The sequence below is a fragment of the Tursiops truncatus genome, chromosome 5 (genome assembly GCF_011762595.2).
Source record: "Tursiops truncatus isolate mTurTru1 chromosome 5, mTurTru1.mat.Y, whole genome shotgun sequence".
In the NCBI taxonomy this organism is placed as follows: domain Eukaryota; kingdom Metazoa; phylum Chordata; class Mammalia; order Artiodactyla; family Delphinidae; genus Tursiops; species Tursiops truncatus.
This window is the reverse complement of record NC_047038.1, coordinates 49,748,944-49,821,032: the sequence shown is the minus strand read 5'-3', so window position 1 is coordinate 49,821,032 and position 72,089 is coordinate 49,748,944.

Genomic DNA, 72,089 nt, shown 5'->3' with positions numbered 1-72,089 from the left:
CTGCCATCTAATTCCTCATTCCTTGCCCACCAATTGACCCTCTCTGTCTACAACAAGTGTTATCATTTTCTATTCAACAGGACACAGTGCTGAAGAGCACAGGGTCTGGAGCCAGACTGCCTGAGGTTGAATATTGGACCTGCCACTTAGCATCTGTTTGAACTTAGAAACTTTACTTAGTCTCTCTGTGCCTTAGTTTTCTCATCTGTAAAATAAGGAGTACACAATTCATTTGGAAATTGTAAGACAACACTCGTAAAACACTTAGAAAAATGTTTTCAATGTAGCAAGTGTCCAAAATAATTTAGCTACCATCATCATCATAACTTTCAGGAATATAAATTCTTATTTATACATCATCATATATGTCACCAAATTTATTATCCTTATTAAAGACTTCCCCATTTCTTAAAGGAACTAAACTTGAAATAGTCCAAGAAACAACTCCTATTTCCTGTTGAACAACCTACCTTGAAAATAATGAGCACAGAATGTCCTAGCTGACTGTAAGAAAGGCCACTGTGTATAAGCAAACATAGGAGAGAAAACTTTTGGTTAATATTTTTTAAGTAGTATCTACTTCATACTAATACATCCTTTTAAAATAATTGATTTAGCAAATCTACAGATAAAGCCATAGCATGAACCAACAATGTAGTACTGTGAGAAGAGTCCTGGGATTTGGTAAGGTCACCAACTGTCCCAGATTGCTCAGGATTGACAGCACACAAGACTTTCAGTGCTAAAATAGAAAACACTGGGAAAACCAGAAATAACGGGGCACCCTAGATTTGTGTCAGATAAACCTGGGATTAAAGTCTGGTATTTCCATCACTAATGGAGGAAGCTAGTAACTTTCTGCTGTTCATGCCATTCTACACCCAAGCTAATACGCTTCACCTATTTTGTACTCAGTTTATTCATCTGGAAAATGGAAATAATATTAGAAAGTATCTTGTGCAATGTGCTGAGTATAGAGAAATGATTATTAGTAATAATAAATATTACTTCTCTCCCCTCTATGGGATACTTGAAGACTACATTTCTTCAATAATAAACTCAGGGAATTCAGGGCAGAACTCACCATCCAAGCATCTTCAGGCATGTATGACCTGAATGAAACTTTTAACAAAAACAGATGGCATACTGCACCTTCAACAGTGATATGCAAAAACCTTCTATAAAAGATCCTACTTTAAAACCAGTGAAAAGAAACTCCATCACTCTAGTTGAATGAACATAGTCATCAGCAACTCAAAATGGAAATTAGTTAGCAGAGGGTCCCTGGAAACCTGTGGAGAAATGACTTAATAATCACAGTGACTGAGACAGAGGTTTCCTTTTTTACCACAGCAAATAAAAAGAAATGTGAAAAATATACTTCCTAAGGCTTTTAGAAATAGTTTATTTAAAACTAACTTATTTATAATGGATACTTACAGTTGAAAAGTGACTAGGAAAAATAATCTGAATTCAGAAGAAGAGGACATTGCATTGCATCTTATAGATGCCAGTACATCTATTTTAATCAGCATAAACACTCAGTTATCCATTGTGGTCATGAGGTAAAATTTCCCTCTTAATCAGCTCTTCTGCCTACTGAGAAAATACTTTTTTAATCTGCTGCCAATTTTCCTAAGAGAGAGGGTTTTTTACATCATTCATTTCCATTTCTTTTCTTTGATCAACAATGGAAGTCCACACTGGAGGAAAATTCACTTTGGAGGGTTCATGGTAGCCCCACTCCTCACCCTGATTTCCTGACTGCCCAATACACACACACATGCAGAAATAAGATCTTTCTTTGCAAATTGACTATGTAACTAATATGGGATATATTTGAGTAGAGACATGCCAAGTCATCTTAGAAAAATATAGAGAGTCTCTGGTCAATAAGATCAAACAGTAATTTTATTGATTGTGTTTAAAAAAAAATAAAAACTAAAAAAAGAATGATCTGCCAGAGGAAGAATGGGTCAACCATGGAAGTAAAGAAAACGAGTTAAGACAGTCAGTCCTTGGAAAAGCCCATTTAAGAACCTTCAAGATCCGAGCATTTGCTTTGGCCAATGTGAATTGTCCTCTTGTCAGAGCCTGATAAATTAAACATAGGTCCTCTTATAATGATGGAATACAGCTTCTAGGGGAAATATTTTCATCATGCTAAAGACCATCATATTGACTTCACCTGTCACTTGCTATTTCTTTTAAAAATATTTTAGCCTCCATTATTAGTCTGCTCAGGCTGCCATATAGAATACCAGAGATCAAGTGCCTTAACAGAAATTTGTTTTCTCACAGTTCTGGAGGCTGAAAGCTCAAGATCAAGGTGCTCACAGGGTTGGTTTCTGATGAGACCTCTCTTTCTGGCTTGCAGACATCACTTTCTCACTCTGTCCTCATGTGGCCTTTCCTTTGTGCACATGCATTCCTGGTGTCTCTCCTTTTTATAAGGACACTTCATTTAACCTTAATTACCTCTTTAAAGACCTAATCTCTAAATACAGTCAAACTGTGAGTTAGATCTTCAACTTTTGAATTTTGGGGGGACACAACTCAGTCCATAATGCCCCTGGTGTCTATGTGAGTGGGCCAAAATCTATCCATTAAGGTCAATTCATTTCTATGATATCAAAAAAATTAAAAGAAATTACAAAATTTTACATTGGAGAATTTTGATTATGAGTTAATATCTTCTAAGTACTATCCATAGACCATGTTCATCAGAAACAACTGGGACATTTATTAAAAATTCAAATTTCTGGATCTCACCCAATACATATCTGTTGAGTCAGAATCTCTGGGACTAAGAGAAGAGACTCATCATTTTAAATTACCCTCTCAGGCATTTTATATACACATTTTAAAATATGGAAAACCAGCTACAGGCATTTTATCCTAGATTTAGTTAGACTTGAATTTCAAGAAATTAGTTTAAAAAATCTTTCCTAGAGTCCAAAATAGAAATAGAAGTTATACACCATGGCCTGGGAGATGACTAGATCTATGTTATGAAGACTTCCAGAATGCCCCCTACAGAACAATTCCTTATCATGGTGTATGGTATGCCATAAAAGTCTACAATATGGCCCTTGTTATCTCTGAGTTCTAGAGAGTTCAAAAGGGTACCTTCTTATTCATTTCTCAAAAGGCTGAGGAGTCTCAACCCATAAACATAAAACGTGATTATTCATCCTCTATCACATAGATATAGAAGAAATGGAGCATGAGTATTATAATAGGCATTTGTGAGTGCTATATAGTACCAGAACAGAATGTTCACCCTTTTTCATCTAATGGGAAATGACCATACATATCCTAGTGAGTTTAATTTAAGCAGCTATGCAACAACACAGCCTTACCTTAGGCAATCTTACTCCTAACATTTGTAGAGTGTACATAGAGACATACGTACCACATGTATGAAAGTTCAAAAGTTATACATTAAACTCACAAGACATTAAATAAGCATATTTAATGCAGTGGCATGAGAATAAATGTTCAACAATTGGGTCTCTGAAGAAGGGTCGGGGTGCTGATTTGTAACATTTGTTGATTTCTATGGTGTAAACAATTTCTCCATGGCTAGTTTCAAATCACCAATATGATGCCACTGAATGTGGGATTGTGAAGAGAGGATAACAATAAATTCCTCCAAGACTTTATGAGCTGGCTCTAACACACCACTGAATCTATCTTCCTTCTTTGATGGACATACTTTCATAATAACCCTTAAGTTCAGGTTCAAATTTACAGGTCATGGACTCCTTTGAATTCTATACCAGAACTTGGGTCTTTCACCACTGGCCTCTGACAACACCCTTCACTTCTAGATACAGTCTTCCCTTTCTTTTCCTACTCTGGCTTCATCTTACACAGCAAGGGATCCCATATGTTTATATGTTGACAACTTAGACACATCTCTAAGCTTTACCTACACTAAACTATCCAGCCCCTTCTATTTCAAACAGCTACCCCTTGGTCACATGTACCCTGAAAAAAGGATTTGGGACCTCTTGGGAAGGAAATTTCAGGACTTGAGGTACCTATGATTTTTTGAGGTAGGGTTGTGATACATGGACCCTTGTTTAGTCATGTTTCCCAGGTCTTGTGGATACCTCACTGAACAAAAGAAGCATGACCAAAGGACAACAATTTCCTAAATGTTGGAGCCCAGGGAAGTACCCCCTTGTCTGAGTCTGAGACTGAGACTAAGACCCTGAGAGCAATAAGCTTCAGGTACTATTCCATAAATCTCCAGGTATCAATGGCTTCTGCAATATCCATTAATAAACCTGAACATCTGATTACCCAGTTACAGCAATACTGATTAATAAACTTGAACATCTGATTACTCAGTTACAAGACTTTCTGAGTCACTTTCCAATTATGAGAACAGCAGCAACATTAGGAAGATTGGAGCTCCTTGGCTTGTGGCAGAAAGACCTGTGAGAAGAAACTGAGACCCTCATATGTTTCAGAGAAACCCTGTCTAGCTTTGGGAATGATTTCCAACACTATTTTTAATTTTATTCTACCAATCTTTTAATCTTCACTTTGCTTCAGCTGTCTTGGGTGCAACTAAACTCTTAAGGTGCCAGTCTATTTTTCAGTACTCTACCTTTGCTGGATCTGCTACTCTAGATTAATGACCCCTTTCTCTCCTACCCCTGGTCCATACTGTATGATATCACTTATAAGTGGAATCTAAAAAACACAACAAACTAGTGAAAAAAACAAAAAAGAAGTAGACTCACAGATATAGAGAACAAACTAGTAATTAGTAATCTCTAGTGGGGAGAGAGGAGGTGAGGGGCAATATAGGGGTAGGAGAAAAAATGGGTTGTTATGGTATTATATGAAATCATGTGTGTGAATCTTTTGAAAATTGTAAAGCACTATAGAAGTTAAAGAACCTTTCGTTCAATTAAAAACATAAAATAAAAATTTCCTTATTATCTTTTAAAACTCAACATTGTCAACATTAAAAATCATACCATCACTATGGTTGTTTTTATATCTCTATGTTTCTATCTTTCCCATTAGACAGGCTCTAGGTCCCCTGAAGAAACATTTTCTGTCATACTCATTTCATATCTATGGCATTTAGCAATGTTTAATATATTGTAGGATTCAATAACTATTTATCAAATGAATAAATAAATGAAAGACTGACCACAATTAATAAAGAAGGAAAGAAAGAAGGAAGAAGTAAAGGAAAGAAGGGGTAAAAAGAGGGTAGGAACTTAAGAAATATATACATTAATGAATAAATGAAAGGCATCTAAGAAAAGGATTTGTTATAATATAGTGAATAATTACCACAAGAACTTATGTAAAGTATCAGGAATATTTTAATTTTGTAATTTAAATGGCTAAAATTTTTAACCTTCTATTTCTGTGTGATTTGATCTTTTAGTGTGATTTGATAATGTTGGAAAACAAAGTTGGTTATGGTTTAAGCTGCTGGACAGAAGTCCAAATGTCCACAGATTGCAATCTTTTGTGCCCCTGTTTTTGTGAAAAAATTCCACTGATGAAAATATAAGATGTCATACCAAAGAGATAATGATTTAGAGCTCACTTCCTACCATTAAATGTCCTTAAAGAGTCTTGTTGGAGGATGTTCTGCTGGTACTCTGTATGTAAACCCTGCTGGTGAGGACACTGATATAAATTGATAAATTATTAACTATTTAGCAGACACATGGCAGCTAGGGAAACCTAACTTGACAGAGAACTGACACCTGGATATTCAAAAGTTTGCACAAATGATTTAAACAAAACCATGACTAGTGAAGGCACTAATGTAGGTACTGAATATCCATTTCCCCCAATGGAAATATATTTATTGTTGATATTTTTAAATGATGAATGTAACATGTACTCATACAAAAAGAGTCAATAGGAATAGTTTTGTGTATTTCTTTCCATGTTTTTCTATGCACACATTGCATGTGCATATATATATATATATATATATATAAAACTTAATTTTAACAGAACATATACTGTTATTTGCCCTACTTTTTCATTTGACAGCATGCCATAGACATACTTTCATATCAATAAATATAAACTCACACCATCAGTAATAATAACTGTGTAGCATTTTGCCCACAACTTAACGAAGTACCTTCATATTAATGGACATCTAAAAATTCCCCATTGGGTTTCCCAGTTCTTTTTTTGTTTTTTATCTTGACAGTGATGAATATTTTTGTTCATGCATACATCTCTCTGTGCTAGTCCCAGTTAGATAAACTTCTAAAAGTTGAAACTTATTTATCTCATGTAAAATTTGATTTAACATTTAAGATGTTTTGAATTGTTTAAGATAATATGAAGCAATCAGTAATTCCTGTGTTTTACCTTTAGAATATGTCTTGGATATGACTCCTTATCACCAACTCTACAATTTTACCCTGGTCCAAGCCTCTATTATCTCTTTTAGACCCTTGCAATTGGTGCTTTCTAATCTGCCTCCATGCTGTGTATTCTTGACCTAGAAGCCAGAGTGATTCTTTAAAATTATGAGTCAGATTAGGTAATTTTTCTGGGGAAAATTCTCCAGTGCTTTCTCTCCTTCGGAGTATAATTCTGTCCCCTTGCTCTGATTAACAAAACCCTGAATGATCTCTGTCTAAACCTCTGTCTAAATCCTTAGCTCTGTCTCACACCATTTCCCCCCTTCTCCTATTGGACTTTTTTCTTTTCTACAAGAAGCCAAAGTCTATCCCTCCTTTTGGCCTTTGTACTTGTTCTTCCTTTAGCCTTAAATGCTCTTATCCTTCCTTTGAAGATGACTCAATCCACTGGGTAATTCAGATCTTAATATCAACTTCTTAAAGGAGTCTCCTTTGACCGTTCATTAAAAAACAGCCATCTGACCATTCTCTGACATGCCATGTATTCTGTGTTTCAGTTGAGCACGCATCACTGTGTGAAGTCCTTCTTATTTACTTACTTAATTGTTTAATTCCTGGCTCTCTACTACCAGAACACTACTTCCATGAGAACAGGAACCTTGCCTACTTATTCTCTGCAGTACCTGGCAGATAGCATAAGATCAATAATTTTTTTTAATTGAATTCCTGTTGCTTCTGGAGTGTTTCCTCTTAGATGTAAGAAGTACACTGAGGTGAAGGAGTCTAGGCTGGAATACAAGTGCTCATTACAAATAAATCAGAGCTATACTGGAATAAAATTATTTTCATGAAAACATTTATCCAGGAAGAATAAGTATAAGGGAGCTAAATACATATTACTTATTATACTTTTGACTATGGGGTGGTCTTTATAATTGAATCTAGCTTTATTAAAAACTCTTCTTCAAATTACAGGGCATTAAGGGACATAAATAAGAACCTGTGGCCCAAACTCTGGCACACCAATGACATCATGGTTCGTTTTATGGTGATTCCTTACAGGTTTTGGGCCAATTTGAATTTAAGCTAATATATGTCAGTGCTATTGATTCCATGAAGGTGAAGTGAATTGGGCAGCTTTATATGCTCCAGTGCTATTCTTGATTTGGAGAAAGGAGATGGAGGCATTCTGCAGAAATATCAAGGATTGGTTTGTGAAGAAGATTAAGAAGATTATTAAGAAAAGTTTTCACACCTACATTCTTCTTTTCTAAAAGATGGTATGATCTTTCAAAGCTAGAATAATGTGATGTGCTTCTGGTAACAGGAAAAAAATGGAATTAAGTACATTGCAATCTTTTATTCCTTGTCATTCACATTTGAATGATCATCCAGGCATGTTGTTTTCCATATTGTATGTTATTATCAATCATTACTCTATCAGACCATCATCAATAAAATAGTCTAAGAACTGCTATACAGATGGATCTAGAGAGTTTGGTCACTAATGTGTGACTAACCTCTTTCTTTCAGCCTCCACGTGAATGATCTAAATGCCACAAAGAAATCCAGCTCAGCGTGGTGTCTCTTTGGTTTATCAGAGACCCTGAGCTTGGGCGCAGCTCCAACCCTGGAAGTAACTCATCCTAGTATCTGTTAAGCTATGAAATGTGAGTCCTTGTCTCACTTTCCTGCTTGAAGACATCCATTTATGCTTATTTCCATCCTTCAATTGATGGATTGATATGGAAAGTTAAATAAGTCATTCTTTTTTCCATCCATCCCCTTTGTAGCAGTTGTGGATTCACTTCTGGGGCCAGATTGAATCCAGGGCGATTTTAAAGTCTAATAAAGCAAGGAAAATCTCTTCTCCTGATTGGATTTTTTCACATGTTTGTTAATATGCAGCAATCGGGGGAGAGATGAAGTCTGTGGCTCATTATCAAGGGAGGAATCCAATTTGAATTTTATGGATGTTGCTGTCACTGGTCCGACATTGCTTTTTTCTTTCACCAAGGATGCAGCTTCAGGGTTTACTGAAGCTGTTGCCGCTAATGTAGATCTCTCTGGCTGTTCGGTTTGAGAGCATTTCCGTTTTTATGTATTGGAGTAATTAGCCCTCCTGACCATATCTCAGGAAGTGTCTGGATTGGAGGATTAGGATAAACATCTTCAGTCAGGCTTTCTGAGGTGATCAATGTGGGGCGTTAGCATCTCATTTGATGCGTTTTTATCAAGGCTATGGGTTTTCCTAGCTGTCCCTTTGAAGGGGCTCTCTTTCATTTCTTGAATCACCAGGGCTGGGATTAAACGACTGGGACAAAGTTAAAGAGACATTTTCGAGCAGTTTATATGCCGAAGGACCTGTTTAATCATGACCTCTGCCTGGGTTACTTTCTAAGCACCCTCGGGTGGGTGTGAACTCCATCTTTCCTTTGCTTACAAAGAATTACAATTCTTAGAAACTCATAAAAACACCCATTTACCAAATACAACTCTTGTGCCTATCTTAGAATTGACTAGGCTGTCAGTTTTTTGAAGGCAGTTACCGTGCCCTTTATTCCATGCGTTCTTTCTTTCAACAAGATATTTATAAATCACCAGCTAGTTATCAGATATTATTCTAGGTACTGAAGACATGGTAATAGGCATAATAGGTAAAGTTCATGCCTTTATGGAAGTTACATTTTAGTTAAGCAAATAGGCAATAAGCAAACAAATTAGGAGGAAAATAGCAGTATTAATGAAAAGTACTTTGAGAAAAATAAACTGGGGTCTTATAATAAAAAATGTCTGTAATAGAGGGTGGCAATATTTGATATGAAACCTAAAAGACAGAAAGATTTGGATGCAGAGAAATCCTAGCATCCCTCTCCCTTACTATCTGTATGACCTACAGCAAGTTACTTATATTCTCTGAATTTTGGTTTCTCCTATTATTATCTGAGGATAATAATAATAGGTTCTAATAGATAATAAGTTAATGTATATAAAGCACAAAGCCTTACACATAAAAAGCACTCAATAACTGTTCCTTTATCATGATTATTATTAATAATAATATTTTTATTGCCCTTATTAAGACAAATAGATTTTATTCTAATTTCAAAGTAAAATCATTGGTATATTTTCAGCTTGGGCGCACATGAATCCTTAACAAAGCTTAGCTTTGTGCCTCCTAAGTAGTTCATTTCATATTCTATGATTCTCTTTCTGATATTTCTAGGTAAGTTAAAACAGCTACTCCATGGCTACCTGGTCTGTAGTTTTCATTGCAGAGAATACAAAATGTAGGACATGGATATTGATTTCAAACATATTGCTGTTAGTTGAAGATTTTGTGAACTTTGTTGTAGTCCTTTCTGTAGAATGTATCAAGTTGGTTCCTGATCTTGACTGGCAGTGCTTATTTCAGCCTTCCTTCTTTCATGAAGAATTATAATATTAGTGAAGAAATTTAAAAAACAGTAATATTCAGCCATATAGGATTGGTTAAATAAATTATAAGCATGAATACTTCCACCAATAAAATCAGGTTGTATAATACATCACAATGATATGATAGATTTTATGAAAGTAAATTAGGTTATGCAAAAATTCTGGAAAAAAATGCTTCAAAACATTAACAGTGATTAAGTCTGGGTACTGGGATGGTAGGATTATAGATTACTTTAATTTCCTTCTTTGAACTTTTCTATATTTTGTGAACATCTCAAGAAAAGTATGCATTAATTTTGTAATCCAATCAAGTAAGTTAATTACAAGGAAGATTAGAGAAAATAAGGAGATTTACAATCTCTACCAAAAAAAAAATGACAGCAGATTATATAATTTAAAAAGATATGTTTCTAAGGTAAAACATGGCCCAAATTTTCAATTAAATTCTGGTGTCTTCTATAGTCTTAGGACAATAAACTCTATTTTTTAGGACAATAAACTCTTGGGTTGGGAAATAATTAGGCAATAACCAGAGGATATTTTCTATGTCTCCTGGAGACATAGGAAATATCCTCTGGTTATTGCCTAATTATTTCCCAACCCAAGATCATACAGACAGGAAATTACCTGATGACAAACTTGTTCCAAAGTCCCTACTTATCTCCCTACACTGCACTGTGTCTATATTTATGTTGTTAAAATAGACTTAAAAAGGATGAGACATGAGAAGAACACTCTATTTTCTCCGTTTCATCCTACTATGAACTGTCGTTCAATCCTTCCAACTACATTGAGACTGCACTTCTGTTGCAATCACTGGGGCATAAATTGTTCTCACTAGAAACTGGGCTCCATGAAGTCTGAGATGTGGTTTAACTCAATCTCGTGCCCACCGAGCCTATACAATGCAAGGGCTATAAATACTGTATAAATGCTTGTAGAATTTGTTGAGTTGCTTCCATTTTCTTCCAAATCCCTCTAGATATCATAGGTGTAGATGCCAATAAATTCTTAAACTCTGGATTCCAAAAGAGCCTGAGAGCCAAGTTGCTCATTTTCTTAAGGGAACCTTTATATTGTACTAACATTTCAAGGATTGCCTTGCTTCCTGGCTTTCTTTCCCTGTTTAGAAAATGTTGGCAACAAAATACTTTAGAAAACAGTCTGATGTCTGGCAAAATCTTTGTTTTCTGACCTGTAACAGAAATTAATCTCTCAACAAAAGAGCGATTTTCTACCTGCTGTCCTGAGTACAGAAGTTTAATGTAAATGACAATTGCAGGAGCCCTTAAAAAGGAGATTAGGGAGGAAGATGAGGCCATGTGACAAGATTTCTACTTGGTCTCAGCCCTGGAAGAGTTGAATGACAAGTAAAGCATAGGGCTTGGGTTGCCAGGAAAAAAAAATGTGGGTAATTTTAATCATTTGCTCAAGTCTTTAAATATCCTGTATAGCTTTCAGGCACAAAGCAATCTTCCTATAGAGAAACAAACTCAGGATGTGGTTACAAGGTAGAGTTCTACCCGTTTGTGTTAAAGTGCCTTAATGATCAGGAAAAAAAAATAGATTTGAATGAATGCTACTTATAGAAAGCACTTAAGGCAATAGGTACTCAAGACAATAGTTACTCAAGAGAAACTTCAGCACAAGTGGATGTAACCAATATGATGAGTCATCCTATGTAGTTTAAAGCCACCACAAGTGAATGTCTTTTAATTCAACCTTCATGAGCCCAGAACAGCTTTTGAGAGTAACCCAGACTTTGAGAGTAACCATGGCATTGGCAATATACATTTCACTGTTTAGCTGTTTGATTGAATCATAAGGTTGAAGGACAGTCTGATGTAAAAGTAATTCAGGTAAGTGACATGTGAATGCCAAAGCTTCTATTGAAATCAGCCTGGATCTTTCCTTTTTCTCTCCAGGTCTCGTGTCATAAGATACACACACACACACACACACACACACACACACACACACACACACACATCCAGTGACATCATCTTAAGATCTGAGTAACATCGTCAGAATAGAAATATAATTGGCAGCAATATTTTCCCACGTAAGCTCATTAGTGATGCTTACATAATCTTTTGGCATCAACTCACTCCCTGGAGTAAGAAGTATGGTTTTCTGTTTCAGTTTCATGGCTGAAGTTTGGAAAAACCCTTGATCTTTGAAGAAAGGTACAGTGTAGGATGCTTATTACTAAATTGTCTATGTCTTTGGTGTTTTTCTTAAAACTATTTGGAGATGCCCTGGAATATTTAAACCATGTGTGAGAAAACCTGACCTAATTGTTATTACCATGCCATGGCAGTCATTACTAATTGATCCTGGCGTTTCCTTCTGTTGACATCGAAAAGGATGAGAATCTCTCAGCAAAGTGCTCTGGGAAGACTTTTCATTCACAATTTATATCAGATGACCTAAAAATCAAGGTTCTTTTTCTCTCCACATCTCATGTCCTAAGATACACACACACACTAATAAAGAAATTCTCTTGAGTCACTGATTCCCTAAAATTCTGACTCAGGTGTATTCACCACTGAGGAACTATTGGAAACAGTAATCCCACTGGATTCATGTCCAGAGAAAACGGGCCATTCTTCAAATGTCACCTACCACTTTTGCATATGCTATTATTCACTTTCCTGAAAAATCCTTCACCAGGCAAATTCCCCTGCCTCCTTCAAGATCTAGCCAGAACGCCAGCTTCTCAATGAAGACTGTAATTCTACTTGGCAGTTGGATGCTCTGTCCACAGTTCTTTCTTAGTACTTAATTAAGTACTTAGTACTTAACTGTCTCTGCAAAATGGTTATATATTGTAATTTTTAAATTATCTGTTCATATGTCTGTCTCTCTCCACTACTTAAAAGCATAGTTTAGGAATATCTAGTTTATGCTATGGGGCTGAATTAGACATGCTCCTTCAAGATTTTGGAGCCCACCTAATCTCCTTTCCAAGGTAGGTCCCAGAATGCTCTGCAGTGGCATTTTGACCCCTTTCTATTACTAAAAAAATTAGTCTCTGATACTTATGAATTTCAAGTCCAGAATCTCTCTTGAGAATCTCCTGAAAATTTTTAGCCCTTTAAAAAATAGAGCTTATCAGAGCAGAAGGTGAACAAAAAGGCTTTAGGTACTGTGATGTTCATTATCATTTAAAAAAGAATAGATTATCATATTTTAAAGCTAAAATCATAATTTTTTCTCATGTTACTTTTCTGATTATCTGCATATATTACTAAAGAAACTGTGGTCTAAATTCTTAGAGCCTTGTTCCTGATCTTCCAGTCTTCACATGAAAGCTGATATATACAAGTGCCTGACTGGCACTTGACAATTTCCAAAGGAGTGACTTTCAAGGTATGGCATTTTGCATGAATTTTCTGATCTCTACATTGACCTCATAAGTCTATCTTCACATGGGTATAAATCTGTGTGTACAGATTTCGTATTTAACAGTATATTGGATGACCGGTTTAAAGCAACAATTAGCAGCTAGCCTACAATGGCAAATGCACTTGCCAAATTGTTGGAACAGGACCCTTTTCTTTACCTTCTCCAATACCTCTTCCCAGACAAATCACCATTATTGGTGATCTCTAACAACAGACCTTTCCAAGTCTGATTCTGTCATTGGTAGACTTGTTGATTGCAACAAACAATCCTCCATTATCAAGTTTTCCAGATGTTTGCACAGCGGGGTCGGTGTTTTCAAACTATCTGAATGACAGTCCCAAATGACAAATGCTCATTTTCAAAATTAAAGCTTATTATGAATTACCTGCCAAATACAATGTGTCAGGAGAGACTGAATGAATTAGAAACTTTGTCCATTGAGAATGCATGAATAAGAAAAAACATAAATGAGGCAAGTTATTACACATCCTGGAGGTACATAGAAAGAATTTTAAATAACAGTAATTTATTAAAAGCTGTTGCATTAATACTTAAGACTTATTTTAAAATGGTCCATGACTACGTTTGGCTGTGAATCAGGCTTCAACTTTGTTAGTGAAAAGAATAATGGCTAGGAAAGACAAAGGTGATCTCTAATATGAACCTGTTTTTTTAATCATCATCCACACAGGCTCAGCTTTGATATACTGAGAAGAACAGGGCCTGATATAGCCATCAGAAAATAGAACTTCTAACTTTGCTGCCTTCTAGTTTGTGGTCTTCTGTTGACCACTAACCTTTGAACTCCAGTTTCTTCAACTATAAAGTAGAATAATTAATACTTAAATAGGTTGTGCTAAAAATTAAATAAATGAAAATAAATTTTAAAAGCACTCTGTAAACTCTAAAGTACCATGAATATATATTGAATAACTATCAGAAGAAACATTAACCATGTATTAACTACTTACTCTGTGTCAGATACTCTGTAAAGCTTCACATATATTTTTTTAAATCTTTACAATCATTTAAGATAGGTCACATCAACTTCATTTCACAGACGAGAAAATTGAGTCTTGTACAGAGGTTAAGTAACAGGCCTAAGTAACTGCTAGCTTGGGTTGGACAAGATTGAACCAAAATATCTGATTCCAAAAATATGCCTTCAATCTGTCTGCTATGCTATGAACCTTCAACCATTAAACCCTAATGCTCAGTGATGCCACTTTGGCTCAAAATGTTTTGGAGGCACCATTTGAAATTGCCTTCAGATCCAAACTTATTGAGGCACACAAAGCAAGCAGCCTGCTCACTCTATAGACAACCCTTCTTTTTGACCCTAAAGGGTATTAGCTAGTCTGATCATCCTGCATTCTAGGCAGGAACACAATGAATATCTGTTATCAAGAGTTCTATCCTTTAGAAGACTCTACAAGATTGAAATTCCTTTTCAAGACTCATGTGTATCTATTTTCTTCACGTCTTTATAATGGTGAGTATAATATCAGTTGTAACTCTAACCATATGGTATTTCAACTGTTTACTTACCTATCCAACTTCCAATAAGCCAGAATTTTTTAATTACTCTATCCCAGAACCAAGACTAGAAGTTGCATAGCAATATTTGAAGAAATGAACAATGCAAATTTCCTGGTTCATGCCTAGGAAAATCTTTGGTCCCTCATAGAGAAATATGAAACCAGGCTGACCACAGAGTCAAGGGATACTTCAGAGGACAAAATAGAACATCTAGATTTTCCATCTTTAAAATTATAATCAGCAGCAGGAAGCAAAGCAATACCACTGTCCCTGTTATAGGAATCCAAAAGCTTTTTATAGAATGCACAGCAGCAAATGTTATCTCTATGCTTGAGAAAACCATTTTCATTATCAGTTGCCTTTTTTTTCAATTGATTATGACTTTTCTTTTAAAAAATGCATTTAGGCAAATTTTTTCTACGCTTGATTTAGCCCAAGGGAAATTTTTTGGAGGGCTGGAAGAGAAAGAATAGTCTGAACCGAATTCCTTCTGCTGCCTTTAAGCTATGCACACATGGATGAAATATATCACATTCTAGTGAAATTGTGTGTTTTTCTTTTAACCCTATTACTTAGGAAGAGCTTAACTATGAAAAAATCCAGCTTTATGTTATTACGTTCCTTATTGCATAAGACAATGAACAACACAAAAATTTTTTCTCAGGTTTAAGTGGTGGGAGAGAGGGTGCTCTTAAAGTCATCTCTTCTTGATTTAAAGGGGTTATGTTGGACTGAGTCTGTTAAGAATCCAAGGGTGCACCAATTAGTGTTAGAAGCCTCCAAGGTGAAAATGAACAGAGTTAAGGCTAGCATTCAGTTATGACAAACTTAATGGGGCCCACTCAAGGTGGACTGTGAATGCATTTATATGTCTGGTTTAGTCTAAGTTTTCTTCTACCATGAAGGGAGGCCTAGGGATAGAGATTTTTAAGATGATCAAAGCTTTTTAAGATTCTTCAGAAAAAATTACATAGATGAGAAATCTGAGGTTATACCCATTATGCTGAACAAAGAGGTAGTACACCCTCAGAGCAAATACTAAGACTGGTTTGAATAAAGAGATTTAAAAGTCTAGGGCAAAACAGCCTTTCCATTTCATAGAAAAGAAACGACAAACAGTTTTAGAACAACATTTTGATTTAGCAGCTGGATGGAACCTCTGAATTTAAATTTCAATATATAAATCCCAATTTTGCCAAGTAAAATTAATAATGGGTTTTTCTAAAGCCAAACCCTCTTCAACCTCTGCTGTAATTCTCTTCAGAAAGCATTAAATGAAAGCATTTCACTTTAGTTGAAAATCAATGGTCCTTCAGAGCAGCATGCATCTTCCAAGTATTATGGAGTCAAGAATCACAGTTCTGCTAGTAAGACATGAGGCCCTGGCTCTGGTGGAAATAACTTCATACAACATAGGTGTCTTTGAAAAAATTAACACAAAATAAAAGGACTGAAAATCCAAAGTGAGCATGCTCAAATTGTCTTTGAAATATAAACCCAAATACTTCATAATATAATTAATGATGATAACATGGAAATAATAGGAATAAATATATTAAAGAGTAGAAATAATATTTAATTACTTCTTACTATAGTCCAGACACTTGCTAAATATATGCCTCATCTCATTAGTCTCTTATGAACCCTGTGAATTGGTTTTATTAGCTATATTTATTGAGTAGACTTAAAGAAGGAAGATCTACATGTGGAGACATACAAAAAACTAAAGATGGATTAAAATATTTCATTACACATTAATCTACGACCCCTTGGAAAAAGAATCAAAATGTATCATACATTTTATTTACTTGGAAAGTTCTTTCCTCCTTTGCATACTAATAAAATTTTATTCATCTTTCACTGTGATGATTACAAGGATGAAAAAGATACAAACCCTGCCCTCCAGGAACTCAGTCTGAAAAGGAGATGTGCATGCATCAAAAATCCAGATATATGGAACATTCCCTAGGATGGAGCATATCTTGGGTCACAAATCAAGCCTTGATAAATTTAAGAAAATTGAAATGATATCAAGTATCTTTTCTGACCACAATGCTATGAGGCTAGATATCAATTACAGGAAAAAATCTATAAAAAATACAAATACATGGAGGCTAAACAATACACTACTTAATAACCAAGAGATCACTGAAGAAATAAAAGAGGAAATCAAAAAATACCTAGAAACAAATGGTAATGAAAACATGATGACCCAAAACCTAGGGATGCAGCAAAAGAAGTTCTAAGACGGAAGTTAATAGCAGTACAATCCTAGCTCAAGAAACAAGAAACATCTCAAATAAACAACCTAACCTTACAACTAAAGCAATTAGAGAACAAAGAACAAAAATTCCCCAAAGTTAGCCAAAGGAAAGAAATCATAATGATCAGATCAGAAATAAATGAAAAAGAAATGAAGGAAATAATAGCAAAGATCAATAAAACTAAAAGTTGGTTCTTTGAGAAGATAAACAAAATTGATAAGCCATTAGCCAGACTCATCACAAAAAAAAGGGAGAAGACTCAACTCAATAGAATTAGAAATGAAAAAAGAGAAGTAACAACGGACACTGCAGAAATACAACATATCATGAGAGATTACTACAAGCAACTATATGCCAATAAAATGGACAACCTGGAAGAAATGCACAAATTCTTAGAAAAGCAAAACCTTCCAAGACAGAACCAGGAAGAAATAGAAAATATGAACAGACCAATCACAAGCACTGAAATTGAAACCGTGATTAAAAATCTTCCAACAAACAAAAGTCCAGGACCAGATGGCTTCACAGGCAAATTCTATCAAACATTTAGAAAAGAGCTAACACCTATTCTTCTCAAACTCTTCCAAAATATAGCAGAGGGAGGAACACTCCCAAACTCATTCTACCAGACCACCTTCACCCTGATACAAAAACCAGACAATGATGTCCCAAAGAAAGAAAACTACAGGCCAATATCACTGATGAACATAGATGTAAAAATCTTCAACAAAATACAAGCAACAGAATGCAACAGCACATTAAAAGGATCATACACCATTATCAAGTGGGGTTTATTCCAGGAATGCAAGGATTCTTCAGTATATGCAAATCAATCAATGTGATAAACCATATTAACAAACTAAAGGAAAAAACCATACGATCACCTCAGTAGATGCAGAAAAAGCTTTCAACAAAATTCAGCACCCATTTATGATAAAAAAAAAAAACCCAGAAATTAGGCATAGAAGGAACTTACCTCAACATAATAAAGGCCATATATGACAAACCCACAGCCAACATCATCCTCAATGGTGAAAAACTGAAACCATTACCTCTAAGATCAGGAACAAGACAAGGTTGTCCACTCTCACGACTGTTATTCAATATAGTTTTGGAAGTTTTAGCCACACCAATCAGAGAAGAAAAAGAAAGAAAAGGAATCCAAATCAGAAAAGGACAATTAAAGTTGTCACTGTTTGCAGATGACATGATACTATACATAGAGAATCCTAAAGTTGCTACCAGAAAACTACTAGAGCTAATCAATGAATTTGGTAAAGTAGCAGGATACAAAATTAATGCACAGAGATCTCTTGCATTCTGATACACTAATGATGAAAAATCTGAAAGAGAAATTAAGGAAACACTCCCATTTACCATTGCAACAAAAAGGAATAAAATACCTAGGTATAAACCTAGGATACAAAAGACCTGTATGCAGAAAACTATGACACTGATGAAAGAAATTAAAGATGATACAAACAGATGGAGAGACATACCATGTTCTTGGATTGGAAGAATCAACATTGTGAAAATGACTCTACTACCCAAAGCAATCTACAGCTTCAATGCAATCCCTATCAAACTACCACTGGCATTTTTCACAGAACTAGAACAAAAAATTTCACAATTTGTATGGAAACACAAAAGATCCTTAATAGCCAAAACAATCTTGAGAAAGAAAAATGGAGCTGGAGAAATGAGGCTCCCAGACTTCAGACTATACTACAAAGCTACAGTAATCCAGACAGTATGATACTGGCACAAAAACAGAAATATAGATCAGTTGGGACAGGATAGAAAGCTCAGAGATAAACCTACGCACATATTGTCACCTTATTTTTGATAAAGGAGGCAAGAATATACAATGGAGAAAAGGCAGCCTCTTCAATAAGTGGTGTTGGGAAAACTGGACAGTTACATGTAGAAAAATGAAATTAGAACACTCCCTAACACCATACACAAAAATAAACTCAAAATGGCTTAAAGACCTAAATGTAAGGCCAGACACTATAAATCTCTTAGAGGAAAACATAGGCAAAACACTCTATGACATAAATCACAGCAAGATCCTTTTTGATCCACCTCCTACAGAAATGGAAATAAGAACCAAAATAAACAAATGGTACCTAATAAAACTTAAAAGCTTTTGCACAGCAAAGGAAACCATAAACAAGACGAAAAGACAACCCTCAGAATGGGAGAAAATATTTGCAAATGAAGCAACTGACAAAGGATTCATCTCTAAAATTTTCAAGCAGTTCATGCAGCTCAATATGGAAAAAACAAACAGCCCAATCCAAAAATGGGCAGAAGACCTAAATAGACATTTCTCCAAAGAAGATATACAGATAGCCAACAAACACATGAAAGAGTGCTCAACATCACTAATCATTAGAGAAATGCAAATCAAAACTACAATGAGGTATCACCTCACACCAGTCAGAATGGCCATCATCAAAGAATCTACAAAAAATAAATGCTGGAGAGGGTGTGGAGAAAAGGCAACCCTTATTGCACTGTTGGTAGGAATGTAAATTGATACAGCCACTATGGAGAACAATATGGAGGTTCCTTAAAAAACTACAAATAGAACTACCATATGACCCAGCAATCCCACTACTGGGCATATACCCTGAGAAAACCATAATTCAAATAGAATCATGTACCACTATGTTCACTGCAACTCTATTTACAATAGCCAGGACATGGACCCAACCTAAGTGTCCATTGACAGATGAATGGATAAAGAAGATGTGGCACATATATACAATGGAATATTACTTATCCATAAAATGAGATGAAATTGAGTTATTTGTGGTGAGTTGGATGGACCCAGAGACTGTCATACAGAGTGAAGGAAGTTAGAAAGAGAAAAACAAATACTGTATGCTAACACATATATATGGGATCTAAAAAAAAAAAAAAATAGGGTTATGAAGAACCTAGGGGAAAACAGGAATAAAGGCCTAGACGTAGAGAATGGACTTGAGGACACGGGGAGGGGGAAGGGTAAGCTGGGACAAAAGGAGATAGTGGCATGGACATATATATACATGTAAAATAGCTAGCTAGTGGAAAGCAGCCGCATAGCAAAGGGAGATCAGCTCGGTGCTTTGTGAAGACCTAGAGGGGTGGGATGAGGAGGGTGGGAGGGAGACGCAAGAGGGAGGAGATATTGGGATATATGTATATGTGTAGCTCATTTACTTTGTTATAAAGCAGAAACTAACACACTGTTGTAAAGCAATTATACTCCAATAAAGATGTTAAAAAAAAATCCAGATATAATTCATGGTGGTCTGTGGTAAACTCTTAACAGAAGTGTGTTGAAAGCTACGGGTAATTAGAAGAAAAAATAATTCCTAGCACTAGGGATTGAGTTAGAGAAGAGAAGGATCAGGAAAGTATCCTTATAGAAAGCAGTTCAGTTGGGTTTGAAAGGTGGGTAAAGTTTCAACAGACAGATATGTGGATCCGGGAAATATTGATGTGCAATGCCTTTAAGCATGGGGTATATTCAGAATGCCAATGTTGCTGGAATTTTCGACATATGAGTAAGCAATAATTTGATAAGGACCAGATTATAGAAGACTTTCACTGACAATCTAAGGAGTTTAAACTTTATTTGGCATTGAATATGGAGTTTTGTATTTAGTTATATTATAGTCAGAGTTCTGCTTTGTAAATAAGTCTATCAATGCACTAAACTAATTTATTCAATGTTTTGTTACTCCTTTGATGAATAATTCTTGTCTTGTTATCGTGCCAGGGCCTACACTAGGGATGGGGATATATGATGAGTATGAGTCATTCTCTGCTTTCATAAAAATTATAATCAGAAAAGTTAAACATAAAATTGTAAGAGGGAAAGTAAGGTAGCACCTAGGAGGAATACTTCCTCTAGTATTGCATTAATAGGAAAAACCTCCTATAGAAAGTGACTTCGAATTGTGTGTACGGCATGTGTGTGTATGTGTATTAGGTTTATTGGGTGGGAGCATCAATCTATGAAAAGGCTAAGAGTGAATTTGTGTTTGAAGAACTTGATGAAGAGTTATTTGCTTTCCAGTCACATAGATTCTTAATAACTTCAGTTATGTGCAAAGGGTTCCTGGCTGTTTCATCCTTCAGAAAGGGTCTGACCATCAGTCAACTTCCAAGAGAACCCAAGCATTATGAACAAGGACCTTATGAAAGCAAATTCTGTTGAATTAAATTAGCTCTCTTCTTGGACCTGGAAATCATAAGGTCTGACTTTTTAAAAAATACTTAATATGAATGATTCAGTCAAGCCTGAAATCAGCACCATGACTGAGTGTGTCTTTTAGTGATCATTCATTCACTCAATTATTCCGTAAGTCTTTGTTGTTTATTAGCACCTTGGAACCCACTGTACTAAACACTTACCTTATCTCATTTTTTAGTCATAACTAATCATCATTTGCTTTAAACATTTATCCTCATTTTTCTTACCTCCTTATAACACTTTTTATAGTTTGAGTTCATTACTGTGAGTTGTGTATATGACTGTCCTCAAGTAGACTGTGACATTTTGAAGGGAGGAACTATGTCTTCATCCCTGTGTTCCATTCAGTCAATGGCACAGATACAGTAGGGTTTTGGTAAGCATTTGTTGAATGGATGAATGGATGGAGGGAGGGAGGGAATGGATGGATGTTTGGATAGAGAGAAGCATAATCAGAAACTTTTCCTGTCCTCATGAATTTTATAGTCTAGTGCAGATCAAGCATGCATAGTTAATTAGAAATGTTTTTCACTATTCAAACCATGATGCTTTCTCTTTTCAATTTAGGTTTTCTGTTGTAATGCCACAATTTACCATGGTCTTAAAGATAGAGTAAAAAAGGATATTTAGAGTTTGAAATGGTTCTCTAGTCTACGTTAGCTGAATCTTGATTTTTAAGTGTTTGAAAGTACTGATTCCTGAGTTTTCTATTTAAACTCATCAAAAAAGCATCCCCAAATCCCCCACTAAACTATTTTAATATGCTGTTCCTTTTCCTCAAGTTAGATTAAATTGAGGCAAATAAGAACAGATTAGACATTTTAGAGAATGTCTGCAGTAATCACTAATCCAAGAGCAAAACAGAAGTATGCCTTCACCTTTGCACACAAAGAATTAACATCATTTCCAACTCCTCTATGCAGTGGTTACATTCGATTGTCATTTTCCCAAAAGTTTTGCCATATTTTTTTCTTTCCATTTAGCACACTCAGCAAATCTTTGTTGACTACTTTGTGCCATAGAATTGGTCGTTTGAGCAGGCATAACAGATTCAAAAAATTCAGTAAAATTGTCTACATAGACTTGTGTTGTTCAATAACTTAGTTTGAGAAAAATAAATAAGATTCTTCATGCATTGTTGAAGTATATATTTTCATTACAGTAAAATGACTCAATAAGACAAAGGGTGTCTTCTGCCTTAAAATCAGGGGATGTTAATTATGTAACATCTAGAAGTTAGGAAATTGCATGATGTAACATGAAGGAGATGAAAAAGATGGAAATTATAGTCAGAGAAACTAAATCCCAGATATCCTACTACTCTGTCTGATCTGGGGCAAATTCCTTAGGCTTAGTGAGCTTCAGATTCCTTTTATGTAAAATGAAATGTATCATTTTATGTAAAATGATAATAGCAGCTTTGTAATATTGTTATGATTCTATTACTAGAATTGTATTAAATAATAGATATCAAAATGCCAGGCATTGTTCTAGTATGTGGTAAACTATCATTTGTGGGTGATTATTGTGTGGAAATAATATGCTAAGCACTCTACCTGAATTTTCTCATTTTAGTGTTTCCCCAACTCTATGAGACAAATTCTGTTTTGTAATTATTTTAAATGAGAAAACTGATATATAAAGAAGGTACAATTTGTCATAGATCACAGATCTAATGCATGGCAGAACCAAGATTCAAACCCAGTTTTTGATGGGGTGTGATTAAAAGGTAATGTTAAAATTTTTGAGCCATTTATTTTGTGTCTACCTTCTGCCAAATAAAAACAAATCTCGACCTAGTCAGCAGAGACTCTGTTTGGAGGGGAAATGGGGTGTAGGAAAGGACTACTGCAATAGAGAGAATGCTCCGACCCGACCATAAGAGAAACAAGTGTGTCAGAGGTTAGGCAAAAAAGAGTTTTTCTTTTATAGAGAGGAGGGAACAAGTCTAAAATTTACCGAGTGTGGGATGCAAGTTGTGTGATTTGATATTAGATCAGCCTATTCTCAGGAGTAGGCTGTGTGCCGGCTTAGGCTAAAGGTGGGTCAAAGTTCATGGGACTGGGGGAAGGAGAGAAACTTAACCGAAGTTTGATTAGCAAATATTTTGTTCCAACTGATCACTGTCAATAAGCAATTCAGCTAATTATTTATGAGGCAAAAAATAGAAATTTAGAGACAGTGTCTAGTCATAGCTAAATAGGCAGGCATCTGTGAATCTTATTTAAGTCATATTGGGAAGGGTAATTCTTTGCACTGGCCATTTCCCAGAACAGGAAGGTAGGAGGAGTTGTTAATCTTCATGGTTTTCTAGACTCAGGGAGTTCAGGCAAAGTTCCACATTGTTACTTCCCACTGGTTAGACACTGTGAAGATGAGCTAGGCTTTGGAAGGGTCCCTGGATGAACTTGTGCCCTGTCTAGTCTGGATTGCTTATCAAGTCAGTGTGTTTTACGTGTTCTTTTTTACAGAAGCTTAGCTAGTAACCTAAATAGTAAAGCGTTCAATTTAAAACACACACCCACTGTAATTTGAGTCAAGTTGCTTTACCTCATGAAACTTAGTTTCCTTACCTGCTAAATGATGAAGTTGGACTAAACAAATCCTCTCCTAGCTCTGACCTTCAGAAATTTATGAAAGCATAAAGATTTGTCCAAGTGCCCTGTGCCTTCCTCCCAAGTCTCAGGGAGGATAGCATAGGAGCCACTTAGAAATGCTCTGGCTTTGGATGTCAGTGACTGTATGTAGCTCTTTCATCAGCAATTCAGAATAATTCTATCCAGATTGCTTTTGTCTTCCATTCTGCCAATCAATCATTTATTTCTCCTGAACTCTAGTACTGCTTTTGCATTGCCTTGAATAAATGGGGGTGATTCTTTGATTGCCTCTTCTCTAGCCATTCTGATTTTCTACATTTTCCTTTCACAGTCTCTCTGAAATTTTTTTCTGTGTCATGCAAACTCAGTTTGGGGTGTTGTTTTCATGCCTTCCCAAAGACCAGGGTTGTTTTCCTACTTAATATTCAAGAAGCATCCTTGAAGTGCATTTCTTTCAGAAAAAGCCCATGAAACTCACCAGTGCTCAGCTGATGACTTACTGCAGGCTCTGTTGTGTCTCTGCATTTGGATTCTCAGTGTAAACTAGTTGAAGCAGGGCTCTGTGGGTCTGTTTTATCACCCAGTGTCTTGAGCGTACCCACTGCAATAGATGTAAAACATACCCAATTACCAAATCTTTAGAGATACTTAGTTTTTTTTTAAATGTATAATGTTATTAATACATGAATGTTGTATCATAAATAGGGGTGAGAGCCTAAAGTGGGCTTTGATGAAATAAGAGTAAGTTATAACTTTGAAAGGATAGAGCACCCAAACCTTACTATCGTTTTTGCCCAAATTGGAAAGCATTGAGTACAATTTTGGTGGTTGATGGACATGTAACAAGGAAAGTAGAGGAAGCACAGCAGTCATATTAAAACATTTAGGTAGAGCAGGATGGAAAAGACCTAAATCCATGACTCACTATCTCTACAATCTTGAAGAAATTATTTTATCTCTCTCATCTTAATTTCCTCGATTATAAGATAGGGACAACAATAATTACCTTAAAGGACTGCAGAAGGAAATAAATAAAATAATGTGTGTAAAATAGCCCTAGCCCTGTAGGCATATGGTTGACATCCATTAATGTTGAAGTTGTTGATGTTAATATCATATAATTAGCTAACATTGACTTACCCAACTGGACTTAGAAAATATTCACTAGTCAGAACCGTTGCTTTTAAACCCAGGAGGTAGGATATGCAATCACTGAGCTCCAAATGTGGATCACTTTGTAGATGTGTAAGAGAAATGTTCCCTGTGGAAACAGAAACATGACAGAAATCTGAAGAGTAATGTTTACAAAAAGCTTTCATGTTAGGCTGGTTAAAATGATTCTTCATTTCCTCATCACAGTCAACATTTTCTCTCCTTTCTCTCCTTTTCTAAGTACCTGTCCCACTAATATCACAAATTCTTGTCTATTTCTTGCTTCCTATTTAACACTTATTAGACTCTCTGAAGGCTGCCACATTTGGGTCATGTTTTCAGATGTAAATCTTCTCCTTTATCTTGCTAAAGCTCTGTGAGGAGACAACAACTGGAGAAATAAACACAAGGAAATGAAAGTCCAAAAGAGAGGAAAATCTATGGAAATATAAAAATAGATACAAAAGAGAGGTTAGGGATAAACTTTGTACAGATGGATTAGTTTTAGTTTGACAAAGAGAAAGGAAGACTGACTTTTGCTGGTTCCTTTGGTCAAAGACAATAATCTGGATGATTGAGCTTCCTGGTTTAGAATTCTATAGAGCACATATCTATTGATATCTCTCTTATTTACTTTGGGCTAACAGAGTCAGTTCTTAAAGCTCAATGCTGTCAAATTCTGGAGTTACAAATCAAAAGGAGAAACAGTAATCTTAGGAAAAAATAAGATTCCTTAAACAAAGTAAAAGCATTGTCCTTAGGAAGTTTGTAAGTGTATCTGGTTGTCCATTGCTATATGGGAACTTTCTGAATGTGGTGGCAGTAATGGGACAGAAATTAATCATTTGGGGCTAGTTTTAATAAATCGCTTCAGCCCTTAAGTGGTTTACCAAGTTTCTGTTAAACATCTCACATTACTGAGGATACAAGTCAAAATCACTTATCAGCAGTTCTTCTAAATAGCAAGGAACATGTATTAAAGAGGCCATGAAGGAATTTCTAATGAGAAAAAATGCTCTTGCTTTTTGAGAAATTAACTGCTCCAATAAATTGCAAAGATAAAGTAGGAAAAGTTATCACAATAATGTCTGTTGTAATAAAACTAAACTGTACAGCTGGTAACAGTTAAAATGCCAGAAGGTGAGTTAATGAAATACCATTCTCCTAAAAGCCTCTTTGGTCCTTACTCTGAAATATAATTCTGACATTCACATATAAAGGATATGGTGGAAGCTACATGGAAATACTATATATGCACATGTTCGACAGATTCATTGCCTATGAAAATTTGAATATATATAAAGTTTAAAAAGCAGAGTATATTAAATGAAACTCTCAGGAAGGTGAAATAAAATAATCCTAGAGCCTAAAATTGATTCTTAAAGTGTTAAAGAGATGAAAGTCCATAGGGAGAGAAATTAGTCTGAATTGCTAGCTGGCACTGGAAATTTTCTATCAAAGATCATGGGAATGGGGCAAAGATGGAGTCACTGAAGTCTTCCTAACACATTCTGTGGATTCATGAACGTAGGAGTGGCCCAAAGCTTCTGTTACGATTTTCTGCAGTCAAATTCCCAGGCAAATTAAAGATTGTAGCAATGCAGAGGAATTCATAAGGATAATGAGAGAGCAGACAAACAAATAGCACAAACAAACAAACAAATAGCACAAGTAGACACTGGAAAATAATCAAGTAGGAGAGTTTGGGGCTAAGAGTTTTACTGTGCATATTCAACTTCTCTCATACACAGTAATGACCAAAGTGGCCCTGAATGGTGAAAATACTTGTGTATGTATATGGAGAGAGAAAGAGAAGGGGAGAGGGAGAGGGAGGAGGGACAGAACAAAGTTGAGAAAACCTTAGAAAGCCAAAATGCACACATGCTCAGACTCCAGACTAAAAAACTCATGGCCAGCTTCTTCCCACATGGTAAAATCCAAATGGTCCAGGGCATCTTTCAAACAAGCAGCAGAAGGGAAATAAACACAGCCATCTCCAGTTACCATGAGTTCAATGGGAGCCAGTCACGTGTCCTATTCACATAACCATATTCTGACTAATTAAGTAAAAACAACAACAAAAGCAATGAAACAATTATCCACGAAATAAATGAAATTGAAACCCACCAAAACTCTATAAGAAAAGGCATGAAGAAATAGTGCAGACCGTGACAGAAACAAACCTCTCTGCTTCGCGCCATCTGTGCCACCCATCAGCTGGTAATAATGTGACTCTGAGTAGCGACAGAAATAATCAAAGGAAGAGCCTTAAGAAGACATGGCAACACTAATAGACTCTTTTCTGGGTTTCTGATCTTTGTTTATGGATAATTATAATTCGGCAAAGTGTTCAGAGGCCCATCATATGAATGCCTCCCTTGGGTTTTATTTAAGCAACAGCTCACAAAAGACTTCAGCTTACTACCATGCCAACTAAATGCTTGCAGAAGGAGAAAACCTCCAAATGACATGTGAATTTAACAGTGTAAGTTGATTTACTGTATTACAGCAAGTTCTCCAAGCCAATTTCTATAGCAGTGTGCTTAATATGTTTACCTGTCCAGTGAAAGAAATTTTGGTTTCCTTACATATTTGAGACAAATCTTGCTTTCAAGTTATGGCTATTTAACTCTATTTTAGAGTTTGCTTTCATATATTCCCAAATACATCCTTATGTATCCTTGTATTTGTTGAAATCTCAATGAAGTGGAAAGTGAATAAACTTGGCTTTAATGTACACAAGAAATGTCTTTTCTGAGAATAAGGAGATATTTTATGGAAAGGGTATGAAAAATAAAAAGGTAGGTAAACTACACTCTTTTATATCAAGTCAGGTTTACCTTCAAATATGGCTTATCTTTTTGTTAGAAATGGATTCTCTGAATATCAATATATCAATTGGTATTTTCCGGTTGCATAAAACAGGAATGAATTCTGGTTACTTTGAGCAAAAACAGAAATTTATTAAGAAGATAGAATTGCTCAGTGATTCAAAGGAAGAGTGAAAGAAACATGTATCAGTAGGGCAAATAAGGCAGTGCCAGGAATCTAGGTAAGAAGAATTAATGGGCAGTTTCTTCAAAGTGCTCTCCTTGAGTTGAGTGAAATCTGACCATTTAAAATCTCTGTGTTGCTCAGCTCAATATTCAAATTCCTGGAAGAGAATTTAGATATGGTCTAGCTTAAATCATTTATCTACCTCTTGCCAATGGGAAGGCTGAGCCACGTGTTTGGTCTGTTTACCACAACTGTAGCCAATAAGAGAAATAGAGCTTCTGTTAGAAGAAGAAAAGGAAATAGATGCTGGGAAGACATAAAGCAATCCTATGCTTAAAAGCATTCATGACCAGAGATTAGTATATACAATGTTATGAAAAATAACATGATGAATAGTTCAGGGATAGTTTATGCTTTTTAAAATTTAATTTATAACTGTTCCACTAAAAATAATGAAGGAAATTAAATGCATCCATATTGAGACAATATTTATTAGGGATACATTATATACTATGTATTAGATACTGTAATAAGAAGTTTCACAGGTATTATCTCATTAAATTGTCACCTAAAATTTCTGTTAAAACTGTTATTTCTATTTTACGCTTATGGAAACTGGGGATCAGAAAGTTATGTTGACTTATTTATTGTCACTCCGTACATAACTGTGGTCTATTTTTTGGTTATATTTTTATTATTTGTTCATTTTAGGTGTTGTATTTTTATTATTTGTGCAGAGTGACTTCATTTAACTAATGGTTTCAAAGCACTAACCTTGTTCATTAGCACTAACTTTCACTAAAGTAAAAAATCAGACCTGGGTAATAATGCAAAAAAGATACAATGTTGTCGTTAGGTAGCCATCAGTGTTGAAACTACATCTATAAATTTAGAACCTTAAATACAGGATGATGAGTTCAGCTATTTATAACAGATTGAACACACACTTATCACCATTCTTTCCAGAAATCTCACTAAAATGAGAATAAAGTAAGGATATAAAACCACCAGGGGAACCACCAGTACACCAGAGAGGACAAGAAATTTTTGGAACATGGAAAGCGGAAGAGGAGTTAATAAGTCAGAGAAAGTAGAATACTGATACATTTTCTGAATCGAAGATGCCATTTATTATAAGATGCACCATTAGTTTGTTTCATTAAGGGAAAAAAATCACTGACAAATATAATTATAAATGTATGATTGTAAGCGTCCAGTTATCTCTTGCTGAATAACAAACCATCCCAGTAGCTTAAATTAACAATAATAATTTTATTATTATCTCTCACAGTTCTGGGGGTTGACTGGGCCTAGATGGATCAGGATCGCTCATTCAGTTGTGATCTGCTATCAGTTGGGGCTGGAATCATCTCAAATGCTTCTTTACTTACACGGATGATGATTACTACTAGCTATCTTCTGGGACTTCAGCTGGGCCTATTGGCCAAGACACTTACATACACCTATTCACGTAGTCTGGGCTTCCTCGCAGCATGCTAGCTGAGTTAGGAGAGCAAACATCCCAAGAGATATAGCTGGGCAGAGCCATATGGCTCGTTATAACCTATCTTCAAGTCACACAGCCTCACTTTCACCCCACACTATTGGTTGAGGCAGTCACAAATTTCCAACCAGATTCAATGAGTTAGACAAACACTCCATGTCTTAATGGAAGAAAGACAAGGTCACACTGAAACAAGAATGTGTGGGATGGAAGACATTGCTGCAGCTGTCTTTGGAAAATACAATCTTTCATAATGCAAATGACAGTAAGACAGTTCCCCACATTCAAATATGTTAGAATAATTTAAAAAATTATCTTAGAATCAATAAACATGGTAATTACCTACAGTTGAGGAGATATCAAATGAGAAGAAAGCTAGTCTATGTTGCAGAACCTTAGAAGGCTCAGGAATCTGAAGTATCAGCTTCCTTGGAAGATCTCTTTAAGACCTATAAAGGTTGAAAATTTGAAGAAGGAGCAGTTAAATTCATGGGACTCTTTCCTCATCCTTTATAGCTGAGCTATCCTGTTTAGATCATCCCTTTCACCTCTGGCAGGAGAAAACTTTCCATGTGAAGAAATTAAGCCAAGATTCTCAAGATCTTACAGATGAGAAGCACAGTATTGAAAATAGAGATATTAAGGAAAGTCTACATACTGAACAATAAGATCCACATCCTTCTCTTTGTTAGCTCCAAGGACTGTGGTATGGAGGTTTATTCTTCATCCTTTCCCTTCTACTATCTTTTATAGGCAGAGGATTGGAAGATTCTTCTCTGGAGATATGAAGATGACTACTAAGCAGGTAAGGCCTAGAGAGTGTGCAGCAAAGAGTGTTATCATTCCAAACCAATCACTTTGCAGCGAAGCCTTCTCACCCAGAGCTTCAGTCATCCCTTTAGTGCTTTAATTTTAAATATGAGTGGGTAGCCGGGAATCATCAGGCATGTACAAAAAAACCTCAGCATGAAATAAGGGGATAGAAGCAAATAATAGAGAGCAGTTGTCATACAAACAGGGAGCAAAATAAATCTTAAAATAAACAACCAAATTACCCTGAATCTTTAATCTTGAAGAGATAAGAGAAGATATTGCATTCCTGAAATAAGAACAGAGTTATATAAAAAGGAAATAATTAGAGAACAGTAAGTGACTTGAAAGGATAGCTTCCATTAAAAATTCAACAGAAATCTCATTTTTAAAAAATTATTATGATAAAGATACCTAACTTGGGATCTACCCTCTTAATTATTTTTAAGTGTAAAATACAGTATCCGTAGAACTTATTCATTTCCTATAACTGAAATTTTATACATGTTCATTAGCAACTCCCAATTTCTCTCTCCCTCAGCCACTGGCAACCACCATTCATTCTTTAACTCTATGAGTTTGACTATTTTAGATACCTCATATAAGTGGAATCATACAGTATTTTCCCTTCTGTGATTAGCTTATTTTACTTGGCATAATGTTCTCAAGGTCTATCCATGTTGCATATTGCAGGATTTTCTTCTCTTTTAAGGCTGAGTAATGTTCCATTATGTGTACATACCACTTTATCTATTCATCCATTAATGGACAATTAGGTTGCTTATATATCTGGTTACTGTGTATAACACCGCAATGAACCTGGAAGTGCTAATACCTCTTTGAGATCATGATTTCAATTCTTTTGGATAAATACCCAGAAGTGGGATATCCAGATCATATGGTAGTTCTATTTTTAGTTTTTTTGATGAACCTCTATACTGTTTTGCATAGTGGCTATACCATTTTTCATTCTCAGCAATAGGATGCAAGTGCACCAATTTCACCAATACTTACTGTCTTTAAAAAAAAAAAATAACACAGTTACAGGTGTGAGGTGATATCTTATTGAGATTTTGATTTGCATTTCCCTGATGATCAGTGTCATTGAGCACCTTTTTGTATACCTTTTGGCCTCAACAGCAATCTTTAAAAAAGTAGAATCAAAAGGCCAACATTTTTAAAAAGTAGATAAGAAGAAAAGTATAATAAATGATAATTCAGGAGTTTCATCGTATGGCTAATATAAATTCCAGAAAAAAAAGAACAAGAAAAATTGAAAAGAGGAAATTATCGAAGAAATAATTCAAGGAAATTTTTCAGAATTGAAGACCGACTGGTGTACAGAACAATGAGGAAAATGGGAAAGAAAAAGAAATAAAAAATACCCACACTAAGATATATCATCATAAAGTTAATGAAACTAGAATAAATTAAGGTCCAAACACTCTCATGGAGGGGAAAAAAAAAACTGATATATTTAAACATGGAGAACCGGAACAGCAATTGACGTCTTAAGCAAAACTGGAAACTAACAAATGAATAATGCTTTCAAAGTCCTGAAAATAGTTTTTTTCAACAGAGAATTCTATACCCAGCCAAATTTCAATCAAATGTGAGGGTAGAGAAAGACATTTTTGGACAGGTACATTTTCAATATATTTATCGCAGGTCACTTTTCTAGGCAATTTTTCTAGCCTCTGAGATTTCCTTTCATCAAAACAAAGAAGTAAGCAAGAAAGAAGAAGACCCAGAATTCAGGAAAAAGTGGGTCCACCATCAAGAGAGAAAAAAGGCAGTCCCAGGGTGAGAGCAGGAAGTCAACCTCAGACATAAGTTGAGAATGGAGTGGGAACATGGGAACCTTCAGGAACAGTGTCTCCAGGGAAAATGGAGAAGCAAATAGATAATCTAATGTGCTTGACAATGTAAAAAAGAGAACTTGAAAGTGGTTTGATATTTTTGAAGAGCTTGTGGAAAAATGATAGGGACATAGACAATAAAGCCAAAATTAACTCAAGAAAGTTTTTTAAGTCTGGGAAAAACAAAATATTGCACAGGAAAGGTAATTGAAAAATAGTGCTTGATGTAGCTCACGAGTGAAAAATAATTACTTAGCAACTATAATGTAAACATTAAAAATTGCTTTATCTGAACAAATTTAGTATAACTTGAATGAAAAAATGTAAAGTAGATGGCTGGGACATTTGGGTGTTGAGTCTCCATATTTCATAACAGGAAAATAATAAATAATGCCTCAGTAAATCAAGAAACAGAAATATTAGTATGTTATAATTAGGAGTGAAGAGGAAAAGGAGATGGTTGCTGTCTTTTGCATTTGTTTTAAGTCTTGTAGTACTATCTTTTAAAAATGATGCATAGGTATTATATTGACAAAAATAAATTTTAAAAAGATAAAAGGAAAGACGTGCAGTTTAGAGAAATACAGTCTGAATTCCCACTCCTCTACTTATTACTTATATGCCCACAAGCAAGGTGTTTTTCTTCTATAGCCTCAGTAAATGAAGAAAATAGGAACAGTTACCATGTAGAACACTTTGCTATGCTAAACACTTGAACATATTATTTCATTTAATCATCAAGAATCTCCCGTGACTTTTCATGCTCTTATTATTCCCATTTTACTTATGGGAAAAACAGGGAACAGAAAGGTTGAGCAATTTGTCCAAGTAAATGTAGTAAATAAGTGATGAAAATGGAATTTAAACTCAGGTAGCAAAATATCAGAAATATTTTCAAATCTTGTCATTGCAAAGTTAATTTGGAATTTAAATAAGAGCACCTAGCACTATGTTTGACAAAGTGAATGTTCAATAAATAGTTATAAACGAATGAACAAATGTTCATTGAACAACTTTGTTAAGTACATTAAACAGATACAATGATCTATTTTATAATGCTGATGTATTGAACTCATACAGTAGTTAGCCAGGCATTACCAGAGTCTTCCTATAAGATTTGGACACTTGGGTTGAAATATATAGCCATACAACCACCAAAGTATCTGCAATTTAATAAATTACACTATAACGGCAGTTAACTATTAATTTATACTGCTGCCAAGTTAGAAAAAGTTTGCAGATTGTGAGGGATATTTTTCATTATGAAAGTTCAGGCAGGTAAAGAAATTTCTACTGGTAAATACTAGCCAGGAATTAAGTTTTTCAAATCTGTGTTTCAAGAAAGAAATCCTCCACTGTCAGTTCTTCCTTCTCATCTTCATATTGGATCAATTTCCCTATCAATTATGCTAATGTGCATCACATCAGACTTGCCACCCAAGTCTGGAATTGAAAGTCTATTAAGGGTATGAATGGATTTCTCATCACCCTGGTTCATTTGGCCTTAGTAAAACATTTTAATCCTTTTTTCAAGGAGAATGTTATCAAACCCAGTTTAGATTACACTTCAGTCACCAGTTAAATATTATATATCCAAAAAAAGTTCTGCCATTAGATGTTTAAAATCCTAAATGCCTCAAAGAGATCATAAAGAATGGCAACAACAACAACAAAATTTTAAAGTTTTTTTAAAATGTAAAAGTTTATAAGGAATATTGTGTTAACCATATGTAGAATTAAAGCTTAAGAAATTTGGCTTTTGTAAAGATTTAAAAAGAAGAGCTGAAGGGGTTTGTTCACTGCTAAGAGTTGTTTGATGACCAGATTTAGGAAGTGTAATTTGATGCACAGATGTCTTAAAATTCCAAGCCCCATGTTTTTTTCTTCTATGCTATATTATCTTTTATTAAAAAAATAAAGTCCTAGTGAATATTATGAATTATAGAATCAAATTGTTAAAGATTACTAAAGTTGAATGTTAAGTAAAGAACACTATAGCTGGTTACTCATATATATCCCCATGATACCTTGCTTAATCCCAGGAGTTTAAAACAGCAGTCTGACTTTTAATAAGGTTTCCATTACCAGACATGCAAACTTATTTCTCATTAGTGTTCATGACTACCTAATTCTTAGAATTTGTTTTGTTTTAGTCTGAACCTTAAAAGAATTAGTTTTGAATAAAGAAAACTGAACTAAGAAATAACCTTGATTTTAAAAGGATGGATATTAGGAAAACTTTATTTTTTTATGGGATTATCCACACTGCCTGAAGTTTCTTTGGAATATATCTTGGCATTTTTTAAGGTATACATTTCCGTGTATATTCATTCTTACCTCTCTTAGGCAGAAGAAATAAAATCCTGGAATTTCACTGTAATACATTTGGGATACTGAACTTGAAGTAATTTTTGCCTTACTTCTTGCTGGTTATGAATGGCTGATGGGTGTCAATAAAAAATTGGCTTTTTGGTCAGAAACTTTCATAAATATATCATGGGTCAGTTTTTCAATATGTTGACTGTCTTTTCCATTCCTAGTAATGAAAACATTGTCAATTATTATGTTATCTTTTAGCACCTATTTTAGTAGTCAAAATTTAGTAGGGGATCACTTTATATTTAAAAAAATGCAGTTAATCTGTATCATTCAGGTTAAAATTCATTCCTAATATCATCATGCAACTGTGATCATACTTATCAAGAAACCAAAAAAGAGGAATTCTGCAAGTGTTTGCAAGACACATCTGCTTTAAAAGAACATGATATAAAAAGTGTATGTAGGATGACCACTTCATTGGGAGCTTATAATTTAAACATATTTATCACCTTGAATGACTTCAGGGAAATGAACACTAATACTTAATCAAGTGATTCCTTGGGTCAAAAGATTATAAAAAGAAAAAAAAATTAGGATCTGGAAAAAGTCCAAAAAGATGGTATTTGACTTTGGTTCTGCACCCATCCAAATGTTACCATTGCTACTGTTTGGAAACATCTCCTAATGAGAGAGTTCATTGATCTAAACAGTGATAGGTCTAAGGTATTCTAACATTTATCAGGTTGCCTAGGGGTTCAGACTGGCTGGTAGCTTGATAAGTTGGTGAAATTGTTTATTTGAGAGAGATGCAGGAAGAGCAGACCAGAGGAGCAGGAAGATTGCATCATCGCGCTCCACAGCATGCTTTTATAATTTGTATACAAGTTGGTGGAAGAGCACTGAATCAAGAAAACTTAATTTTGACAGGTCTGATGTATAGTCTATTTTGGTTAACCAAAAGGAACACATACATTTACTACATTAGAGAAATTTCCATTATTTTTCTCTCAGCCATGAAAATCGATTTTGATGTGATTACACTCAGAGGCTGCTTGATGTGCCTCTGACATGACAAAATGGATGGAGACAGTGGGTGGTGTAGAATGTGGGAAACTGTAGTTAAGCTGGACTCTGTGACAAACTGAAAATAGTAGGATTCAAATACCAATTAGGATAATTGGTATGAAATGGACCTAAGATAAAATAATGATGTTGTATTTAAATGGTAAGAAAAAAATAGGTCAATACATCACGTAACCAAGGGTTTTTATCATTTCCTTTTTACTGTAAGATTTATTTTGAGAAGTACAAGGATATCACTAATTGTAACCAGTGAATATTTTATTTATCTATTTAATAAAAATATTGAGCCCTTATTATATGCAAGGTATTTATTTAAGAAACCTCTACTGAGGTCTATTGTTGATAAAAAAAAAAGTAAGAATTAGAGACTGTGTGCTAGTAGCTGAAAGTTTTATTTCTATTCCTTTTCAGAACTCTTTTCTTACTACTTATAAAACTTTCCTTACTTTCATTCATTCAATAAATATTTATTGAGCATTCAAAGGCAAGACATTTGTCTAGAAATCTGGGACTCAAGAATAAACAAAGTAGACAGTACTTGTTCTCGTGGGGTGTATAGAATGCAAACAAGTAAAGAGAAATTACAGTAAAGTATGCTAAGTGCTATAATAAAAGAAATGTGGAGCTCCATGGGAGCACCCAGAAGGCATGCCTAATCTACCTGGGAGTTCAGAGATTCAGTAAAAGAAGTTTTATTTAAATTGAACCATAGAGAGTGAATAATCTATTCAGTAGAAGTTACTTAGCAATGGAAGGTTGAAATACAAATAGGAATCTGTGAGGAGGGAGGATATCAGGAAGAAGAAATAGTATGCTCAGGTGTCAAGACAGGAAAGATTGTATAACACAGGTAAACAAGATGAAGTGTTTATATTGCATGGAGTGTAGAATGTGTCGGGGTACTAATGAGAGAGATGATCAGAGTGTAAACCACAGTCATTTAATGCAGGAGCCGTAGGAGAAAACCGTGATGAAGGACTTTGATGTTTCGTCTGAAGGAAACAGGGGCTGTTGGATGGTTTTAAGTAGCAAACATAAATTGAAACTTGCACTTTTGTAAGAATGCTCTGAGTAAATGGAAGAAAATGGATTGGATGTAAACCAGATTGGGAATAGGAAGAGAGTTAGGGGACTATTCCAGCAATCTGGACAGGAGATGGTGGTAATCTTAACAGGAATATCGGCAATGGGTACAGGGAGATAGAGTAGATTTTAAAGGTTTTTGGCTTTTGTTTTTTGTTCATGTGTTTGGAAGATGAATTGATATGATTATGTAGTCGATCGGATCTGGGGATTGAGGAAGAGTCAAAATGACTGCAGCAAAACAACTAAAGCCCATAATAAACATACTATTTGAAGCATCACCAATTTTACAAGAGGTAGAGACAGTTCCTAAATTCTCCATTTCTTCTTATTTAAAAAAAAAGGAAGGAAAGAAGGAAGGAAGGAAGGAAGGAAGGAAGGGAAGGAGGGAAGGTGGTAGAAGGAACAAAAGAAGGAAGGAAGGAAGATACAACCAAAGAAACATATATATATATAGAGAGAGAGAGAGAGAGAGAGAGAGAGAGAGAGAGAGAGAGACTAACTTAGCACAGAGCCAAGGCTAAAAAGCCAGGGGGAAGCCAGACCTGCTGAAGGGTCAATGATTGTGATCCAGGGAATCAGCAACAGCACCAAAGCCAAAGCCATCAGAAAACTGTAAGGGGCTGGAAGGGGAGCTTGAGTCTCCAGTGTTGAGCCTAAGTTCTCTGAAAGGGCTGAAATGCTCCCAGGTTTCTGGAGTCCATTGACTATTAGAACAAAAACTTCCCAAACCTATGCTCATAGGGCTATAATTCATTAAGTTCAAACAACAAACACATAATTCAACAGAAGAAAGCAATCCTTCATGTCTGAGCATCAACAAAAAGGAAAAAACAAAGAATTAAACCAAAAATTCCTCCAGTTGATGGAAATGTTAGACACAGAATATGGATGTGCATCTGCTTGAGATATAATGAGATGGAAACTGCAGTCTTAAAGGTCCTCAATTAAAAGTTTATCAGAAATGAACAAATACATTTTAAACTACATAATTCTAAACCTAAACATATGCTGTTTGAAGTAAAAACTTCAATTGACTACTTTAACAGCTGAAGTGTTACAGCTAAAGAGAGAATTAGTGAAGAATCTATGTACAAAAAGAGTTAATAGGAAACAGAGAAACAAAAAGATGGAAAATATGAATGAAAGGCTGCAAGATATAAGGGTAATATGAGTAGTTTTAATATACATGCAACAGTCCCAGATGGAGAGAATAGAGGAGAGGCAATATTTAAAGCAATAATAGATTTTTCAATTTTGATAAAAACGTAGATCCAAAATCCAGGAAATGATAAATATAAATAAAAAATATAAGGAAATTGAAACTGAAATACGTTGTAGTGAAACTGCAGAAGAATAAAGACAGAGAGAAACCTTTAACACTCTAAGAGACACAGTAAATGTTCAGCTATGTTAGCTAGAATAAAGACAGAGAGAAACCTTTAACACTCTAAGAGACACAGTAAATGTTCAGCTATGTTAGCTATTTTGACGATTAATTTATTTAACTGTATGTACTGCTTTCCTGGACCTTGACAATTCTAGCAGCTCATGCACAGTCCACAAGTTTGAACACTAACTTGGCAATCTAAGTTAGAGTTCTTGACTTGGCATAATCTCTTGGGCACTTCTCTGAACTAGGCCCTGAGCTCATTGTTTCTACATGCTGTTTCATTCAGTCCTCTTTGCAACCCTCTGAGGCTGATATCATTATTATCATTTGAAAGAGAGGATGCCTGGAATTGAGGAGGTTTTGTGATTTGCCCAAGGTCATGTAGCTGGAAGGGACGTAGCAGAGGCACAAATCCCTGACTTCTGACTCCAGATCCATTTTCCTCTGAACATTGTATCTTGTATAGAATAAATAAAATAAAAATTTTAAAGTGACACATCTTTTACTCCTTATTCTAGTGAGACCTGCATTAGAATATCTTCAACTTAAAAAGTAAATATAATTTTTTTATAATCCTAAACTTAAAATAATTTAAATAGTTAAAAAGCAGCCAAAGAGAAGAACACATGGCCAACAAATGAATAATTACAGCATCATTGGGTGTCAGAGATTAGTTATAAGATCTCTTCAAAGTGCTGAGGGAAATAACTGCTGACTTAGAGTGTTGTAACCAGCAAAATATACCTTTGAAGAAAAGCATGAAATAAAACCATGTAAAGATGAATAAAACTGAGAAGTTTCCACAAAGAAAACTGAACTAAAGAATATTCTATAGAATGTATTTAGGGAAGAAGGAAAATCAAACTTTCAAAGTCAAAACACAGTACATGTATACTATGCAAGTCAGGAGGAAAGTGATCAAATTTAAAGAGTCCATGGTTCTTAAATTGCCATCAAAAAGGTTTAAGATATTGATTAATTTTGGACTTTCCAAAACTAAATGTGAATGATAAAATTTTAAGTGTCTATAGAAAAAGAAAATATGAAATGAGAAAAAAATATGAACTCAATTTAAAAATAGTAAGAAGCATGATAAAAAAATAAACTAAAAAGTGAGGTGGTAGGAAAAGGCCTAATATATCATAATCACAGAAATAAATACATATATTATACTTATCAAGAGGCAGGAATTATCAAAGTGGATTTTAAAGTGCAGTTATATGCTGTTCATAGAGACATGGCTAAAAATTAGATACAGAGAGCCTTAAAAGTAAAATGATAGAAAAGATATATGAAACAAATGCTAACCAAATGAATGCTGACAAATATTTTAGCAGAAAAAATATATCTTAAGATCAAAAGCACTGTTAAGGACATAAACTGTCGCTAATTTAATAATAAATTAATGATACAAGGCTAAATATACCAGGATTCTCTTATATATTATATGCTCCTAATAAAGCTATCTCAAAATAAGTAAATAAAATGTTGATAAAGCTAATGAGAAAAGTTAACAAATCCTTCATGCTGTTGCAAATTTGACATAGTTTTCTCAATTCTTGATAGATTAAACTGGAAAAGATAATAAGTAAAAATTCAGAAAATTTGAACTAAATTATAAATCTAGAGTTAATAGATTTATTTGTATGAAGACCTGAACCCAAAAATAAGAGAACACAAATTTTTCCCAAACATCTGAAACACTAACAAAAATTATGTACTGGGTAATAATGTAGTTTTCAATACATTTCAAAATATAGTCAAGATAAAGACCATATTCTCTGACCACAAGGCCACTAAGAGCAAAAAGACATTAGACACATAACCACTTCTAAATAACTTGTGTGTTATTCTAAAATCGTTATTCTTAAATAACAACAAAAACTGCATATTCAAACTTTTTTAGAAGGAAATTTATGAAGTGTTTATATTAAAAAGAAAAAAAGGAAAGGCCAAATATTACTATGTTGTGTGCAACTAAAGAAGGTAGAACAAAAACCTAAGCATAAAAGAGAAAGGGCACAATAAATCTGAATAGAAACAAAAAATACAAAATAATTATAAAATTATTTTAGAAACACACAAAAGTTGATTATTTGAAGACACTAACAAATAGATAAATCTCAGGGAGGACCAATCAAGGAAAGAGAAGTAAAAATAAACAATATTAGAAATTAAAGGTTGACATAACTACAAGTGCACAGAAATTGAAAAGATAATAAATCAGAGGATAGTGTTGGAAATAAAGTTCTTATTGGGTAACTATGCCACTCAATGACTTAGGAAACACAGGAAGAGAAGGAGGCTTGGAAAAATATGTTCAGACATTGCAGTTGAGGACTTTTGGGGACAATCAAATATGGTGTCGAATAGTTGTCTTACAGGCTTATAGGAAGATTCATAGGTAGACAGGCAATCATCAATAGGTAAAGTGTTTTAAGTATTTTCTATATGTCACAGATGCTCTTAAACAATGTATACACGTTTTCTTCATTAGTGTGTAAAACGAATTATTCTCACCTTTATTTTACAAATAACCAATCTGAGGCATAGATAAGTAATTTCTCATCGCATACCTAGTAACTGGCAGAGTAAGAATGCAAACCTTGAACAAAGATCTACTGTTTGCAGAATTTGTGTTCTTAAACACTGTCCCACATTCCTTCATCCGAGCTGGAAATTTATAGTTTGGGATCCATCACGTTATAGATGGATATTGATGCCCTGGAAGCAAAAAATATTAGCCAGAGGGATTATTTAAAATAAGAAGGTAAAAGGGCAGAATTCTGAAGATTGCCAATAATTAAAGGGTAGGCCAAGGAGAAAGGGAAGCTCACAAAAGAGAGGAAAATGAAACGGTCAAGGAAGTATAAGGCAAACAAGGAGAGTGCAGTAAAAGATAAGTCATAGGGAGAGGGCATTTCAAGAAAGAAAGAGCAGTCAATAGTGTCAAACTCTGCCAAGTGTTCAGGTAGATAAGGCCTGGAAATTATTTATTGGATTTAACTACAAGGCCATCACTGCTGACCTTGACAAGAGCAGGTTCAGCACAGTGGGGGACTGAATCCAGATTTCAGAAGGTTGTGGAGTGAAAAGGAGAAGCAGAAGTGGAGACAGAATTCAGAATTTTCTGATATGTTTCTCACCACTACTCTATGCAACAGGAATATGTCTATCCCCCATTTTGCAGTGAAATTATGAGCGTGAAGAGGTGAGGTCAAATGCTCATGGTTATTCAGTCAATTAATGAGGAGCCATAGTTCAAGTCCAGGCTGTGACTGCTTCATTAGGCCAATTATCCATGGATAAGTAACAAAGCAAAGCCTTTCAGAAGGAGCTGAAGGGATTCAACCAACAAGTTGAGAGGTGAATCTTAGATAGTAGGAGGGGCGTTTCTTACATTGAAGGAAAGAGGTAATCTGGCGCAGAAGCATGGACACTTAAGGCTGTGGTAGCTGAAGTTCAGAGAGTTTCCATGAAAAGAATTCTGTTCTTACTCTGAAGTTGTCATTTAAGGACATCTGCGAGAGATGGGTAAGGTGATAGGGTTAGAGATTTGAAGCAAATGGAGATGGTTTGACATGTGTCATAGAGAAAAGGAAAAATGAGCTTATTATGGACACAGTAGCACTGTAGGACAGCTATGAGCCATTTTACATCAATGACTACAAACTAGTTACAATTCCAGTGTGCACGACTGTGTGTTTTTCCTCGAGCAGTGCTTAGAAGCTAAGAGAAGTAATTCTCAATGACTTAACTTTGCCAGGTGAAAACAGTGGAAGGGATCACAGAAGAATGGAGTTGAGGCTATTGTCCAAAGACCAATCTGAAGGGATTATATTTGGAATCCAAGCTGGATAGGAAAGGCAGTGAAGATACAAATATAAGCAGAGACCTACTTCAGGGCAGTGGTTCCTAATCTGCCTGAACAGTACTTGGGTTGCTTTTATAAAATATTGGAGCATAAATCCAAAGCCCAGAAATTCTGAAACAATTGATTTTGGGTAGGACAGAAAGCCATCGGACATTTTCTTAAAGATCCCAGGGTGATGTGAATGTGTCCCAGTCACAATCAGGGTGTTCCAATTAGGGGAAAGAAGTGATGTAGGAAGAGTTGAGTTCAGGAGCTGAAGAAATGGGAGGTTGGGGAGAGAGTGAAATCATTGACTTAATTATCAGAGATAAGGCTAGTCAGGAGGGGTCCAAGTGGCAGCCGCACTGTGGCCCTTGGCCACTATTGGACATGTCCTCTATCTGGCCTATAAGTCACCCTGGATTATGGTAGGATTTCAGATAGAAAGGAAAAGTGTGAACTAAGGGCCATAGTCTTTAGTTGAATAAGAGGGTTAACTCAGATATTTGTGGATGATAGATAGCAAGGAAGAGGAGTTCAGAGTGATTTAGCCAGATGACATGTGTTTCAAATTAAAGGTTTTGTTTTTGTTTTATTGTTTTTTTTTTCCCCCTTATGGAGATGAAACCATAAGCATCAGAAGAAGCATGTTAGAGGTAGTTGAACTCTCGAGTCTATGCTTTAAGATGTTTTGCAAGTTTGTAAAAACAGCAGCTGCTACTTAAATGAGCGGAATCCTCTCAGAGGGGCCAAGTTATAGTTAAATCAGGTACAAAGAAAGATCTGGCAAAAAGGTTGAGGTTGTACCATAGGTTTTTAACAAGGATGGAGGATTAATAGGAAAAGGAAGCAAATGAAGACCAGTCATTAACGTGAAATACAAGACATTAAAGAGATGATAATATCTTGGAGAGGTAGATAATTGGACAGATTTAAATATTGAGTATGGAGGATTCACACTGAAACCACAAATAAGACATGAATGCACCTTACAACTTAAGTATTTTAATAATTCTAAAAGCACTTCAATTTGTTGTGTTTTTCATTTGATTCTATTGCATAATTTATATCATTATACATAATAATTACTTGGTTTTTCATTTGTCAATATGTATGCCTCTTTTTCTCTTTAAGCTGTCTTGTCTATATTTTTGATATAGATTTTCCTTAATGTATAAGGAAGTAGTCTCTTAAACGTTTATGAGAAACAAACAGTTAATTTTATCAAATACATTTTGGGCAACTATGAAAATATTCACGTGTTTTTTCTCTTTTGAACAATTGATATATGCACATAATACATTAATATAAGATAAGCAATTGCCCTTGAATTTTTTGGACCCAGTCCATTTCATCATCTAATATTGCTGCTTTAGTATGATACCAGGCACAAATTGATAGTGTTTTCTTGAAGATCTTCAAATTTACAATTCTAAAACTGTGGCAATACGGTGTATTTTTATATGCTAATTTGAAGGTTTCTTATGTCCATCTTTTGTTCACTTCATAAAGTATTTTCTATGTTTTGAAACAGCCTAAATAACATTAGACTGATCTGGACATAACTTTCCCATAAAAATTATCTGAATCATCTTTCCTTGGCATCAGTTTTAGGAGACTTTTTTTTTTATAGTTTCATATTTGCTGTTAGTCTTCATTTGATTTTTATGTCTTAGATTACTTTGATAATTAATATATTTTTATATTATATGATATATTTTCCAATTTTTAGTTTATAGTGATTTTACATTGAAAATAATATTGTCTATGATCTTAACATAATTCTTTTTATTCCTAATGCTTCATAGTTGTGACTTCCTTCACTCTTATTTTCTTTCTTTCAATTAACATTGTTAGGTTTGACTATTCTTTTTCATATTTATTTATATTTATTTTTGATTCTGCTACGTTTTGTTTTTCTACCTCATTCCTTTCTGTTTATATTTCTTATTTATTAATTCCTTTATTCTGCTTTACTCACTTATTTTCTGTTTTAGATTGTCAGGAATTCTTTTTTTTTTAATTAATTAATTTATTTATTTTGGGCTGTGTTGGGTCTTCGTTTCTGTGCGAGGGCTTTCTCTAGTTGTGGCAAGCGGGGGCCACTCTTCATCGCGGTGCACGGGCCTCTCACTGTCACGGCCTCTCTTGTTGCGGAGCACAAGATCCAGACGCACAGGCTCAGTAGTTGTGGCTCACAGGCCCAGTTGCTCCACGGCATGTGGGATCTTCCCAGACCAGGGCTCGAACCTGTGTCCCCTGCGTTGGCAGGCAGCTTCTCAACCACTGCACCACCAGTGAAGCCCTGTCATGTATTCTTGAGCTGATTATTCAGTTCTTTCATTTCCATTATTTCTTGCATAAAATATGTGCATTTAGGTTTACAAATTTTCATCTAGGTGGAAATTTGTCTGCATTCCATTAATGTAATAGACCGTACACTCATTTACATTGTAGGCTATATAGTTGTTATGACAAATTTAATTTCCGCTTTGACCTGAGAGTTAATGATATTTTTATTTTCTAAGCATTTTTAAACATATACTTTTCTTATTAATATTTATTTTCATTGCATTATAATCAAGATAATATAGACCGTAAACTAACATTTTTTTTAATTTATTGAGATTTTTTGGGGTGACCTACTATATGCACAGTTTTTGTAAAAGATCTTTGATGTCCAGCAAGGTATCTTTTCTTTCTAGTATAGAATGTTTGGTATATATATACATTAGATATAAAATAGCAATTATATTACTTGATATATTATAATGAAATAATATAGTGTGATGGATATTAAATTTTAGAACATAACATTAATGAGCAGATAACAAAATAATGTATGTAATAAATATTATAAATTCATGACTCATATACTGATTAAATTTTACTAATTAGATTTGTCAAACATATATAATTGTGCTATTGATTTCCATTAATATAACATTTAAACTTCTATAAATTTTAAGCCAACTTTATTTGCTATGAGATATTTATATTATTGTAAACTTATATTATTGTGACATTATTTCTATAAAATGACTACTTTTATCTTATAAAATGTTCTTTGCCTTGAATTTTATTTGACAATATTAATATTGTGACCTCTGCTTACCAGACATTTATACTTACCTGAAAATATATTTACTCATCCTTTGTTTTTGATCACTGAGTTTCACTTTAAGTGTTTTTATTTTAAATTTGCATCATGGAGCAGGTGTTGCAATACTGCCAGGGCCCATCCAGTGTCGAATCTCCAAGCCTTTGCTCTTCAACATACACTGTTGTCTTCTGAGACTCCTCCATAGAGTGACCTTTCCTTGCAGATTTAATTTTGTCTATTTTACCCTCAACTGCATTCTCTGTACTTCATTCACAATTTTCTCAAAGTAATTTTATTATTGCATTCATATTTTTATGTTTTCCCACAGTAGCTTTGTTTTCCTTGAAGACAGGTATTGTGACTTTTTTTTCTGAAGTGTCCAGTAATGTCTGCTGATAAATGCTTATGAAATAAACAAGTGAATATTTGAGTAAATGGAAGTGTCTGCAGGCAACATTAGGAAATGATGAGTTTTTTTGCCTTTGGAGACCTTAGAGGTACTTCCTAAATGAGTTCCTATAGCTTATAGTCATTTATTCAGATCTTCAAGTAATGTAAATGAAGAAAAATGCCAACCAAATCCTATAAATGTCAAACTTGAATGAAATGTTTTAATAACCAATAGATATTGATTTTATATTGTGTAATTATACTACTTTTCTAAATTAAAAATACTGTTGAGTGTCTCCGGGATGCCCATGGATATATTTGCCCTTAAAAGGCACATATTAGAATTAATGAAAGTTATGTTCAATACTAAAGGGAAAAAGGAAATCACCCCCTTAAGATTATGCTTTCCTTACTGTGTTGCAAATCACTGCATGGTTGAATAGGAATTTGCTCATCCAATATTCTTGCATACCCTGCAAATGTATCCTTTGATATGAAGAGTTGTCAAGTATTATGCACTTTTAGGTCATTTTTATTTTAAACAGCTCTACTGCTTTGGAGTTTTCTCCCATCTGCTTCATTCTGCATACTTGGGAAGATATAGTAGACAGCTTTATAGTGTTTACCTCTGATTTGATAGTAACTATAATCTAGTGGATTCCCACTAAGGTTTCCTGTTCCATAGCTTGACCCATGTAGACATGATCTGGCGCAACTGATGGATAATGTACACTACTTCAAACCTGGGAGCAAAGGATGCTACAAATCATAGACCTTGTAATGTTGTGGAAAGAACACTCCCTTTGTGTTCTAGTGCTAGTGCTGTCACCAAATGTGTACACCTGCATTGTTTCTTTTCCCCTGAGTCTCAACTTTTTCAACAGATAAACTGGAAATGTTGTAATGGAGAAATTGGAGTCTCATTGGGGTCTTGAAATGAATACAATGAGAAGTCTAGCGATAGGCAGTTGGAAGGGTTCTAGGCAGAGAGGAGGACAGAGTCAAGTACTGTAAGATAGAAATTCACCAGGGATATTAACCAACAAGCTTGGCAATGGAGAAAACTAGTAGTACATGTTACTTTGGGCCAAATTATGGAAATATGGAACGTTACACAACTTTTTTAACCTGGCTTATTTGTGTACTGATGTCGGTCCTTTTTTTTCTTCTTCTGTATAATGATCTGATTTTTTTTTCAGACTTTAGTTCAGTTAGCCACTCACTTTTACCTATATCTTATTTGACTTTTTCTTATTCATTTTCATTTTCTTCTACTATATCCTGTTTTTATTGTTAGTTTGTTTTGCTTTTCTGCTTTTTCAGTATTCCATTACCAAATCTCTGATGTCTACCTTTCTTTGGATACAAAAGAAAGGATTATAAAAAGTAACAGATATCACTGATATACAAGATATGTTGTCACTGGAAATTTTAAATTATTTTGCCAGCAATATTTCATGCATTTTTTCCAATACCACTATGCAATGGACATGTAAGTAAATGTACAATTTATTGTATTGTCTTTGATGAAGACAAATCTGTTAGAATGTCTGGAGAGAGTAATAATGCTTTTATTCATCCATAAACTCAACAATTCATTTAATCATTAAACGGATATTTATTGAGCCCTTTCTATATGACAGTCACTGTGTTAGGGGTTAGAGACATAGTCTCTATTCTCTAGACACTTAAAATCTAGTGTGGAAAACAGAGAAGTAAACACAGTATATAATTTATAAATTATAAATTGAGATCGATGCTATAAAGGAAAGAACAAACTGCTATGATAGACTACCAGAGGTAGACATAAATTATATAGGGTCGTCAGCACAGGTCTGTTATAGAGTATGTTCTTAATTACAGGCCATGGTTTTAACTTCAAGGTAATTCTCTGGGAAATACTGATCTCTCTTAGGCAACTCTACTGACTATTATCTTTCAGGTCAACAACCTGGGCATTTTTTTCTGGTGATTCCTGAACTGTTTATGTCATTAATGGGTTTTATTCAATTCAGTTTTCTCTGGAAGTGTATCAGGGATACATCTTAATTTGGAATTCTGAACTTGAAACAGAAAAATATATTTATTTTTTTGTTTTAACTTAAATACAATTTTGATTCAGGACCCCTGTTTTTTCCTAAGTTTGGACAATTTTTTAATACCTTTCTGCTTAGTCTTATAATTAGTTTTCGAATGTCAAAAATAGTTATAAGAACAACTGAACGGAAATTTGAGTTTCTATTTCTATTCCCATTTTATTTACATTATTTCTGTCTTTGCAACAGTTCTGCAAAGTACGTGATACCACCATTTTATTGATCACTAAACTGAGTCTAGACATTTTCGCAACCTTCCTAAGATCAACATAACAAATGGTAATTTGAAAAGTTAAATAATTAGCTATCTAAATTTCTAGCCTATACTCTTTCTACTCTGTTTTATTGCTAAGTACTTCAAATTTTTGTGTGAACTCTAGAAATGACCATTGTGGTTTGAACTGTGTTCCCCCCAAAGTGTATGTTCAATTCCTAACCTCTAGTACTTTAGAAAATGATCTTATTTGAAACAGGATCATTATAGATGTAATTAGTTAAGATTAGGTCATACTGGAATAGGATGGGCCCTTTATCCAATATGGCTATTGTCCTTATAAAAAGACAGTGTGAAGACACAGACACATGAGGGGAGAATGCCATATGACAACAGAGCAAAAGTTGAAGTGCTGTTAGCTGGGTGCCAAGGAATGCCAAGTGTTGTTGACAAATCACCAGAAGTTAGAAGAGATCAGGAAGGATTCTTCCCTACAGATTCCTGAGGGAGCATGGCCCTCACCATCTGATGTAGGAATTGACTTTTTGGAGCAAATGAATCTAGGAGGAAGGAAAAATGAAGTAATAGTAATGCAGGTACCTCGAGCAGAGCTGAAACCATGGAGAGACCTATTCAAGTCAAATGCTTCTGGGGAGCCTCCCCATTTCTTCTCCAGGTGCCTCCTCTTTATATCTAGACTGAAAGTGGGGCAGCCACTGCTTCAACTTTGCCAGATATGACCCTGTAGTAAAGGTCCTCAATGTTGCCTCATGGGGAATGGTAGATATAGGGAGCTTCCTATTTTTTTTTTTCTGTCTAAAGAGAAACACTTGGTACTTGCCTGTGAACATGATCATGCTTTGTTCAAACAAATTTTTTCTTATAAACAATACATATATCAGGTTGAGTTATTAATTTCTTTTTTCAAATGTCATTTCCTCAGAGTGCTTTCCTAACCACCTATCTCACTCTCAGCTCTTGTTACTTTCTATGTTCTCATTATGCCTTATTTAATATTATATTTGCTTCTCTTCCCTTCCTCTTTCCTTCTTTTCTTTGATTCTTCTTCCATCACTTTGTTTTCTTTCCCTTACTTTCTTTAATTTTGTCTTACTCGGAACTGAATCCCTAGCATCTTGAAGAGTGTCTGGGCCCATGATAATGTGTTCAAGAAACATAAATTAAATAAGTAATAAATATAAATGTGCCCATATTTAGTGGAAGACATAAAAATGATTATGTTTTCTGTAAATTGTAAGCTACCAGTAATATTACTTTATAGGGACTTGGATCAATAAGAACAAAAATAAATCCAAACAATCAAAGAGTTGTTTGTTTACATCAGCCATGAGATATTTATAATCAATGTAAGTTTTGTGATACTTTGTGAGCAACATAAAATAAAAATTTGATAAGCTAATGGTAGGTAACTAATAAAATAATGCTATTCTCCTTGAAAAATGTCTACAAACTTGTGAATAGATATAACATTTAAGCATAATGAGAAATTAGTTACACTTGAAAAAATGCTGTATGTTTTAAGGTTCTTATCTTGGGCTTCTATGCATTTAAAACCATTATTCTAAGACAGTTTCAAAAGACTGCTAAAATGGTCCATGGCACAAACAGGTTAAAACCCCTCACCTAGAGTGACCTCTGATGATGGTGATGAGCAGTCCTAATGATTTATAGCTGTGACTCTCGTTAACACATAAGACTGAAGTCAGGTACTGCAGTGTTTTGATAATTTTAAGTGAAAGATGTAAAGCAAATGGATAATATGCTACTATTGTCAGTTTGAAGGGTATGATTTTGGAAATTACAGCACTTTTCCCAAGTAGTCTTGGCTAAGATGGAGGTCTTCTCTGTCCTCTTTTGTCAAGTTAGACTTGATAGATGTTTCCAACTGTTCATTAAATAATATCTGAATCATAAAGCAATAACCATCATATGACTCTTGCAAAACTATCTGTTTCTAAAAGAATTATAACACTGATGGCTTTTAATGGCCATTTACAATGCCAGAATACTCGTAGGTGTTCTCCAGTGGAATCAGTCCAAATTGATTACCCAGTGAAATTGATCTTTAGTTAAAGGTCAAATTCAATTTTACCTTCAAAATTGAGAAGACTTGGATGTGAAGGTTGCCTCTTAATAATAATCTTTAGTGTAAAATTCCCTCTATATTCATTTTTTTAAATCTTTAAGTTTCAAAAGGGTTGACAGATTGACATAGGGACTATCATATTGAGATTCAAATCGTAATTTTCGTTCTCTATAAAGGACTTTAGAGAAAACATCTATGGAACTGCAGCAAATAAGGCTTACTAACTCTTCACCAAAGATTTAAGTTTACTCATCTAGTCAAACACAATTGTTGAACAGACATGGACACTTTTCATTGGGGGCTTGACTTTTTCACTTACATTACAGAGAATTAGAGAATGCATTTTTTCCTGCAAGTAAAATGGTTCCCAAAATAAGAGAATAAAAGGGATGACTAAGCTGAGCATGTCAAATCATCTGTTAAATAACTTCCTGCTGTGGGATGATAGAGACCAGAAGTCCCTCCACATGGAAAAAAAGTAAAGAGTGAATCTCTACTAGTCATTTCAGTCTTAATATGTCCAATAATAGATCCTAATCTTCTTATCTTCCTCACTTACTTTCCTCCCAGTTTTTCCATTCCTTTAAATGTGATTTTGTCCTTGTCCTTTGTTCTCTTTTTCACACACCCCACCTCACAGCCATTCTACCTGCTTCAAACCTTGACTTCCAGAGCCTATTCTCAATACTGCAACTTGAGTACTCCTTTTAAAACAAACATTAAATCTTGCTACTCCTCCACATAAAACCCTGTAGTGACTCTCATTGCACTGAGTGTAAGTCCTTACAATGGCTTGCAAAACCCAGTATATTTCTCCTCTGACATCCTGTCCTAATATCTGTCTCTTACTAATTGTTCCAGCCCCACCAGCCTTCCTCTGGTTCCGTAAGCCCCCAGGCATGCACCTACCACATGGCCTTTGCTTTAGCTGTTTTCTCAGCCTGGAGATTTCTTCCGTCAAATATCAGCTTGGCTGTTTCCCTCTCTTCCTGCAAGTGTTCACTCAAATGTCGCCTGTTCAACCAGGCACATTCTGACAATTTATTACTCTAAACACCCCTGTTGCCTCTCTTCACTCAAGCCCTTTATCATTTTTTTTATCCATAACACTTACTATGTAACATACTATATACTTTATCTACTTGTTTTTTTCATTTTTTAAAAATTAAAGTATAGTTGATTTACAATGTTGTGTTAGTTTCTGGTGTACAACAAAGTGATTCAGATATATATGTATATATATGTGTGTGTATCTATATATATTTGTGTGTATGTATATATATTCTTTTTCAGATTCTTTTCCATTACAAGTTATTACAAGATATTGAATATATTTCCCTGTGCTATACAGCAGTACCTTGTTGTTTATAGTTTTGTTCACTGTTTATTGCCTGTATATTATTATATTTTAAGTTCTAAAAAAAACAGCGATCTCTGTTTTGTTCACTGTTCTAACCCAAGCACCTAACATAATGCCTAGCCCATAGTAAGCACTCAATAACTATGTGTTGAATGGATTAAGCTATCAGAAAGTCACATTGACTCTACTTTCAAACTATGTCTTGAATCTGACCATTTCATACCACATGGTCAACAATTCCATTGCAACTAAGTTGGTTTTAGCCATCATTATCATTTGCCAGGATGATTGGTATTAACTTCTTTTTTTTTTTTTTTTTTTTTTTTTCGGTATGCAGGCCTCTCACTGTTGTGGCCTCTTCCATTGCGGAACACAGGCTCCAGACGCACAGGCTCAGTGGCCATGGCTCACGGACCTAGCCGCTCTGCGGCATGTGGGATCTTCCCAGACCAGGGCACGAACCCGTGTCCCCTGCATCAGCAGGCGGACTCTCAACCACTGCACCACCAGGGAAGCCCCCACTTCTTGAATACGTTTTATTTATACTTTTGCTTGCCCTCCTTTAGTCTATTTTAAATACACACACACATACACACTATAAAACTAGCAAATACACAATAACAAATTAAAGTTAAATTAGATTGTGTCACAATTTCACCCCCCCCACACACAGGGTTCTTCTTTTATTCACATTGAGTAAAATCCACACTCTTTACAGTGGCCCTTCAGGTCCTGCAGGACCCATGACCACCCCACTTTAAATTTCAAAGTTCTTCAATATTGTTATGCCCCCGCTTCACGTTTTTCACAATTATTATTGCTATGTCTCATATAATTTTGCACATTTGTTTTATTCATTGTCATTTCCAACTAAGATGTAACTTTACAAGGGCAATGGTTTTTTATCTACTTTGTTCACTGCACTGTCCTCATGGTCCATAGCAGTCTTAGCACATGGTAGGCACTCAATAATTGTAGTGGAAAACATAAAGTAAGTACTCTTGACATTTTCCGGCCTTCCAAATGAAAGTCAGAAAACAAGACTTGGTCTGCCCTCCAGGCATCAAGAAAAAGGGAGAAGGATGTAGAGTAGACCTAAAGGGTCAAACAAATGATATTCAGAATAATAGCATTGGTGATTTTTTTAAAGATATGACTGAAAGAGAGTCAATGACATCTCAAGCAACTGTTCTCTATAGTCTCAATACCTATATATTTAAGTAATTTAAATTACTTAAATATATAACCACAAATTACCACTATTAACCTAACTTGAAGACTAACCCTAGTTCATCTTCTAAGACTGACCTTAGGTGCCACTGTGTATAAGACTTCCTGGATTCCTGGGAGAGTGGATTATTGTAGTGCTACTAAAGGACGATTCATTTAATAGGTAATTATGCTGTAAAGTGGATCACTTCATGATTATAAATGACTTTAACAAGTAAGATCAAGTAGTTGAAATAATTGGAACGGAAATAATTAAGGCAAAGTGCTAGAGCATAATGGTGGGTTACTTTAGGTAATTTGGGGAGGACTTCTCTGAAGAAGTGATCTGTGACCTTAGATCTTAATGATGAATAGAAACCAAGCCAAAGTTGTGCCATAGGAAGAGTATCTTAGGCAGAGAGAAGGTAGAGTGTACAGAAAAGTTTGGGGAACAAAAATCTCAGTGGACTCAGGACATACAGAGTAAGGGGAAATTGGGAGAGGAGGATATGAGGTGTAAAGTTAGGCAGGGACCAAACAGATGATTTGTGACATTGTCTGCCACTGAAGGAGTTGATATTTTATTCAAAGGCAGCAAGATGCCATTGGAAGGCTCTGAACATGGGGCTGACACAATCTGATGTATATTTAAAAATATTCTCTGGCCCATCTGTAAAAAACATTGCAACTCTTTAGTTTTGTTAAATTTTCACTGTAATATTTCTTCGTATAACTTTACTTCCCACATTTATATGGCACTTGACTTAGCTGTCTCTTGGACAACATGTTGTAGGAATTTGTTTTAAATTATTTTTATTCTTTTTAAAATTTCTATATTTTACTTGAATTGATATCAACTTTCTTTTTTTGATTTATTCTCCATGCTATCTCTTTTTTGGAGAGATCTCCTTCTGAATATTTCCACCTTTTATAAAATTGATGGAGTACTCTTTGTTGCAGTTTAATTTCTTAGTTGTTTGGATGTCATATATTCCACTTCTCTTCTTCTGTGAAATTCATTTGTTGAATTTAAATTTAACAAACAGTGGTTAAGATCATAAGTTCAAGAGCCAAACTCATAGATTCTTACCCTTGCTCTACCACTTAACTACATGTATGATCTTGGGCAAACTACTTAAACTCTCTGTGCTTCAATGACCTTATCAGTAAACATATAATAGCACATAGACATAGATAAAATAGCACGTAGTTCATAGTTTTACTGGGAAGGTTATATCAGTTAATACATATAAAACATGTAATGCTTGGTATATTGTAAGTACTATAAAAGTTTATTTTTGTTTTTCAACAAATGTTAAGACATTGTAGAATTTGAAATGTGACCTCCCAAAAGACATGTCTATATGTGAATATGACCTTATTTGGAAAAGGAGTCTTGGTAGATATAATTTGTATAAGAATCTCAAGATGATATCATTCTGGGTTAGGATGGGCTCTAAAGCCAAATATGGGTGTTTTAATAAGAGACAGTGAAAGACACACAGAGAGGAATGATGGAGGTAGAGAAAGGAGGTGATGAATCTACAAGCCAAGGAACACCTAGAACTGCTGGCTGCCACAAAAAGCTAATAGGGAGGCATGGAACATATTTCTCCCTCAGAGCCTCCAAAAGGCACCAACATTTCCAACATCTTGATTTTTGAGAACTGTGAGAGAATAAATTTCTGTTGTTTCATATTCAGTTTGTGATAATTTATTATGGCAGCACTAGGAAACTAATACACATATTCACAGTGCTTAAAATATTTCAATTTCTCCCACAAACCAAGACAAGAGTCTTAGCTGGCTGTTATCTCTTTCCTGTGTTCAAGGCCGTTTCATGTTGTTGAAATCATCTAGATTTTTACTTTCATTTTGTTATAATTTTGTGTTGTCTCCATGTTTTTACCAGTCATTCCTCAATCATTGTCTTAAAATTCACAACTATTGTATTAATCATTATTTAGACAGTAATATAATTTACAGGTGTTTTAGTCCATAATGTTTGTGAAGTCCACATCTTCTTTATTCTTGGATTTACTTTTGGTATTGTAAGAATATATTCTCAAATAATTCATTAAGAAAAAGTTTGTGGGTGGAAAATGTTCCTTCCTTACATAATAATAATGCCTTTATCTAGTTCTCACACTTGAGTGCTGTTTTGGATGGAGACAGAAAACAAGATTCAAAGCATTCTTTCTCCAGAATTCTAGGACATTGCTTCTTGCTTCAAGCTCCCTTTGTTGCTGATACCAGTTGGCTTCTTATTGCCATTTAGATAATCTGTGTTCATCTTTTTTTTTTTAGGGTCTCTTCTTTTTCTTTCTAGTTTTTAGTGAGTTTATTCAGTCAGAAACCTCTTATTAGCTCTGAATACAAAATTTTAATTTCCTCAGATTGGGTGGGTTGAATCTCCCGTCAGGTAAGTGACTCCTTCTTTGAGTAGGAAAGTTCCTCATCACTTCTGTCTGCCTTTATCACTTTCTTACTTTTTAGGCCTATACAGTTACCTTGGAATAGCTTCCTCTGAGAAATTTTTGGAGTCAGATGCTCTATAATTGGGGAACTGATGCAAAGTTTGTCTTTGAAATAATTTCCAGGTGAAATTTTACCACATTCAGATCCTTCTTCCTGATTCTGTCCCTTTAGATCTCTTAGCATTATCCTCACATTCTTCCAGATAAACCCTTTGTTTATAAATCCTCCCTGATACCTGATGATGTTATAGAGACATCATACCTGCTGGGCTTCACTGTCAAGCTCCAGAAATCCTTACCATTCTGCTGTGCTAGTGGCACTCCTCTTGACTTTCCAAGGTTACTATGAATTTACTTTTATAATTTTCCAATAAATCTGATGAGATTTGAATGAAAGAGAGTTAAAAATTTTTTGATCAACCATCTTGAATCAGAATAGAGGTGGATTTCTGGGAGAAGTTAATGACTTAAGTTTAAGATGTCTGCAGTATTTTAGCTGGAATTGCTCTATTGGTCTGAAACTGGGAGGGAGGTCTAAGTTGAATTATAAATACTGGGGAGTCATCAACCAATAAAGGGTAGCTGGATAATGAAAACAAGTGAGATTATTAAAAGAGAGCAGAGAGAAGGTGGCCAAAGATAGACATGCAAAGATGCATGGCCTTCACAATTTTAAAACAAAGATGTTTTTACTGTTTTAATACGTAGTGGAAATTCCCATTATGTAAGGTAAAGTGTAACAAATAGGTGATATAAAAAAGATAATGTCTGTAGTATTTTTTTTCGGTTAGAATGTTTTAAAATAGAGAATTTCTTGGCAGTCCAGTCATTAGGACACCAGACTTCCACTGCAGGAGGCTGGAGTCTGATCCCTGGTCAGGGAACCAAGATCCTGCAAGCCGCATGGCACAGCCAAAGGGGGGGAAAAAAAAAAGAAGGTTTTAAAATAGAAGGCAAGTGGTAGGTGGACCCCTAATAATTGAGTTTATAAGACATGATGGCAGTAAACTTCCATTAAACTATTACTTTTCCTATAAAACGGGTAGGCAACACCTAGTATAAATTTATGTATGTGAAATATAATTTATATACTCTAAGGCTGTTATGATTATCATTAGTGTTATTGTTAGCATCATCATATTTAAAGCAGCATGACATATACAATTCTAAACTTTTATACTGAAAGAAAAACTGGTGGAAAATGCAGATTATAGGAGGATCATGTGTGTGTGTGTGTTTATGTAATTACTTTTGCCTTTCACTTTTGGTCTTTTTTCCACTTTTCTCTCCCTTTACTTAAAAACTCAGTCTGAGTGCCAATTGTTCAAACATGACTTAAAAGAGCAGAGAAATTCTTCTATTGTGTTTATGATTTCCTTAATGCCTATCTACAGAGCTTAAGATCATTAGAGGAAATGTAGCTAGCTACCTTTCCTTTTCTGCTCAATTATACACACATTTTTGGAGAAAAGTGACAGAAATATCAATGTTCACTAATGTACATTCACTAATTTCAAAATAAAGTTGCTTAAACTGCCCAGAAGAGTGTTTAGGATCTTCCGTTGGCAGCACAATTCAGTAATACTGCCAAGTCTCTCGTATTTCACAGAATTATTTAAAGTGTGTTCCTGGCCCGCATCCATCTTCTCCAGCCATTCATTCATTCATTCAAAAAAGATCTTTGATCATGTGGCCTGTGATGGGCCCTGTTATTGGCATGTGTATTCCAGAAGAAGAAAATAGACAAAGCTCCATCTCCCGTGGATCTTCCATTGTAGCAGGATTTCACAGATGTAAACAAGCAAGCAAATGAAAGATGACAGTTGAGATAATGATAAACACCCAAAGAAATGAGCAGTGTTAGAGGGACAGAGTGAAGCTATGTTATTCTGATAGGATTTGGTGACACTCTGTGAGTGTCTGTGTTTTCCAGTTGGTGTTTCACTTACTGGTTTGTTTTTCCATTTTACTTTTAAGTCAACCCAGGACAGAAAAATACCAGTAAACATCAAGGAAGTTCTCTAAAAAGAAGAGGCAGGGAAGAGCTTCACCGACTCAAAATAGAGGTGCTCACAAGCAGTGAATATGGCCAATGACTCAAGCTTCTCAGGGGGAGGAGCAAGGTGGAAATAACATAAGGATTGAAACAAAGTTTATTTTAGGAGTTCGGGAGTAACAGATATATACTACTATATATCAAATAGGTAAGCAACAAGGACCTACTGTATAGCACAGGGAACTATATTCAATATCTTGTAATAACTTATAATGGAAAAGAATCTGAAAAAGAATACATATATATATATGAATCACTTTGCTATATACCTGAAACTGACACAATACTGTAAATCAACTATACTTCAATGAAAAATAAAAGTTATGAATACAATGTATGACAAAGAACTTTTAGACTTGAATTCCAGAAATGAAAAAGATGAAGGAAACAGAGCTAGCATTTATTAGTGAAGGCCATTCCTAGCTCAATCATCCGTGACAATTTAATCAGTATGAATATGTACAAATATATATTTTTACTTATATATATATTATATAAATACATATAATATACAGTGCCTTTAATTTTTCTATAACCTGTTTATTTATTCTTCCTACTTATGTGGTTTATCAGAAAAATGCTATGATCTTTAAAATTCTCATAATAGATTTCCTACATTATTTCTCTTGAGAAAATTCACTTGAAGATTTCTGAATGACCTATTGCTTTAGTCAAATCACCAAGTCATTTCTTAAGTTGAGAAATATATATTTTAAAAAAACAAGTGAGATTGAAGGAAGGGGGGTCATGCTGGTGTGCAGAATCAATTTTAGCAATCAAGGAACAACATTAGGCAGTGTCAGGACCAAGAACTCAAGAAAAGGAAGATGAGGGCTCCAAAACATGAAATGTAGTAAAGACTAAGTTTACTGTATTGGACATTTTCCCTGGGGTTGTCAAGCCATTTTTATTTTGGAGAAGGCAACCATATTTCTTTACATTTTAGTCATCCATCTTTTGTATCTTGATGTTCACTGAGACAGTTTTAAAATGATCTCACAAGTTTAAGTAGTGTCCTAAATGATCCTGACTTTATTTTTGCTGTTTAAAATCTGTGCTAAACAGTTCAGACTACTCTTGACTGTGTGGGATGCATAAAATAGCCAGTCTCCTTGGGAGTAAAAGACCCTTTTTATGTTTTATACCAATACGATTTTTCTACAACTGCAGCACATCTCAGTACTTAATATCTTATGCATACCCCATTTAGGATAGAGCTCCTAAATAAAAATTCTCAGTATTTGCTCTTTTGCTCATCTTATTGGCATTACTGTAAAACATGGTTCATTCTCATTCCACATAAGCAGCAGACATTTTCCCCTCATCTTTTTTTTTTTTTTTTTTTTTTTTTTTTGCGGTACGCGGGTCTCTCACTGTTGTGGCCTCTCCCGTTGCGGAGCACAGGCTCTGGACGCGCAGGCTCAGTGGCCATGGCTCACGGGCCCAGCCGCTCCGTGGCATGTGGGATCTTCCCAGACTGGGGAACGAACCCGTGTCCCCTGCATTGGCAGGCGGACTCTCAACCACTGTGCCACCAGGGGAGCCCTTACCCTCATCTTTTTATATTGATTTGATGGGTATAAAATGCAGGTAAATCTCAATATCCATGTTGTTGTTTCATTGCAATGGAAAGCAATTGACATTGCAGGAAGCAGGTGTCCACATGCTTTTAAAGTAGTTCAATACTTTGCAAAGCAAGTGTGTCTTCTCAAAATGGAATTGGTTTCCCCCTTCAAATTTGCAGACAAGATTTGCTAACATCCATGTGTCTAACACCTGCTGTTAGGTCCATGATAAGATGGTCCAGAAGCACAATAAGTCTATGACATTCACAAATGAAGATGGGTGGTCCAACATTTTAAAATGGAATATTTTCCAAATGTACCTTTGTATTATGTATTTTAGCAACTTGGGAATATTTCCCATGGATCTATTGTTCTAATTTGGCAAACTCTATTAGCTTCCTCCAATTTTGTGCAAGGTGGTAGTGGTGAGCAAGTGGAGATTGAGGCTTCTTAATCCCGTAACAACAAGAATAAATTTTATATTATTCAATCATTTATACTTAATGCTAAAATGTCACAGCCAAAGAAGTTGAAAACCATAGTGCCAGCTTCCTTGTTAAGCTCTGTGAAATTCCATGTATTCTCAACTTCTCCAGCTACAAAACATCTAAATATGCTCATGAAATTCTGCTTTAAAACTCCTTCTCAGTACTAGCTAACATCACAAGAGAGGTTCAGAGATACAGAGAACGGAATGATAATGGTTACCAGAGAAATCTTTACATATCAAGACCCAAAACAAAAGCAAATCCAGCATGGTAAATGGACAAGGATGCTAAGGGTTCCTTTGGTGCAGAGGCAAACACAGTAATCTAGAGTTTGACCTTTAATCATAACACATGTGTAATAATAATACTTGAGCTTGCTCAAAATAAAAACCGGAATAGAGGGCTTCCCTGGTAGCACAGTTGTTGAGTGTCCACCTGCTGATGCAGGGGACGCTGGTTCGTACCCCGGTCCGGGAAGATCTCACATGCTGTGGAGTGGCTAGGCCCATGAGCCATGGCCGCTGAGCCTGCATGTCTGGAACCTGTGCTCCGCAATGGGAGAGGCCACAAGAGTGAGAGGACCGCATACCACAAAAAAAAAAAAAATGCTTCGCTAGTTTAAAATCTTCTGATGGAGAATAAACCAAGTCTCAAATATTTTATAAGCAGTTTCAGTTAAACATTCCAGAAATAGGTGTTTCTAGCATCATTTATGTTTTTAAGAAAAAGAAAAAAAGAAGGAGCAGGGAAATAATCTATTACATTTTGTGAAGCCAGCAGTACCTTGGTACTAAAACAAGACAGACAAGGTGTAGCACTGGAGAGGAATATTATAGTCTGATCTTATTCATAGTTACACCTACAAAAATCACCAAAATGTGCCTGACAAAATGATCCATCAATAGTTATGTTAGGGATGCAAGTCTCATTTGACTTTAGGAAAGCTGTTAATGTATTGATAATTCATCCTATTAGCATATCAAAGATGAAGAAAGCTATATGAACATGGAAATAGAGGCATAAATTATAGTAGGTAAAATTTAATCTCCATCCATGACAAAAACTTTTAACAAGCCAAGTAAAGAAAGAAATGTCTTAAAATGATGAAGACAGTCTAACCAAAGACTACAGTGAGATTATATGTCATGATAAGGCATTATATGTATTCCCTTTACACTCAGAAATGAGGTGAAATTGAGGAGGTAACTGTTGTTTACATTATATACTCTCCTTTTCGTCATTTATTGAGCTCCTTGTCATAATACTTTGAAAAAAGAAGTTTACAGGTTTAAAAAGAATAAACAATAATGTCATTATCCACAATGTATAAGATTATCTACATAGAAAACCCATGTGAAAACAAAATTTCTTAAAATCAAGATATTTTATTATATTTGTTGAATACAAGACCAAATATAAAAATCAGCTACATTTCATTTCTATGACACAAGAGATAGAAATGTAATTTTAACAACATAAAAATATATGCTACATAGGAATTAAAATTTAAAAAGAGGAAATGACCTTTATAAGGGAAAATTTCAAACTTTACTATTAGATATAAAAAAAGACCTAAATAATGGAGAGATATACCATGTTGATGAATAGAAATCTCAACATTTTAAAATGTCAATTATTATCAAATTAATGTGTAAATTTAATCTAACTTTAGTAAAAATTCCAACAGAGTTTTTTTATGTGAATTAGATAAGCTGTTTATAAAATTAATATGAATGAAAAAGGCCCAACATTAAAAGACATTTCTGAAGAAGAATCAGTTGAGGGGACTTATTATATACATTAAGACTTGTGATAAAAGTATAATAATTAAGACACTATTGTTGGCACAGATTAGGACAAAGAGACCAATGGAATAGAATAGGAAGTTCAAAAATAGACCCACACCTTTATGCAAGCTAGATGTATGATAGAGGTAACATTTCAGAGCAGTGAGAAAATAGTGAACTTGTCAATAAATGTTGCTGACGCAATTGGTTATTTATATGGAAAGAAATACAATTATATCTCTACCTCAAACACTTTCTTTGGTTTAGGAGATAAATTTGAAAGGTACATTTTTACCTTTTTAGAATAAAATATAGAAAATTATCCTCATGACATGATGTAGAGAAGGATTTTTAAATATATATAATCCATAAAAGCTAAGACTTAATGAAGGTAAATATTAACAATTTTTAAACTTCTGGTTATCAAAAAGTACCAGAAGAAGAGTGAAAAGATAATCCATAAATGGGGTGAAGATTTATGAGCCAGTAAGGATTAGAATGTAATAAAAATCCTATAAATCAATAATTAAAAGACAAACAATCCAACAGAAAAATGGGCAAGATGCATGAATAAATACTTAAGAAGAGATGATATACACATGGTAAATGAATATATTAAAAGATGCATAATTAGAGAAATAACAGTAAACTCACAATAGGTATCATTTCACAGACTGAACAAAAATTTTAAAATTTTGACAATGCCCCAAGTAGGCAAAGGTATAAAGTAATGGGTATTTTCTCATTACCCATGTGTGGAGTAACACTGCCACAGCCACTATTCTGTGGAAAAAGAAACCTTGATATTACTTGCTAATGTTGAAGATGTGAATATCTTATAGCCCTAAAATGCTTCCTCTGGGTATATACAGGAAAATTCTTACTCATTTGCACCAGAGAATGTGTTCAAGTATGTTTGTAAAGCCCATTGCTAATAGCCCATGGACACTTTCCAAAGGTTATCAAAAGCAGAATGTTTAAATAAACTGTGGTCTATTCATACAAAAGAATACTATACAATTGCGAAAATAAATTATGTAGACTATACATATAATCCATAACAGAAAGTACATCTCTAAAAATAGTGTAAAATTTTAATATTATGTAAAAACAGGCAAATTTAAGATAAACAGAAAATTTGGGTTCCTGGTTATCTCTGGATGTAAAGATGGAGACGGAGAAATTCAACCCGCAGATGGTGTTATAATGACCTCGATAATGTGCTACTTCTTCAGCCTGTATTACATAAGAATTTGTTATAATATTATGCATGCATACACAGAAACATACAAGATATATTTATATATCTTATACATGTATATCTTATATATAAAGTATATAATAATTAAAAAAAATATTTTTACTAGGCATCAAGACAAGTCTACTTCATCATTCAGGAGTCCTCTGGTTGCAAGGAAATTAAGCATAACCCAAACTGACATCAGCAGAAATAGAATATGTTGGTTCGGGTGACTGAAATTGGAGGCTGAAAATGATGTCCTGGAGATCTGATCTCTTTGCTAGTTCTTGCTTTCTCCAAACTACGGGCTTCATTTTCAGTCTCTTTGTGGTAGTAGTATAGCTGAAGTAGCTCCAATTTTATAACCTCTCTGGTTACAATCTAGGAGGGAAGGAATGACCCCTGTTTATGATCCCACAAAAAAAGTCTCTAGGATTGGTTCTGATGGGGTTTGCCTCTTGGGTTGAGTCACATGCCTGTCCATCCCTGAACCATTCACTGTGCCCAGAGTAGTTAATACTCTCCCTTGCTCAGTGTGTGCCACATGTTCCATATCTAGAGTCTTTGGTTAAGTGCTCACATTCTGAAGGACATGTACTGAGTTTTGGAGTGTTGTATCCCCAAATCCCATTTAGGGTGCTAAAAACAAGAAATTGGTAAATAGGATAGAATAAGGAAAGGTGCTCAATATACCCACAAAATCCTATTTAAATTCAAATGAGCTATAGTTCAAATAGAACCTAATTACCATTCAGTAATTAATTCATGGAAAGAGCATGCGTTATAGTGGTTAAGGATTTGAGCTTTTTAATCAGACAGAACTGGGTCAAGTCCCAGCTTTTCCCCATGCTACCTGTGTAAGCTTGTGATTTTCTACAATATGGAAATTATATTTCTCCCTCACTCGAGTGTTGTGAGGATCAAGTAATATATGCAAATTGAGTTCCTACAACATAGCAAATATGCAATAAATGTAAACTATCTCCATCATTATTGTCAACATAATCACAAACTTCATTTTTATCAACATCATCAACATTATCATCACTATTATCATTAACTGAATATTCACCAGGAATATGTTCCTTTGGAAACAATTTTCAGAGTTTCTTTTAGGCACATCAGGAAAAAATCTTCCTCTATATCTCATATTATTTTTTTACATTTTTCTAGTATGATATTTATCTCAGTGTATTGTAATTGTGTTTACATGTCTATTGTCTCACCAGATTGAGATCTTCTTGTACATAATATTTAATTCATCATTGTATCATCTCATATGGTCCCTTAAACACAATGGGAATGAAGGGGCATTATGGCATAAAAAGGAATCCATATTGATTAGGAGTTTACTATGTGTAAAACACTATGTGACATACATACATCATGCTCTATCTTCCTCATAAGAGCTCTGTTACATAAGCAGTTTTATTCTCAATTTTTAAATATAAAGATATTAAATCATCTAATCTTACTAAAATAAAACATAAATTCCAGAGCCAGGATTAAAATTCTGGACTATTTGAGTCTCAAAACTATTTATTTTCCCTCTGTGCTAGCATTTCTAAACTGAAGAATGTCTTTGGGATTCCTAAGATAAATTTTTTTAAGTCCATATTTTTCTAGGTCTCTGTAAATTTCTTGTTTGAGTTTCAGTGATATTAAATACAAATATGAATATATCTGTGAGGATTGCCTTATAATTTGCCACTGGTGTAATATGTTTCAAAGACTCACAATTGAGTTTGTTTTCAACAATATTGGTATCAAGGGAACAGCTAAAGTGACAGCCTTAACTTTTACTGCAGTGTTTCACAAACCTGGCATCTGTAGACCCCTGAGGATCACTACACTCTACTTGATGAATGTTGGTTGAATAAGCAAATGATTACATTCTCCTCAGAGAATGGCTCTCCCTGTGGCAGAATTAGGGAATTTCCCTTCCCCCAGTCCCTTCCTACTCATCAGTCAGTGACAATAGGGAGTCCTCAATTTCAAGTTCTATGTTCCATGGTCTTGAGAAGGCAGGCGCTGGAGTGGAGCTGGAGAACACCAAGGAGACTGAACAGCAGGTGGGGATAAAGGCATCATGAACTAACCCATGAAGGTAAGGCCCTGTGAAACCCTGAGTCTGGGTACATTTCTTAGTTGGAAACTTTAGGAACATTTATCAATCTCTCGGTCTGAGCCCTAATACCCTACAAATACAATAAATCTTTAAAAGCCACAGTGACTTCATTCTGTTCTATCACCTTTTTCCTCCTAGTTTCTTTTTGTTGAAGTTGTTTTTTTTTTTTAGTTGTTTTTTTTGTTTGTTTGTTTTTTGGCCTCAATTCTCTGTATTAGGGATCTCCCTGATCAGGGATCACACCCAAGGCCCCTGCAGTGGAAGTATGGAGTCTTAACCACTAGACAGCCAGAAAGTCCCTCCTCCTAGTTTCATTGTCCCTGATGAAAACAAAGCAGTTCTAAGGCCTTCCAAGAAATGATCCTACTGCAATACACAAATGCATGTGCAGCAGTGTGCATGTCGTCCTATAACTCTTCACATCGTGTGTCAGTATTTTCTCACTCTTATCCCCACCTCTTCCATGGAGGGGAACAGCTAAATTTGATTAGTGAGAACCTAACATTGCTAAGACTACACTTTTCCTCATGGGTGAGGGCACAGTGCTGCAGATCTCTGCTCATGCCAGGCATGGGCTCTTGCTCTCTTGGCACTGGTTATACTTATAGGGGGTGAGCTTTCCCTCTCTCTTCTCTGTTCCCATAAGTCCTCTGAAGGAGACCTGCCCTTCCTCCCCGCTTTCTCTCTCATTCTCAGGTAACCATGTGTGTGGCAGGCCTACGCTCTTTTAGTAGACTGGTTTTGTACGATTGGAGTATGTTTTGCTAACCCAGCTCTCCCCTCAGACCTTACTTTGAAATGAAAATAAAAAGTTTTCATTAGGCTTTAGTTCTAAGCTACATTCTCCAACACACTTTATCAGGAGCCTTGTAGTTGGAGGACAATTGGGCACCTGATTAGCCATTAGCAAAACTAACATCTTGTCACATTTAGCTAGTGATCCTTGTGTCTAGTCTCTATTATTGTGACACAGAAGGAAGGAGGAATGATGAGTCTTAGCTCTGTAATCTCTGAAACCAGATTTTAAGGGATTCTTCCTAGGTCATGCTCTATCTTTTCTTACTTAGCTGCAAAGACACAAATGGATGATATTCTACTGGTAGACAAAAGTGGCCTGGAACCTTTGTGCAAGAGTCCATGATGACCCAAGATTACCTAAGACAAAAACTGCACTGAGACTTAGAGGAAGACATGGGAACAAGAAAAAAATAACTTTAAGATTTGCTGGGGATAATATACCTTTATTATCTACTCTGTTACCTCCCCTGGTTAATTCCTAGGAGCTATTTGTACATGAAATGCACATAGAAAGTTAGCAAAACGTCTCTTGGAAATGTCTTTCTCACCAAAAATATAAAAACAGCTACAATAACATAAATCAAAATCTCTAAAACCTAATTTATTGAACTCAGAACCTATCAAACAGCAAGCATTATCACTGCTTTTAGAAAATCTAGTACTTGCAATAATATTTTCATTACACACTTGTAATATCACTATGTGGAAACAAATCCAGATATGAAGATATTCTCTAAGTTGAACAAAACTATGTATAATTTTCTTTTAAGGACTAGTAAATGGATCATGTCAAGTTAACGTGACCACTGAAGTAGTCCTGCCGAGCATGGAATTGGAGTTTGATAAAAATCCTAAATTCCTAAAAATTCTAAAAATCCTAAATTACCTAAATCTTATAAAGTCACAGTTGACTGCAATAAATGCAAAATATTTATTTTACGGCAATAAATGCAAACGACTAGAGTTTATTTTAGGTAAATATTGCTAGAAAGGGTCATCAAGCTATGGATATTCAGTGACTGTAGCTAATCAAAAATCTCCAATCCAGGATAGGAATAAAGGAAGGAATGGAAGGAAAGAATGAAAGAGGTCTCTTGTGGTTTATTCAAGCTGTAATTATTCCTTTCTGCATTTGCCTGAAGGACATCAAATCAAATGGATAGATAGATAGATATCCTATAGGTGTGTGTATGTATACATATATATACTTATGATTCCTATTTATCTATTTCTATACATGTATATCTTTAACTATTAATCTATATCTATCTATACCTATAGATATATAGGTATATAGAAATACCTAAGGACATCAAATTGGATATATGTATACCTAACTTTCAAGTGGCAGATTTTGGACACTGGCAGTTTAGGTTTCGAGTTATACTTTGTTTGGTACTAGCTGAATATCCTTAGCACTTAGCTTTCTCATCTTTCAAATGGGCTTCATCTTACCTATTTTATAAGATGCTTTCTAGAATTAAATGACAAAGTACCTGTTACATAATAGGCATATAACAAAGTTTAATTTCTCTCCTTTTTAAACATACCCTCCTTAAATATTCTATCAGGTCTTTAAGAAGTAGATTTGCAAACTAAGTTTTGTTATTTGCACAAAAAAGTTGTTCCAGACATATTTATTGAGTGTACTAATGCCTAGCCTAACCTTAAGCTGATCTTACTAATTTAAGACATCTTGGGTTTGGGCATGTTTTTCTGAGTAGTAAGGTTGACCAGTTGTAGAAATATAGTTGTAGAGGAGTGAAGAGCCTTCTAAAAGAAAACAGAGAGAACACCCTTACATGGGGACATGTACAAGGTCATGAGATAAACTTGGTATAGAATCCTGAGGCACTGTTTTACTTAAAAAAATTTGGGAGGGCTGATCACTTCATACTCTCCCAGGAGAAAGCGTGCATGATTCTCTAACTAAGGGATATTTGGGTGGAAATGCTTAAGAAATAATGATCTAAGTCAGACATCATTTACTAGGTACTTAGGGACCAAATGGAGAGGCATTGTGCTTGGCCAGGACTTTTAATAGTTTTTGAATTAGTTGCCAAGATTCAAAAATCAAGTGAGTACACATAAAAGTCTAGATTTGAGCTTTACCAGAAAATTTAGGGCTGATTATATTTGGCTCACATCCTAGCGTGACAACAATTGGCTCAAGCTGAAAAATACTCCTTTTAAATAGAGAATGTGACTTCTTTCTTCGCTGGAGTCTCCTCCCAGCCTGGCTCACTAATTTATCCACTCTCTTAGATCTTGCAGGCCCATGCTATGCTTAGCCCATGGAAAGAGAGTCAGGTAGACAAGCTTTGCTGTTAGGAGGCATTTTCTACCGGAAAGTAATGTGTGGCACACAGATTTTTACTTGAATGTGTCTCATGTTCATCTTATCACACTCCTCTCAGAGACTCATGGAGAGGCAGGTACTAAAACTGTGAACTAAATGGGTTGGTATCAATTCTGAACATTCCTGGGGGCAACAAAGAGCTCTGAATGGTTACCCACATATCAAAGTATACCTGTAATTAAAGGGGAAAGACAGTTTTCTCCCCACCACTGCCTGGAACACAGCTTCTGTTAATGGGGTTTCCAGAAGACTCTGCAAGTTGTCCCACAAATTTGGAAAGTGCCTGAACAGTGCCCTTCAGGAGATGACATAACAGGAAAAAGCAGTGGCCAGAAAATGTGAAGGTGACTAAGAGAAGATGCTGCCAGACCTAGCTTTGAGAAAGAAACTGTAGACACCAGGAGATGGGACTTGTTAAAAGTACATAAAAGACCATCCCCCCACCTCTGTCTAATAAATCTCTAAAATGCATCAGTAGTGGAACTAGCTGCCAGAGCCTGAGTCTCTGTTTAAGCCCATGGGACTGACAGCTAAGGAAATGCAGGATACAAAGAAATGAATGGTAATTTGCAGGCAAACTACTAGAGTCTAATATTATTTTTGGACCTCTCTGCACCGTTACTTTTAAATAAAGTAGAGCGGAATGAGTGTTAATACAAGTGTAGAATTACACTACAAGTTCTATTTGTATGTAGCCCTGCCATTCAGGCAAAAAAGGTAATAATGACTTGGAGATCAGATTGGCTCATTGGAGCACAGCAGTAGCAAAGAAAAGCCCCAAATGACTTACACAGAAGAAAGAAAAGGAAGGCAAGATTGGCCTTTTTACATTCAGCTGCATTTCCTTTACTTAGTCTTACTAGAAGATATTACGAAAATTCTTTTCACCAAAATATTTAATTCATGAATTAATTCATGAGGGATAAATGAAGACATTTTTAATTTCTTGTGAAACTGAGAATGTGAATTATTACTTTTCACTTTTTAGGATATTCATCAAAATTACTTGAAGAAGGCTTCCATATTTCACACACCTTATGATCTCCACTGTACCTTCCAGACCGCTGCAGTCTATAGACCCAGCTATCACAGATATCCAGAGGGCATTCCCCATCACCAGATACATGTGAGCCTGTATAAGCATTTGTTGGACACGTGCTTATTTCAATGTTAAGTGTGTTTTAGTGACTCACCCTCATCAAGTCTTTAAAGCACTTCAATTAGTTTTATAGAATCTATAATTCTCTTTTTTACACTTATAATCGGTTTACCTATTTAATTAACTCACATAATTACACTAAAAAGCACAGCTAGCACACAAAAAATATTTAGAAATACACACCACTGGTTCTTCATAAACCAATTGGGCAGGAGTAATTGTAAGCATTCACTGTGCTAAGGGCAGTGGCCAGTATGTTTTAGGGGAGGGATGGAGGGGTTGATTAATCTGGCAAGTTGGTCAGGTTTGAGAGAGCCTTTTCCATATTACCTCACCCTACATACAGATATAAGAAAAGGCTATGCAATGACACAGCAGCTTTGTTCAATCATTCTTTGTTCACTAATGATACCCAGTGGCTAGAAGTGCCTGATATATAGTAGCATCCTAATTAGCCGTTTCTGACTGAATAGATGATATATGTATACATGTTCATGAGAATATAAAATTTAGGTATCTTTACTCAGCACCTATCTTTGTTTTCTTTGCTGCTAAAATATTTATATTGTTTTATAAGTGACTGCTAATTAAAAAATGCTAGAGTTACTGACAACGTTCCAAATTCCAATTATCCAGCACCGGATTGATAAAATGTTCTTCTAATGCTATTATCCCTAACTTAAATACTGTTTTTCTCAGGGTTATTATCAAGTGTGCTCTCCCCCATGCTGTTGTTGTTGCTACTGGCTGATCTTTATATCACATTTCATCCTTTTCAAAAACATGCAGGGGTAGGGGAAAAGAAGGAGAACAAGGAAAGCGTGTACTATTTTATTGCTATACACTGTATGTAGCACATTGATTTGGCAAAAAAAACACTATTGAATAAATAAATGAACTGTTCTAGGAACTTAGGGCTAAACTACAGACTATAGAAATGTACCACCAATGTCATAATGGCAGCACCAGGTAGAGGGCCTGGGAACAAGGACCTATCTTCCTATTTAAGGAAAAAAGAAAGAAAAGAGACCTCTGAGTTTAAGAAAAAAATCCACATAATTTCATGATGGAATAGAACAATTTGAGAGTGGTTGCCATGGTTCTGAGTTACAAGAAAGACCATCAAGTGGTTTCATGAGAATATGATGTAGATGGCGTTGGACCTGGGTGCAAAAGTCATGGAACTCTGACAACAAAGGGCCTTCTCTGGTCTCTGAATTAGCACATCTGGCCTCTTGACCCCCAGACTCCTAAGGTAGCTATAGAAACAAATCAGTCCAGGATTTGGTATCAGTATGCTTGTGTTGAGAGGACGTAAGAGCCTCTCTACCGCCCTCTGTCTGTTTCTCTCACATCCCACCCATACTTTCTTGTCGATGTGTGAGCACTTGGCCACATGGTCAAGGTGCTGGTTCATCACTTCCAGCCCTGGGATCTCTCTTCTGGCAAGGAATCGGGGTAATGGTCACTCACTACTAATGACTTGCAAATAGAATGAACATTATCCTGGACAAATCTGACTTTACATTATGAAATCTTTGGGACCCACATTGAATGAATACGATCTTTGCTATCCTATCCAAGATCTGTATTTGGCAGATCAGAAGTATCTGGAGGGGAGCTTGCAACCAATAGAAAATGTCAAAGTGAAATGAATGAGTTGGTAAGTTTACAGGCAAAAAAATGAGTTGTGTTCTGCTGTAAATAGGGCTGAGAGATAAGGCAGTCCATTTCCAGCATAGAACAGGTAGAAGTTCATCATGGCAACTTTGGGAAATTGTTTCTTTGCACTGTGTTTTCATTATTTAATTTGAATTAGAGTGGATTTCTAGGTAATCAGGGATGTCTGTTTTCAGAAGCTAGTAGAAAACATATCTCCATATAAAATAAAATTTATGAAATGATTGTTAGGTTGTAATATTAATTTCAGATCCTCTAGACATCTACACTCCTCCATGATTCTAATACAGATAATAGCAACCACCCCTAACTGAGCTTTTAAACTGTGCCAGGCACCCTGCTGAGGCCTCTGTATTCTTTTTATTCCTCCAACATCCCCTACAAACTTAGTCATTATTCTCATTATACTGATGAGGAAACCAAGGCTCAGAGAGGTTAAACAACTTATCTAAGTCACACAGCTAATTAGTAGCAGAACAAAGGATGAAACCCAGCTTTGTTTGACATGACACCAAAGCATATGTTTTTTCCTTTATACTCTGTTTTGGCATAGATATTCTCCAAGAATTCATTGTAGGCATTTGTGTAATATTCTGAAACATGCTGAGCACAGATGAAAGAGGAGCAAGAGCCATAAAAATGTGGGGACAGTATAACATGATTTGACTTTTAAGGCAGCTATGCTGTGATACAGAAAGCTTTTCAATTCATACTTGTTAGTATTTCCATATAATAGCTTCCATAACACTACTCTGTTGAGAAGGCAGATAAAAAGAGTCCCTTTTTGTGTTTGTGCATAGAATAGAATGCCTTGGAGTTGAATTGATATAACATGGAAGGGGTGTGATGTACTATTGAATACTGGACTTGTTGATTAAATACAATGAGTCCTTTTTTTCTCTTCCTCTATAAACTAGTAGGCAGGCTGGTAACCTGATAAACGGGAAACACCCCACTCTCCATCTTCTCTCTTTCAAAGCAGGAAAAAAGAAGGAAAACAAACATTCTTTATAAATAAATTAAAATTCTAACTAAAAAGCTAATTATAAGTGTATTTGTTTTGTTGGAGGTAAGGCACATATATTATCATAAAGATAATTAACTCAGTCTGACAGATCTAATAAAAGGACAAGTTTAGCACTGGCTTAGCCGGAAGCCAAAGGCAAGCAGTTCTTATAATTACTAGTTATTGTAACTGGGCTCAGAGAAAATGGTCTGTGATATTTAAACAGTAATGTTAATTTGCATTTAGACTCGCCCTTTTTTTCCCATGAAAGAATAAGTAAGACTGGATTAAGTACATGAAACATCAATAACTAAAATATTTTTAAATATATTAAAGCACGCAGAATGAAAATCTTTTCATCTATAAACTCAAGAATTTCTCTAAATACATAATGAATATCCATACAAAGTAAATGTTTTAGCAATGACCAAAGAACTAAATAAATTAAACCAACTTTCCGATGCATAAGGGGAAATTATCCAATCTACAAAGATGGGTAAAACTATTATGCTGTGCCCTGTTTCACTCTCCCATCTATAGATATGTGTGATTGTGCCTACCATTGGCTAGCTATTGAAGTGGGAATTAAAAAATAATAATTAGGGGCTTCCCTGGTGGCGCAAGTGGTTGAGGGTCCGCCTGCCGATGCAGGGGACACGGGTTCGTGCCCCGGTCTGGGAAGATCCCACATGCCGCAGAGCAGCTGGGACCGTGAGCCATGGCCGCTGAGCCTGCGCGTCCGGAGCCTGTGCTCCGCAACGGGAGAGGCCACAACAGTGAGAGGCCCGCATACCACACACACAAAAAAAATAAATAAAATAAATAATAATAAAAAAATAAAAAATAATAATTAAATAAAGAGCACTGCAAATAGGCAAGTGAAAATACTGACTTTGTAACCAATTACTTGCAGTGCAAGAAAGATGAGGAAATAAAAGGACAAGTAACATG